The following is a 72,089-nucleotide window of genomic DNA, read 5'->3' on the forward strand; positions in this document are numbered from 1 at the left end:
AGATCCTGCTGTATCCTCCCCGCAGGGCACAGCACCACAAGAGGGTGTCAGGTGAGGGGTTTGGGACCCAGAGAATTGACTCCCGAAAGTGTTTCTGTTTTCCAAGATAAATGACAATACAGTTTGGATTCTAAAAATCATCCAAATAAGTGAAAAAAAAATGCTAGACCAACAATGAATCACAGCGTTTTTCATAAGATAAATGAATGTTATATAATGAAAGAGTAAATAGAGCCCAGAGGCTTTAATATGTAAAATTAAAATGGAGTTCAGTAGTGTTTAAAACACATCCAAAGGTCATATTTATGAGCTGCAAGTCCAGCTGTATTCCACAAGAATTCAGGCAAATGCATGAAAGATGAGTTATGAGTAAAGCACTATCCCCAAACTGTGGGTGTGGGGAAACTCATCCTAGCACTTTGTGCAGAACTAATACATTGCAACCATATCTGGTTTCAAAACTGATATTTTCTGCAACTAAAAAGGCAGAAATAAGCTAAATAAGCTACCTATCCCCCCTTTGTCCTTCAGTTATTAATTAAGACTCCTATTTCTTCCTCTCTTATCTATTTTTTAAATTCCAATTTCAAATGCCAAAATATTCAGCTATTATATATGTTTTTGTTCTCTTTTTTTTTTTTTTTTTTTTTTTGCTGTACGCGGGCCTCTCACCGTTGTGGCCTCTCCCGTTGTGGAGCACAGGCTCCGATGCGCAGGCTCAGCAGCCATGGCTCACGGGCCCAGCCGCTCCGCAGCATGTGGGATCTTCCCAGACCGGGGCACGAACCTGTGTCCCCTGCATCGGCAGGCGGACTCTCAACCACTGCGCCACCAGGGAAGCCCTGTTCTCTTAATTTAGTCTCTACACAGCCTGAAATTTCTTTTTAATTTCCTTATTATATAATTAGTTTTATATTCATCAATTATGTGATATTTCCAGCAGGTACTGAGCTTTTATGCTCCAAATGTATGCCCTTCCATACTTTAATGCACATAAATATACTTTATACTTTTACATCAATTTAAAAAGTAATCTATTGAGTGCAAATTCTGTCTTCAGCATTTTGTTGGGGTCAGCAGTGGGGAGAGAAAATGTAGAAGAAGGAAAAGACATGGCTTATTGTTCTCAAAAGAAGTTACAGAGAAACCTCTGACTTCCTTATCCAAAGGAGGCCCATTTCTTTTTCAATGTCTTTTTTTTTTTTTAATTTATTATTTATTTATTTATTTATTTATGGCTGCATTGGGTTTTCGTTGCTGCGCGTGGGCTTTCTCTAGTTGCGGCAAGCGGGGGATTCTCTTCGTTGCGGTGTGAGGGCTTCTCATTGTGGTGGCTCCTCTTGTTGCGCAGCACGGGCTCTAGGCTCATGGGCTTCAGTAGTTGCAACATGTGGGCTCAGTAGTTGTGGCTCGCGGGCTTAGTTGCTCCACGACATGTGGGATCTGAGATAGATGGGCCCCAGGGTAAGCAGCAGGAGTTCATTCCCTCTGGACAGAAACTCCAAAATATCAATAACAGGGCAATCGAGAAAGGAGGCTGTGCCCTGCCCAGATAAGAGATAAAAGACTAGATGTTCCTCATTCTCATAGTCAAGGAGACCTTCCCAGCTACACATGTGCAGAAGGGTTCCTTGGAGGTCAAAAAGGGAGAGGGCACCACCCCATAGTAAGTGATGTCAACTACCCATAGGCCTCTTCGTTAGAATCCATCTTGGTTAAGAGATGCACATGAACACGGGAGGACCCTGAGGTATACCAAATATGGACTCAGAACCAGGCAAAGCAAGATGATTGGTCAAAGGAAACCTGGAAGAAATTCCCCATAAAAGTGATTCAAACTACCATGCGAGCGCAACTCTCTCTCTGAGCCCGCCCATGTGTCTATCCACATGTATTCTTTGTCCTCCTAATAAACACTTCACTTGTTTCACTACTTTCCATCTCTGTGGAAATTCACTTCTACACAGCAGACAGGCCAGGACCTTGTCACTGGCCACTAGTCCCTGGTGGTCTAGTGGCTAGGATTTAGTGCTTTCACTGCCCCGGCCTGACTTCAATCTCTGGCCAGGAACCAAAATCCTGCTTCAAGCAGCTGCAGGCTGAGGCCACCTGAGATGAAAACAGGGGCAATGTTTATCTTGTTTAAGATCATGTCTTGTTAAAAAACAAAATTCAACTGAGTAAATTTGAAAATCTGATTGGCCTTATTTGATGCTTTATGAATTGGGCAGCATCTCATCTAGTAAATAGAAGGGCACTTTGAGAAGTTATACAGAGTGGAAGGTTTTTATAGAAAGGAGGGTGGGCAAGACAGTCATTAGCAAAAGAAAAAAAGGTTATTTGGGAGCAGTACTATCTTCTCTTTGTAGGGAAGGGAAGCCTTGAGTTTATCATGCAGATTGCCTCTTCTTCTTGGGTTGGGGGAGATGGAGAGGGCCCCTGTGATAGATTACCACATTGGTGCGGACCAGAAAATTCCAGATTTCAGAATTAAGATAACATTTCTGGTGAAGGTCGAAATTGCAAGTAGGTTAGGTATTAAATATATGCGTGGTATCGTGGGCTTTAGCACAAATGAAACCATTTTGTGTCAGTGGTTTTCCTCCTTAATAGTCCCTAATGCAGAACTAGCAGAAACACAACAAAGATTTGTGAAAAAGTAAATGAGTGCCTAACTCAATTGGTCAACTGGTGTAAAGAATGTGGCATAAGAATAAAAAGATCTAGAGAGCAGATGAAAGAAGCTTTTGTTTATATTTTTAAAAGGAATGTCTTCTGTGTTTTCAAATCACTGCAAATCTAATCAGCAATGTTGATGTGACTATTAAAAATGATGCTTTTTGAAAGGTTAGAGAAAGGAAAAACAAGAAAAAAATAAGGATGTTTGGCATTCTGGATGTTGGCTAAATGGCAATTTAATCACTAAGAACATATTTTATTCTATTATCCTGATATATATGTAATATATGTAAACATATATTTATATGTCATACATAATATATATTTCCTTTTAATCACCCCTATTAGGGTACAATTTACATACAACTAATAGCACTCATGTTAAGTGTATAGCACGGTTAGATAAATTTTGACAAATATGTACAGTTGTGTAATCACTACCACAATCATGTTACAGAAAATTTCCATTACCCAGAAAGTTTCCTTAAGCTCCTTTGTGGTCAATCCTCACCTTCCTACAAAAGTGATATGATGATTTGCTTTCAGTGACTATAGTTTTCCCATTCTCAAATTTACATAAATAGAATCTAACAGTGTGTATTTGGTTCCTGTTTTCTTTCACTCAGCATGTTTTGAGATTCATCCATGTTATGTATATTAATATTTCATTCCCCTTTATTGCTGATGTGAATTACTCATTCACTTGATGATGAACATTTGAGCTGTTTACAGTTTGCAGCCTTAACCTTTATGAAACCATCAGGATTTCCATTAGAATTCTTTAATTTCTTACCCAATTCAATGGTATGATTTGAAAGTTATCAGAAACCTGCACTTGTCAGAAAGTCTTTAGTATGAATCTTCCTGAAGATGAAGCATTTTTGCAAAAGCATCTATGAATGATAAAAAGACTTAAAAAGACACAGTTAAAGAGCTGGTTAAAATGCAATCGACAAAAAAAAATTTGTTTACTTCTGTAACATACAAATTTGACATATTCAAATTTTAGAAATTTTATTTAATTTCATATAACATAAGAATATCTATATTAATGATATTTAGTATAATCTAAATGTATAACCTAAGAAGGTTGGAGATACATTTATCTCTAATCAATTGACAGTGCCTCCCATAACATACCAAATAATCCTAATTAGTTTAATATCTCTCTTTGAGATGACTTAGGGGTCCTCTGAAACATCCCAAAGCTATCTAGAGGTCAAAATATCTTTAATTAGGATTCTATCCTTGAGAAGTTTATCCAAAATGTTAAAAAGTTTCAAGACACTTGGTCAAATAGGATTACAGATCACTGTGAAACAATGCGTATCCATTTAACCAAAGTGACAATGAAAGATTTTAAAAGCAAATACAGAACGTTATAACAGATTATTTAAAAGGTAAAGAAAATTTACAATCTGTAATCAAAAGCAAATCAATATTCCAAGAAAACTTTTTTCTCTTAACAGAGAGAGAAAAAAATTTTAAGATTTTGTACCACTTTACTTTTTTTTTTTTTTTTTTTTTGCGGTACGCGGGCCTCTCACTGTTGTGGCCTCTCCAGTTGCGAAGCACAGGCTGCGGACGCGCAGGCTCAGCAGCCATGGCTCACGGGGCCAGCTGCTCCGCGGCATGCGGGATCTTCCCAGACCGGAGCACGAACCCGTGTCCCCTGCATCGGCAGGCGGACTCTCAACCACTGTGCCACCAGGGAAGCCCATGTACCACTTTACTTTTAATCTTAAAATTCATTTACTCAATTAAATTCATTCTAATCTTAGTGAGTCCTGACAACACATAGAATTTCTTTCTAAAGATTACTTTTTCCCCAGAAATCTACAACTTTCTATATTCATATTAACTTGCCCTTTATTTTATTTCCTATTTAGAAATAACCAGCTTTAAGACAAAATTACTTCCTTTTTCTTTAACAAAATAAATTCCTATTCTTCATACCTTCTTTTAATGAAAACACACATCCTATTACCCTGTATACTAAAATGTTCTCATTATTTCTAGTGGCTTTAATTACATATTTAATTAGAATTCTCAAGTCTTAAAAACCTAAATTCCTAGTGAAAATTAAGAAGTAAGCAATTATGAGCTGTTCTTTACATTAGCATTCTGTAGATTGGCAAATTTATAAATAAATGCTATTTATAATTTCTAAAAATATGTGCTTTCTTATGGAAAATGTCTCAGTGTGACACCAAACTTATTTATTAATAGTCTTAAATATCTTTACTTTCTCTGTAAAAGGAAGCCAATGTTTAGTAATTAATATTTCAGTATATTATTTTATTTGGAAAAGACCTCGATATTCAATGAATTCTCATCATTTAGCTTAATTTAGTTAAACTCTAAAATTTCAAGTTACTAAAACTTCCAGAAAACCTATTTTTAAGTAGACATTCCTAAAACATAATTATTCCCAGAGTTCACCTAAAAACTCTTGTCTCATTTACCTCTATTTTATTCACTTGTTCTCAAAAATTATGTTTAGATTACCCAAGAAAACTTTATGAGACATTAGACCAAGTCAGCCATTATCCCAAATTTAATATTGAATATTTTTCAGATCACATGGATCTGAAATTCATTCAAGTTAGTTTCTTTTATATTCCTGAGAATTTCTGTAAGTGCTTAATTTCCTTTAAGTCAATTAAATAGAGCTCATTTACAAACTAACTTTGATAATACCATCCAAAGGAAAAGAGATATATTTATAATGTACGCATGGACATACATACATTCCAGACAAACAGAGATCTCACAGTTTTCCTGCCTGAGTTTAAAAAGGACTCTTCTCCCTTTTTTTCCCCTCAGTCTCAGGAATTGGCGATGGTATAGACAAGAGTGAGTGAGAGTACATTAGAGCCCAGGGTAGAACATTTACATTTCAAAGGCACAGGGAGAAAAATGTAAGTTCCTCCTGGTAAGATTTGTTTCCTTCTGGTCAGAATAGTGAAGAGATACTTTTAACAAGCCAGCTTTTTCATATGCAAAAACAAGTTTTAGAATGTCAAAAAGTGCCCCATCTGGGTCATTATTCTCCAGAGCCTAAAGAATACTGTGACCACATGATTTTAGAAAAATATCACCTTCTCCTTTTCATGGGTATGAGCCCATGAAACTAAGAGCTAAGAATTTCCCAATTCTGCAAAATACACCATAGGGAATATAAGATGAAACAGAGCTCTGATTACCCATTCTCAGTTGTTTATGGCTGGTAATCTTAAAATCTCAAACAAACAAATGTAGTCTCTCAGGGTTTCAAACTCCTCAGCCCCAAAGGGAAAATCCCAACAAATGTTTAGTCACTGACAGACCCAAACGGCTAAGAGAATGAATACCCTGGTATTATCACACACAAGTTCCACTACTTACTAGAGAAATCTCAACCAGCAAAGCATGTGTCTTTTTCCCTTTACCACAGAAATCAAAAGTGCCATGGGCCAATGATGTCTGGTCAGTGGCAAGTGTTCAGGGCCATCTCTGAGACAAAGGTGCTCAAGCAGCTGCTGAGTAGTATCCATGAGCTGCCACTGGTCAGGGGCCAGTGTGCTATGGTTGAGATGCCCACTAGGGATGGTGGCCCCTTCATGGTTGCCAAAATTATTGCCAAACCAAACACAGATTCACTAACCCAATGCAGAGCAAAGCCAATCTACTGATACCAGTTGTGGTGAAGGAAAGTACAGTGTTTATTTGCAGGATGCGAAGCAAGGATAACAAGCAGCTAATGCTCAAAAGACCCAAACTCCCTGAAGACTTTTGGGCAAGTGTTTCTAAAGACAACATTAGGAGTGAGGGTCTCAGGGTCAATTATCAGTTCATGGACATTCTTTTGATTAGTTGGTGGAGAGGTGACAGGGTGATGTTTTGAGAACCTTAATCATCAGCCTTCTTGTTCCAACCAGTCTGGGACCTACATGCTTGTGATCAGCATGTAGTCAAATCCTCCATCAGGTGGAGAGCCTTAGTGTCTACAAAAAACGCTCAAGTGTCGTGGTCCATACGTGGTTTGGAAAAGAATTTCCAGACATAAGGCAGAATGTAAAGAAGATAGAATTTATTAGAGGAAAGTGTCTCTGCCAGAACAGCAGGCTGACTTCCTAGTAGTCTGGGGGAGTCGACCCCAAACATGTGCTATTGATCAGTTTTTATAGCCAGAAAACAAAGGAATGCTCCAAGGTGAAAATTTCGTTTACTAATTGGTCAGGCACATATACTTTCCTTCTACAGGGTGGCAGTGGGACAGGGAAGATGCCTTTTCTTATTTGGGACAGGTCTCATCGCCCAGCTGGGCTCAGGAATTTCATAACCATCACAACATGGTGGGGAGGGCAATTAAGGGTCTGATAAGGGGTGTAACGCTGACACTTTTTCAGAGAGGGTTGCCCTTTGTCCTTGAAGCACCATTGTCCTTGGAGCACCACATCAAGGATATGTGTCAGACTGTTATCTATATCCCTTGAGGAGAAAGGGATATAGATAACACTGTTTTTCAATCTATTGTTACTTTTCTTGCTTGACTGCTTTTCCTTTGTTTCTGAATTTTGTCAGTTCTATAATCATTAACTGCTCTTTGGAAATCAAGGGAGGCCTAGGAGACCAAAGCTTTTTTCTACAAACAAGAAGCAGGGAACACTGGGAGTCTGTCACTGGGAAGGCCCCACAGGATTCTACTCAGTTTCACAATCATGAATAAAGTTGTTTCTATGAACGTTCACGTACAAATTTTGTGTGGACATATTTTTCTCATTTAAATTCCTAGGGGGTGAAATTAGGGGGTTGTATTAATGCCGAACTGTTTTCCAAAGTAGTACATCATTTCACATTTTCTTCAGGAATGTATAAGACTTCTGGTTGTTCTCCATCCTTACTAACATTTGATGCTATCAATCTTTTTAATTTTAGTCATTCTAGTAGATGTGAAGTTACTTGCATTGTGGTTTTAATTTTTGTTTGATGACTAATAATGGTGAACATTTTTAAATGTTGCTTATTTACCATTCATGTATCTTCTTTGGTTAAGTGTCTTATTAAATTTTTTGCCCAATTTAAATTAAATTGTTTGTCTACTAAGTAGTGTTTTAGTAAAAGCTGGAGAAGAAGCAAGTTTGGCTGGATTACAGAAAACAAGGGGGAGAGTGGTAGGAATGAGGCCAAGAGAGACATGGGAGAAGGGGAGAACAGATCAAAAAGGACTTTGAGGCCTTGGTGAGAACTTTGGATTTATTGTAATTAAATTGAATTCACTGGATGATTTTGAGTATAGAGTGGCACAATCAGGCTTAAATTTTAAGGGACCACTTTGGCAACTCTGTGAACAGGCCAGAGGAATGGGAGTAAACACAGGATAGACTAGGAGGTTATTGCAGTAGTCAGAAAGAGAGAAACTGGTTAGTTGCAGTTCTGAATGACCTTTCCCCTCACTCTTGTTCCTGACATTCCAAACTGCATAATTTCAGATGTGGAAGACTGAGAAATTTCCTGGATTTTCTCAACAGAATATTGACTTACTCAAGGCCTTTAAGTGGAACACACTCTACTGAGGGTTGAGAGAAAGCTGACAATAGTGGCTTGCTTAGCTTAACTCAGTGGTTATGGTTGTTAGTTGTGGTTGCAATATTATGGTTGTGTGACTCTTTGGTTAGTATTCACTTTCTCCATCTTGGAATATAAGTTTGATGAGGATGGAAAAATGATCTCTGTTTTTAACTCACCACTGTAGCCTCAGTTTGAGCACAGTGCCTGCCAATTAGCATTTAGTCAATGGGTTTTTTTGTAGGGGAGTGAATGTGTGTATGTGTGAGGGAGAGAGAGAAGAGGGGCAGAAACAGAGAGGGGAAGAGACAGACATAGGGACAGGGGAACAAGTCCATATTGCAAAAGAACAGGACAATATTTTCTGTGAGTAGAATGCTCAGAGCCTGTGTACTGTGTTCTTTTTTACTTTCTCAGGTTAAATTTATCACTTCATAAATTTTCTTTATCTTATCCAAAATGAATCTACATTTTTTTTTCTTATAAGTATAAAGAAAAAGATTTTTTTTGGGGGGGGGAATGTTTAATGTCTCACTACAATTCAAGTACCATACATGTCTCTTTCTATTATTTGTATATCTTGAAAATATACCAGCATTATTGTCTAACACAAAGGAGGCACTAAATAAAATTTTTTCTTTGAAACATTGGTACTATAAATTATAAGAGACAGGAGCCATGTTTTCACAGCTCTGTTTCTTGAGCACCCCGCCCAATGGTATTGTGGAGATGGAATAACAATCACCATGAGCACAGGTCACTGCTGACAAAGGGACTTGCTTTCTCTCTAAACCATTTGACTTTGTTGGTGCCCAGGGCAGGATGCTCCAAAATATGCCTCAGTGGAATATTACTTTGAATTAAAGTTACTGAGGAAATGACTGATGCAAGAGAGACACACTGACCTTCCTATCTGTCTCCATGAAAGCAGGAAATTAATATCTCATGTGAATGGTGCCCTCCCTGTACCAGGAGGTAGAAAGACATCATTAACACCAGAGATAGGGAATGCAGGGTCAAGAAGACTGTATGAACCTTGTTACTTCTTTAACTCAAGAAGGTTGGCAGGGACATTTCTTCCTCCTCAACAGCTGACAAGACAACCAGGAGGCTGGCTAAACCCTGCTTCCCACCACAAGACTGCTGCAGCTGAGAGATCCTAGGACACATGACAAAGGCCAGCAGAAGGTAAAATTTCTTATCTCCTCGACTTCCCAGGCCTGTAAGGTCTGGTGGGAGGGAAAGTGCTTAAGAGTCTCCTTTTCTCTATCTCTAAATTTAGATTAGCAGAAGAAAATACTTATGGAGCAAGATCCTTGTGACATAGAAAATCTGGTTTTTGGAAATGAGTAATCTTGTCTCAGTTTTTCTTAATCCTTTCCTCCCAGAGATAGTCACTGTTTTTCTTTGTCTCTGTCTCCTGAGTCATGTTTCATAAGAAGAAAGAACCATAGGGCAGAATACAGGCATAGGCCCTATAAGCCTGCTGTTTGAGACAGCCTCACAGACTGGTGAGTCAACAGTTCTCTCCAGTCCAGTGCCTATTAAGACAAACTTTGCTGTCAGTCCTCTATATAAAAACTGGATGAGATTTTTCCTTCTGTATTTTTCTATGTCCTGAGATTTTGGCTTTTTGTCCAGTGAGAATATTCTCTCTGGTCTCCACCATCTGGATGGTGTATTTACTGGGGTGCATCTGGTAACCAGTTGAATTGACTGGGGTTCTGAGACACAAAGTCATAAACAGCACACTCTAGTCTTGTTGTGCCAGCTGTCAGAGGAGTTTGTCCTAAGGGGACCCAGTCCATAAGGGGCCTTTGTTGTTTCAACCTTCATTGCCTTGTTAGTGTTGGAAAAGTCCCATTCCAGCAGCATATGCCTGATGTCACAGATTAGTAGGTTTGGGATCAGAGGTGCCTCAAATTCCCAGGAGAGACCAGGGACACAGTTTGCATTATACCACCCTTACTGCCTGTGCAATGAAGGCCTTTGCTTTCTTAGATTATCCTTGGAAATGAATTTTCACATTATAGGGGCTATATCATCTGTGCCCTCTCCATCTGAAAGTATGCTTATTTCATCCATGGTAAGGATTTATTCTAAGCCTGAAAAGTTACCTCTGGGTCGTTCCATAAAAAGGCTTACTGATTTGAGTCACTATTTGAAATTAATGAAAGGTCTTACTCCTCAATGGCCAGATGATGGATCCTTTAAATTTGCCGTATTTAAAAGATTACCTTTTTGAGAGCTCTCATCATAAACAGCTGTCATATTGGTATTTATGGAAGGATCAAATTGAAAGGAAAAATAATGTATAACAGCTAGCCTTAGGGAATCGTTATTAAGATGAAATAACAGAAATTAGACTTAAAATAAAGATCCAACATGAATTCCCCTTTTTAAGAAAAATTTTAAAAATTGCCCCATCTCCTCAGCAATTCCTTAGGCCCTCCTACAAATAATTAGGAAAAGGTCAGTTGGAAGCCAATATTCAAGAGCTAATAGAAACAATTATCTTTGACTTCCAAATCTCTACAAAACCAGAAATGCAATTTAGGAACAAGTCAAGGCCCATTTATCTTCACCAACCCTGAAACCTATTCCTCTCAAATTCTTGTAGATATTATAAAAGTTGAGGATAATTGGAGCAAAATTGTCCTGTACTTAAGAAGAAAACGTTTTTAAAATAATAATTACCCTGAGACTTATGATAATAGAAAAATACACTCCAAAACTCACAGAAGAAAATTTACATTTTTTCCTCTGTCCCTTAAAATTATAAATCTTACCATGTCTTTGAAATGTAAACACAGCCACATTGCCTGAGACTGAGCCCAGATTATCTCAATTGTTAGAACCTGAAACTAAAATTTAAAGAAAAAAAAGGAAAGAGGTGTTTTTTTAAACAAAAACCACCAAAAAAACCCTCTCATGCTCAAACTCTAAATCACAGTCTCCTTAAAATTGTTTATCAAGGGCAAGTACACTTAAAGGGCAAGAAGACTTAAAAGTCTTCTCCATAAATAATAAAAGACTGTAGCTATCTGAGTAAACTTAATTTATTCCAACAAGCAATATAAAAATTCTCAAAAATATAACAAAAACGAATACAAATATTTTTCAAATTCACATGATCTAGGATAATTTTTGGTAAGTAAAATCTAGTTCAGGTTTAATGGTTTAATTAATACAGACATATCTTAAGAGTTATCAGCATTAAGTATAATAGCTTTATTCTATGTAGTTTTACTAAAAGTCAAATAAGCTCATGTTATCTCTTTTACAAAATTTCTCAGAAAAAAGTAATAATAATAATAATTTAAGATGATGGTTAACACTACTTTAACATCATATGAAATTGTCATGAGTAATCTGAGTGATTGTTAAGAACAAATTAATTAAATAGACATAAGATAAGAATTCTTTTAGGTAAACATTTTTTAGCAATAATTGTTTTTACTATGTCAACTTAAATAGTTTTCTAAATGTCTTTGATAAATTGTACCCTTAGAGTTTTGCTAAGTTAAATTAAATGAATTGAATGTCTAGATCATTTCCAACTAAGACAAAATACTGAAATATTAATTGCTGAACGAGTCTAAGTTTACCTACTTTTGACCTAACACACTAAATATGTTTGGTTCTATTAGTAAACATGTCTTGTGCTTCATTAAAAGCTTGTACTATGAAGTAGAATATGTTTCTAGAAATTATGAAATGTATTTATAAGTTTGCCAAGCCACAAAATACTTACACAGTTAATAATTTTTAACTTTATCTTTACAAAAAAATTAAAGCTTCAAAGGATTAAGAATTGTAAATAATATATGTGGTTAAAGCTACTAGGAATTATAAGGAAATTAGAATATGTTTTGGGGTAAGAAAAAGTGTAAGGTAAGGAGATGTTTTTGTTAATGTAAAAACTTTGTTAAGTGATTTTTGTCCTAAAGCTGGTAACTTCTAAATGGGAAAGAGAACAAGGGACAAATCAAAATGGACAGAGAAAGTTGTAAGAGGTTTGTTAAAAAGGAATCTTTAGAAAGGAATTTTATGTGTAGTCAGGTCTAAGATTGGAATGAATTTAATAAAGTGATTGAGTTTTAATATCCAAAGTAAGCTGGTAGAAAATTAAAATTTGTTTTTTCTCTCTTTTTGCAAAATTTTCTTAATTATTGGTCTGCTCTTAATGAGAAATTGTAAACAAAGACTTTTTTTTACATTTAATGTAATCTGTCTAGCAAAACAAATATTGTACATTTTGTCTTTATGAGTCTTTGATAATTTTGAAGAAAAACTGAGTGCTTTCAATATTAAAAGAGCTAAGTCTTTTTACACTATTTAACTATCTGTATTTACATGTGAATCTTTGTGACTTTGATTAAATTGATAACTAAATATTAATTCACAGTGACATATGATCATATTTGACAAAGTGTTTTAAAACATTTTTATTTTTGAAAAAGTAGATTTTCCCCCAAATCAAATTCTAAATGAAGTCTTATTGACCTGGAAATAACGTTCAGGTTTTCCAGAGGCCCCTTGGAACACCTTAAAAGATTTGTTTTATCTTATTAGAAAAGAGAGCTATGAAACTCATTAGGCTTATTTGCTATGTTACTTACATGGGAAGCATTGCTAAATAAATGATCATAAACTCTAGGTTATATCATAAGGGTGAATGTTATTAATATAAATGTTCTAGAAAGTATATGAAATTCCTAAAATTGGATATGTCCTAGTATAATGTTATCAGTCATAATTCTAGTTATTATCTTAAATGTTTTGTGTCACAGAGATAAATTTTCTTGTCAATTCCATTAGAATGAATCAAATTTTTAGTAATGGATATTTGTCTTTTATTACTTAGACAATGGTTTTACTCAGATGTTTTTACAAAAGCTTCCTGAAAATGTGTTTCATGTTCAGAGAAATTCATGGAAAAGGATCTAACAAGTATTCTAGAACACAGGTTTCTGATGAATTTCAAATCATTACACTGAACTGAGTAAGAATTTACAAAACCCTAATGGAGAAATTGATGGTTTCATAAAACTTCTAACAAAAGATCAAACAAAACAAGAATTAATTACATGGGACTAAGTAAACTGAAGAAGATGGTTATAATATTTTATGATTTTAAAAATAAATTTATTTATTTTATTTATTTTTGGCTGCATTGGGTCTTTGTTGCTGTGTGTGGGCTTTCTCTAGTTGCAGCGAATGGCAGCTACTCTTCGTTGTGGTGTGTGGGCTTCTCATTGCAGTGGCTTCTGTTGTTGTGGAGCATGGGCTCTAGGTGCATGGGCTTCAGTAGTTGTGGCTCGTGGGCTTTAGTAGTTGTGGCTCATGGGCTCTAGAACGCAGGCTCAGTAGTTGTGGTGCATGGGCTTAGTTGCTCTGCGGCATGTGGGATCTTCCTGGACCAGGGCTCGAACCCATGTCCCCTGCACTGGCAGGCAGATTCTTAAACACTGTACCACCAGGAAAGCCCCATTTTATGATTTTTTTTTCGTGGTACGCGGGCCTCTCACTGTTGTGGCCTCTCCTGTTACGGAGCACAGGCTCCGGACGCGCAGGCTCAGTGGCCATGGCTCACAGGCCTAGCTGCTCCACGGCATGTGGGATCCTCCCAGACCGGGGCACGAACCCGTGTCCCCTGCATCACAGGCAGACTCTCAACCACTGCACCACCAGGGAAGCCCTATGATTTTTAAATTTGAAACATTGCTGTTTTTTTTTTTTTAAGTTTTGTTTCTCCAAATATAGGAAAATTTGTTTTTCTCTCTTAAGCTAGAGCAGTTTGGTAATTTATACCCTTGTAAGCAAAATTGAATCATTTGTCTTTTTCTCCCTACCCGATTCCTCCAGAATTCAGAAGCTTTCAGTGAACATTCTTATTTTCTTGGCAATATAGTTATTTGCATAATTTCAATAAGAATCTGTTCTCCTTATAATAGCACATAATTGCAAACATTGATTATATTACTAAAGTTTTGCCTAGAATGTCATATTTGAGAGAGATATACATAAACTTAGGTTTGACCAAACAGCTTTAAGAAACTAAGGTTGACTTCATGGAGCCAATAAAGCCCCTTGGGAAAATAGTGTGGTACCTTGCTTAGAGTTCCCAGCAGCCTTACTAGCTGAGTAAGGAAGGTCACTTCCTGGCAAATGCAAGAACCTCAGAATATTTGGGGGACATTGAGGAGAAGAATTCACCCAAATCTATAGATGTCAAATGATTGGCTTGGCTTCTTAGCCTCAAGGGACTATTAAAAGTTTAATCTGGAGATTCCTTATAAAAAGTTCCAGCAAAGCAGATTTAAAAGAGCCTATATGGGAGATTTCCCTCTAACCCTGGAGATATTCGGCAGAGATAGTGGTTGACCAGAGGTAAAGCCTGAAGTCCTTCATGAATTTCAATCAAAATTGAACTTTAAGAAGCCAGAACTCCTCACAGTGACATTCAGGAGAGAGGGTAGAGACAAAGATGGCAGAGTAGAAGGACGTGAGCTCACCTCCTCTCATGAAACCATCCAAATCACAACTAACTGCTGAACAACCATCAACAAAAAAGACTTGAACATACAAAAAAGACATTCTACATCCAAAGACAAAGAAGAAGCTACAACTAGATGGTAGGAGGGGTGCTTTCGTGATATAATCAAATCTCATACCTGCTGGGTGGGTGACCCAGAAAGTGGAAAATAATCATCATATCACAGAGGTTCTCCCACAGGAGTGAGAGTTCTGAGACCCACGTGAGACTCCTCAGCCTGGGGACATGGCAATGAGAGGAGGAGATCCCAGAGCATTTGATATTGAAGGCCAGTGGGACATGAGGGCAGGAGCTCCACAGGATTGGGGGAAAGAGACTCCACTTTTGGAGGGTGCACACAAGGTTTCATGTGTACTGGGACCCAGGGCAAAGCAGTAACTCCATAAAAGCCTGGGCCAGACCTACCTGAGGGTCTTGGAGGGTCTCCTGGGGAGGAAGAAGTTGGCTGTGGCTCACTGTGGGGGCAAGGACACTGGTGGCAGAGAACCCAGGGAATATTTTTTGGTGTGAGCTCTCCTGGAGGTCATCATTTGGGCACTGAGACCTGGCCCCACCCAATAGCCTGCAGTCTCCATTCTGGGATGCCTCAGGGCAAACAACCAACAGGGTGGGAACACAGACCCTCCCATGAGCAGACAGGCTGCCTAAAGTTATTCTGATCCCACAGCCGCCTCTAAACACCACTTGACACAGCCCTGCCCACCAGAGGGAAAAGACCCAGCTCCACCCACCAGTGGGCATGCACCAGTCCCTACCACCAGGAAGACTTCACAAGCTCCTGGACCAACCTCACCCATCAGGGGGCGGGCACCAGAAGTGAGAGGAGCCATGATCCTGCAGCCTGAGGAAAGGAGGCTACAAACACGGAAGGCAGAGAAATGTGTTCCAGATGAAGGAACATCATCAAACTCCAGAAGAACAACTAAGTGAAGTGGAGATAGGCAATCTTCCTGAAAAAGAATTCAGAGTAATGATAGTAAAGATGATACAAGTAACTGGAAAAAGAATGGAGGCACAGACCAAGAACATAGATGAAATTTTTAGCAAAGAGCTAGAAGTTTTAAAAAACAAAGAGAGATAAAAAATAACTGAAATGAAAAATACTCTACAAGTAATCAATAGCAGAATAAATGAGGCAGAAGAATAAATAAGTGAGCTGGTAGACAGATTGGTGAAAATCACTGCTTTGGAACCGAATAAAGAAAAAAAATGAAAACAAATGAGGACAGTCTAAGAGACCTCTGGGACAACATTAAATGTGCCAACATTCACATTTTAGGGGTCCCAGAAGGAGAAGAGAGAGACAGAGGGGCTGAAAAAATATTTGAAGAAATAATAGCCAAAAACTTCCCTAACATGGAAAAGGAACAGTCACTCAAGTCCAGGAAGCACAGAGAGTCAAATACAGGACAAACCCACAGAAGAACATGCCAACACACATGAATCAAATTGATAAAAATTAAAGACAAAGAAAACATTAAAAGCAACAAGAGAAAAACAACAAATAACATACAAGGAAACCCCAGTAAGGTTATCAGCTGATTTTTTTCAGCAGAAACTCTGCAGGCCAGAAGGGAGTGGCCCAATATATTTACAGTGATGAAAGGCAAAAACCTATGACCAAAAATACTCTACCCAGCAAGGTTCTTATTCAGACCTGACAGAGAAATCAAAAGCTTTATAGACAAACAAAAGCTAAGAGAATTCAGCACCATCAAACCAGCTTTACAACAAATGCTAAAGGAACTTCTCTAGATGAAAAAGAAAATGCCACAACTAGAAAAAAGAAAATTATGAATGGGAAGGCTCACCATTAAAGGCAAACATACAGTAAAGGTAGGAAGTCATCCACTCACAAATATGATATCAAAACAAACAATCATGAGAAGAGGAGAGTACAAATGCAGGATATTGGAAATGCATTTGAAATTAAGAGACCAGCAACTTAACACAACTTTTTGTATATATATATATATATATATATATATATATATATATATATATATATATATATATATATATATATATATATATGTATACACTCTGCTATATCAAAACCTTATGGGAAATGCAAACCAGAAATCTACAACAGATACACAAAGAAAAAGCAACCCAACTGCAACACTAAAGATGGTCATCAAACCACAAGGGAAGAGAACAAAAGAGGAAGGGAAGAAGAAAGAGCTACAAAAACAAACCCAAAACAATTTAACAAAATGACAATAAGAACATACATATTGATAATTACATTAAAAGTAAATAGACTAAATGCTCCAACCAAAAGACATAGACTGGCTGAATAGATACAAAAGCAAGAACCATATATATGTTGCCTACTAGAAACTCACTTTAGATCTAGACATCCACACAGACTGAAAGTGAGAGGGTAAAAGAAAGGTATTCCATACAAATGGAAATCAAAGGAAAGCCAGAGTAGCAATAGTCATATCAGACAAAATAGACTCTAAAATAAAGACTGTAACAAGGACCAAGAAGGACACTGAATAATGATCAAGGAATCAATCCAAGAAGAAGATACAACAATTGTAAATAAATATTCACCCAACATAGGAACACCTCAATATATAAGGCAAATGCTAATAGCCATAAAAGGAGAAATTGACAGTAACACAATAGTATTGGGGGATGTTAACACCCCACTTTCATCAATGGACAGATCATCCAGACAGAAAATCAATATGAAAACACAGGCCTTGAATGACACATTAGACCAGAAGGACTTAATTGATATTTATAGAGCATTCCATCTGAAAGCAGCAGAATACACATTCTCCTCAAGTGCACACGAAACATTCTCCAGGATAGATCACACGCTGGGCCACAAAGTGAGCCTTGGTAAATTTAAGAAAATTGAAATCATATGAAGCACCTATTCCAAACACAATGCTATGAGATTAGAAATCAACTACAAGAAAAAAACTGTAAGAAACACAAATACATGGAGGCTAAACAATATGCTATAAGCATCCAATGTATCACTGAAGAAATCAAAGCAAAAATTAAAAAATACCTACAAATGAAAACAAAAACATGAAGATCCAAAACCTATGGGATGCAGCAGAAGCATTTCTAAGAGGGAAGATTATAGTGATAAAATCTTACCTCAGGAAACAAGAAAAATCTCAAATAAACAACCTAACCTTATATGTAAAGCAACTAGAGAAAGGAGAACAAACAAAACCCAAATTTAGTAGAAGGAAAGAAATCATATAGATCAGAGCAGAAATAAATGAGAGACAAAGAAAACAGTAGGAAAGATCAATGAAACTAGAAGCTGGTTCTTTGAAAAGATAAACAAAATTGATAAACCATTAGCCAGCATCATCAAGAAAAAAATGGGGAGAGCTCAAAGCAATAAAATTAGAAATACAAAAGAAGTTACAATGGACACCACAGAAATACAAAAGCTCATAAGAGACTACTGCAAGAAACTATATGCCTGTAAAATGCACAACCTAGAAGAAATGGACAAATTCTTAGAAAGGTACAACCTTCGAAGACTGAACCAGGAAGAAATAGAAAATATGAACAGACAAATCACAAGTCCTGAAATTGAAACTGTGATTAAGAAACTCCAACAGGGCATCCCTGGTGGCGCAGTTGTTAAGAAACCACCTGCCAAGGCAGGGGACACGGGTTCGAACCCTGGTCCAGGAAGATCCCACATGTCACAGAGCAACTAAGCCCGTGGGTCACAACTACTAAGCCTGATCTCTAGAGCCCACGAACCACAGCTGCTGAGCCTGCATGCCACAACTACTGAAGCTCACGTGCCTAGATCCCATGCTCTGCAACAAGAGAAGCCACCACAATGAGTAGCCCATGCACCACAATGAAGAGTAGCCCCCGCTTGCCACAACTAAAAAAAGAAAGCCTACATACAGCAACAAACACCCAATGCAGCCAAAAATAAAATAAATAAATAAATTTATTTTTAAAAATTTATTAAAATTTATTTTTAAAAAAAGAAACTCCGGACAAACAAAAGTCCAAGATCAGATGGCTTCACAGGTGAATTCTATCAAGCATTTAGAGAACAATAAACACCTGTTCTTCTGAAACTATTCCATAAAATTTCAGAGGAAGAAACATTCCCAAACTCATCCTATGAGGCCATAATCACCCTGATACCAAAACCAAACAAAGGTACTACAAAAAAAGAAAAAATAAGTCAATATCACTGATGAACATAGACTCAAAAATCATTTACAAAATACTAGCAAAGTGAATCCAACAACACATTAAAAGGATCAGACACCATGATCAAGTGGGATTTATCCCAAGGATGCAAGGATTTTTCAATATCCACATATCAATCAGTGTGATACACCACATCAATGAATTCAGTAAAGTCACAGAGTACAAAATTAATACACAGAAATCTCTTTCATTCCTATACACTAAAAACAAAAGATCAGAAAGAGAAATTATGGAAGGAATCCCATTTACCATCACATCAAAAAGAAAAAATACCTATGAATAAATCTACCTAAGGAGACAAAAGACCTGTACTCTGAAAACTCCAAGATGCTGATGAAAGAAATCGAAAGTGACACAAACAGATGGGGAGATATACCATGTGCTTGGATTGGAAGAATCAATACTGTCAAAATGACTATACTACTTAAGGCAATCTACAGATTCAATGCAATCCTTATTAAATTACCAGTGGAATTTTTTTTTTAGATCTTTTTCATGTGGACCGTTTTTAAAGTCTTTATTGAATTTGTTACAATATTGCTTCTGTTTTATGTTTTTGTTTTTGTTTTTTTGTGTGTTTTTTTGGTTGCATGGCATGTGGGATCCCAACTCCCTGACCAGGGATCGAACCTGCATCCTCCTCATTGGAAGGTGAAGTCCCAACCACCGGACCTCCAGGGAAGCCCCCACCAATGGCATTTTTCACAGAACTAGAACAGAAAATTTTAAAATTTGTATAGAAACACAAACCCCCAAATAGCCAAAGCATACTATGAAAGAAAAATGGAGCTGGAGGAATCAGGCTCACTGTCTTCAGACTATATTACAAAGCTACAGTAATCAATATGGTACTTGCACAAAAACAGAAATATAGATCAATGGAACAGAATAGAAAGCCCAGAAATAAACCCACACAACTCTGGTCAATTAATCTATGACAAAGGAGGCAGGAATATACAATGGAGAAAAGACAGTCTCTTCAATAAGTGGTGCTGGGAAAACTGGACAGCTACATGTAAAAAAATGAAATTAGAACAATTTTCTAACATTACAGACAAAAATAAACTCAAAATGCATTAAAGACCTAAATGTAAGACTGGATATTATAAAACTCTTAGAGGAAAATCCAAGCAGAACACTCTTTCACAGCAGCAATATCTTTTTGGATCCACTTCCTAGAGGAAAGAAAACAAAAACTAAAATAAACAAATGGGACCTAATAAAACTTAAAAGCTTTTTCACAGCAAAGGAAACCATAAACAAAACAAAAAGACAACCTACAGAATGGGAGAAAATATTTGCAAATGATGAGACTGACAATGGAATAATCTCCAAAGTATACAAATAGCTCATGCAGCTCAATATCAAAAAAGCAAACAACCCAATCAAAAAATGGACAGAAGATCTAAATAGACATTTCTCCAAAGAAGACATACTGATGGGCAAAAAGCACATGAAAATCTGCTCAACATCGCTAATTATTAGAGAAATGCAAATCAAAACTACAATGAGGTATCACCTCACACCAGTCAGAGTAACCATCATCAAAAAGTCTACAAACTGTAGACTACAAAAATGTTGGAGTGAGTGTGGAGAAAAGGAGTCCTCCTACACTGTTGGTGGGAATGTAAATTGGTTCAACCACTATGGAGAATATTATGGGATTCCTTAAAAAACTAAAAATAGAACTACCATATGATCCAGCAATCCTACTCTTAGGCATGTATCTGGAGAAAATTATACTTCCAAAGGATACATGCACCCCAGTGTTCAGTGCAGCACTATTCACAATAACCAGGATATGAAAGCAATTTAAATGTCCATTGACAGATGAATGGATAAAGAAGATGTGGTACATATATACAATGGAATATTACTCAGCCATAAAAATGAATGAAATAATGCCATTTGCAGTAACATGAATTGACGTAGAGATTATCATACTAAGTGAAGTAATTCAGAGAAAGACAAATATCATATGATATCACTTATCTGTGGAATCTAAAAAAATGATACAAATGAACTTAATTACAAAAGAGAAACAGACTCACAGACTTAAAAAACAAACTTATGGTTACTAAAGGGAAAAGGTACGGGGAGGGATAAATTAGGAGTTTGGATTCACATATACACACTACTATATATAAAATAGATAATCAACGAGACCCTACTGTATAGCAAAGGGAACTCTACTCAATATTCTGTAATAACCTATATGGCAAAAGAATCTGAAAAAGAATGGATATATGTATATGTATAACTGAATCATTTTGCTGTACACCTGAAACTAATTCAACATTGTAAATCAACTATACTTCAATATAAAATAAAAATTAAATTAAAAAAAGAGATTAAAAAAAGAAGTGTCTTCCAATGCAAGGATCAGATCAAAGAACATGAATGGAATATTCCTACTGGGATGATTAGGAGGATAACACATCCTTGGTAGGTGCAGAGCCTGTTCACTTATCCTCTGACTTTCCTTGTTCCCTTTCTCCACTACATCCAATTAAGCAGATAAAAACTTTGAGAAAGCTGCCTCTTCCTTCACCAATGCCAAGAAGGACAAACTCAAAGAGCCATTTTCTGTCTGTCTTCCTCTGATGTTGCTTCTTCATGTTTGAGCTATTGGGAGGAGAGAGAGGCAATAAATTCTCTTAATAAAAGCAAAAAATAAAAATAAAAAACAAGCCTATATGGTCAGTCACGATCCTTGCTATACTTATATAAATAAGACCAAGTTTATTGAATCTAGACTTATTTTGCAAACAAATTTGTGTTAATTTGGCTATCTTTGATAGAAATGAGGGTGATTTTAGAGAGAAAAATTATCTTTCAATAGAAACCAAAATACGTATTGTGGATATTAGATTCTAGTGCTATTAATTTTCCTTGAAGTTTTGTTAATTACCTGAAAACTGGACTGTATCCTGAATTTTTCTAGTTTCCTCCACTACCTGACTGCAACTCTCCAAACTAGTGTTTCCAAATTTTCTCCCACCCTTTTAACTTGGAATCATTGAAACTAAAACTGCCTTTTCTTCTGAAGTCCTGCATACTGAAGGTAGATATCTTAATATAAACTTCAGAGAAATCTCCACAGCAGCTCATGTTTAGACAATCTTTTTCGTTCCTGTTGCTATACGGACCACTCAGAAAGTTTACCTGAACATCTGATGGACATTCAAACTACAAAAGATGCTTTAACCCTGACATTTAGAGATCTTCTCAACTGTCTACCCTCAGAATTCAAAAACTGATATGAAATTTGCCTCAATTATTAACCATTGTTTTTTTGTCTCCATAGCAATGCCTCTTATTAAATACCTGATTGCTTGTACAGTAAGCTTAACTTCTACTTGGAAATACTGCTTTGGAAGAGAAAATTAAGGTAAAATGATCATATGGATGGACTCTAATCCAATATGACTTGTATCTTTATAAGGGGGGAATATTAGAACACAGACATGCACAGACTGAGGGGCAACCATGTGAGGACACAGCGAGAAGGTAGCCATCAAAGGAGAGAGACCTCAAAGAAACTAAACTTGATACTTTGATCTTGGACTTCTAGCCTCTAGAACTATGAGAAAATATATTTTTGTTGTTTAAGCCACCTAGTAGCCAGTGTGGTATTTTGTTATGGCAGCCCTAGCAAACAAATACAATCACTATTAGGGAAAAAAAAATCATTTGCTTTGTTATTCCAGTAGAATGATTTTAACACTGATTACTTCTTACCTTGAGATTATAAAAGACAGTGATAAACATTACTGTAGAGTATATATGAGTTGTGTCCTATGAAACAAAGCTAGTTAACAAACACCTCTCAGCTGTAGATGATGCCATGTGTTCATCTGATCAGCAAGAGGACATGAGTGGAAGGGAGAACCTTTTCTGCTTCAGACAAGCAACTTCCTGGGTTACCCTGAGTATGACAAAGAGGGCCATTGCTTGGGGACCAGGTCTCCAAGCAGTCACAACAGGCCTCAGGAACCCACAAGAAAATTGTGAAGGAAGAATATTACTAGCCAGGCCCATATGAATCTTTTCTTCCCATCACTGCTCTTTTGTGAAAAATTCTTCCAAATACATATTTTTGTCCCAAAATATCATGTTGGACGCTCGCTACTAGGAGCAAATTTTTCTAGCATCTCTGTTGGATGAATTTTCACACTTGCAAAATCACTCAGAAAAGAGTTCATCCTCCCAACACCTCTCCTGCACCAGTGTCCCCCTAAACAGCATCTGACCACAATATGAAGGAACTTACCTCCCAGGTAAGCAGGTGCTTGAATGTGATTTAATTATCTCTGCATCCTCTCCCTGGTCTCCCTGTGAAACCTAGTCACCTCTTTGCATTAAAGCATTTCTGTGAGAAGCCCTGTAAGGTGCTGGCTATTCTCAATTCTGTCCTGCTGGTTTCTCTGAAGTGCCTAGAAGCTGTCCTCTCCACACACAAACTGTTCTGACAAACTTCATTTGAATGATTTGGATTTTAATTCTCAATTTGCTTCTGTTCCTAAGCTCTTAAGGCTTTTTTTTTTCTTTTTAACCAATTCAGAAAAAACATCATTAAAAAAAAGACAAGGTTGGGCTTCCCTGGTGGTGCAGTGGTTGAGAGTCCGCCTGCCGATGCAGGGGACACAGGTTCGTGCCCCAGTCCAGGAAGATCCCACATGCCGCGGAGCGGCTGGGCCCATGAGCCATGGCCGCTGAGCCTGCGCGTCCGGAGCCTGTGCTCTGCAACGGGAGAGGCCACAGCAGTGAGAGGCCCGCGTACCGAAAAAAACAAAACAAAACAAAAAAAAACAAGGGTACTCGCAGATCTAACATGCTAAGCTTTAACTTAGTACGTTCTTAAGACTGATGTTTTCCAAGGAACTTTCTTGTTTCCTGTGCAATAATAAAGGTTTGTTATAAAAGTTAAGTACAAAAAGTGAAAAAAAATAAAAATAGTGGTATCTTCACAGTTGAGTTCTTAACATATTTTCTGATATATGTAAAAAGAGAAAAATTGGCAAAATGAGTACCAACATTTTTAAAAATAATAATTAAGCCGAAATCCCTAGATTTACCAATTTTATAAAATAAGAAAATAACATTTTATAAAATACAATTTTATGAAATATGATTTTATAAAATTTGTTTAGCTAAGTAACAAATGATTTGCCCAAAAAACAGATTTAGCAGGTGGAGTCCAGGGGGCACATCCTACAAAATAAATTTATTGACACTGTAAAGGGTTACTAGCATAAAATTGTGGTGGGAATAAAAAGGGCAGTGACCTTCTTCCTGAAGTTTAGGAGTGATCCCTGAATTGAGAGATATCTGAGTTGAAGTGGTCATTGGAAACAAATGGTAGAGACAAATCACAGAGAGCAGACTGTATCAATTCCAGCTTCTGGACTCAGAGAAGGAAGGAAGAGCTTCGTATTTCATTGCAGAGAATGAGGCTGAGAAAGTTTAAAATCAGATGCTTTTTCCCAGATCCAGGGGACCAGCTAATGCACAAAAATGCTTAAAGCCACATAGGTATGTCACCTTTATTTCCTAGAGAAGATGTTAGCATTTTCTAAATCCTCATCTACCGTGCCTGGCATGCATTATTTTATAGCTTTCTGGAAGTTTCATCAGCACCACTTGTATATTTGTAGTACGATGTGTCTGTGGAGAGTACAGAATGCAGGTCCGGGGTGGGGGCAATGGACTCTTCTAGCTACCACAGTGAGTGGTGCCCCTGCAAACCTGAGTAAGGAAGACAACTTGCCTTTGGGTGGGTAGTGTTACAATCTGCATGTCTAGGGGCACAAATGTAAAGACCGCCCCTGTTCTGGGACTGATTATGATTCTGACTGACCTCAAAGGGGTAATTATGAAACCCCTGGATCATCAGGATCTGGATGTTCCCCACTTTTTCCATGGTGTGATCATGACAGAAAATGTGGCTGTAGATATCTGGGAACATTTCCAGAAATGTCCTCCTGTAGGAGTTAATTATAAAGTAAATGTGTATAAAACAGAAAATAATATTGAAACCTATCAAGGGGAGTAGATCTTAAGGGTTAATATTGTAGATGGACTACTTTGGAAAAAATCATTTTCCCTTGGAGTATTAAGAAGTCATCGCATAATTGCCATCTCTCCACATTTTGTTCTAGAGTTCCTGGTTTATTGATATCAGTGTGAGACCTGTTTTAAATAAAAATCTATTTGTAAAAATCCAGAATCTGTAATATGTTCTAAATATCATTATAGTGTCTTTTAACTATAGATTAAAAATCACTTCATTTTCAACAAAATATTTTGATGTAAATATCAAATGTTTTGAAAACAAAGGGGATCTGTTTTTGTTGTTTTCTCTTTTATCTAATTTTTGTATCCATTTTGTCTGGGCATATTAAATGGTAAAAATATTTATAAGATTTGCACTAGGTGAATCTTCTTTTTTTTTTCATGTTTTTGAATTTTATTTTATTTATTTTTTATATAGCAGGTTCTTATTAGTTATCTCTTTTATACATATTAGTGTATACATGTCAATCCCAATCTCCCAATTCATCCCACAACCACCCCCCCCACTTTCCCCCCTGGTGTCCATACATTTGTTCTCTACATCTGTGTCTGTATTTCTGCCTTGCAAACCAATTCATCTGTACCATTTTTCTAGATTCCACATATATGCATTAATATATGATATTTGTTTTTCTCTTTCTGACTTACTTCACTCTGTATGACAGTCTCTAGGTCCATCCATGTCTCTACAAATGACCCAATTTCATTTCTTTTTATGACTGAGTAATATTCCATTGTATATATGATTAATTCATTTTTTCATGGAAGTTTAACATAAGAAAAATATGTGTGAAGGCAGCTAATTAAATTTCTGTAGTTTCAAAGTCAGGAGTAGCACCAAAGTATCCTGACCCTTCTTCTTGAATGTCTCTCCATGTTATCAAATTCTCTCTTTTAATGATATGGGTTTGTTCTTTCAAATCCAAACGGATTTGGTTTAACTTTCCACAAAGTTCTTTTATGGACTACATATTCTGGGTGTCTAAGAACTGACAAAAAATAATTAGATAATAGAATGATCTTGAAAATGTGGATAACAAGTACAGTGTTTTCTTGATTTTTGGAAGAGTGACTGAATTTTCTCTTCTTTCATTTTTGAAAAAAGTGGTCCATCAATGGTCAAAAGTGTATCTTTTTTTTTTTTTGCACTCACTTTAATTGAATTGTGGTTTCAGTCACACTGGTATTTTAGATCAAATTTTTAAAATTAAGTTTAAACAACTAATATTCAATATAGATACACTCTAAGTCCTGAAACTCTTTTACCAAAGCAAACATAGCTAGAAATGAAATTGAGACTGACTTTGCAACTAAAATACAGTAGAATACCAGAATTAGATTTTTTTTTTTGCTTTATAACAAATTTAATCAGTTATACATATACATATGTTCCCATATCCCCTCCCTTTTGCGTCTCCCTCCCACCGTCCCTATCCCACCCCTCCAGGCGGTCACAAAGCACCGAGCTGATCTCCCTGTGCTATGTGGCTGCTTCCCACTAGCTATCTACCTTACGTTTGGTAGTGTATATATGTCCATGCCGCTCTTTCACTTTGTCACAGCTTACCCTTCCCCCTCCCCATATCCTCAAGTCCATTCTCTAGTAGGTCTGTGTCTTTATTCCTGTCTTACCCCTATGTTCTTCATGACATTCTTTTTTTCTTAAATTCCATATATATGTGTCAGCATACAGTATTTGTCTTTCTCTTTCTGACTTACTTCACTCTGTATGACAGACTCTAGGTCCATCCACCTCATTACAAATAGCTCTATTTCGTTTCTTTTTATGGCTGAGTAATATTCCATTGTATATATGTGCCACATCTTCTTTACCCATTCATCCGATGATGGACACTTAGGTTGTTTCCATCTCCAGGCTATTGTAAATAGGGCTGCTATGAACATTTTGGTACATGTCTCTTTTTGAATTAAGGTTTTCTCAGGGTATATGCCCAGTAGTGGGATTGCTGGGTCATATGGTAGTTCTATTTTTAGTTTTTTAAGGAACCTCCATACCGTTCTCCATAGTGGCTGTACCAATTCACATTCCCACCAGCAGTGCAAGAGTGATCCCTTTTTTCCACACCCTCTCCAGCATTTATTGTTTCTAGATTTTTTGATGATGGCCATTGTGACTGGTGTGAGATGATATCTCATTGTAGTTTTGATTTGCATTTCTCTAATGAGTAAAGATGTTGAGCATCCTTTCATGTGTTTGTTGGCAGTCTGTATATCTTCTGTGGAGAAATGTCTATTTAGGTCTTCTGCCCATTTTTCAATTGGGTTGTTTGTTTTTTTGTTATTGAGCTGCATGAGCTGCTTATAAATTTTGGAGATTAATCCTTTGTCAGTTGCTTCATTTGCAAATATTTTCTCCCATTCTGAGGGTTGTCTTTTGGTCTTGTTTATGGTTTCCTTTGCTGTGCAAAAGCTTTGAAGTTTCATTAGGTCTCATGTGTTTATTTTTGTCTTTATTTCCATTTCTCTAGGAGGTGGGTCCAAAAGGATCTTGCTGTGATTTATGTCATAGAGTGTTCTGCCTATGTTTTCCTCTAAGAGCTCGATAGTGTCTGGCCTTACATTTAGGTCTTTAATCCATTTTGAGCTTATTTTTGTGTATGGTGTTAGGGAGTGATCTAATCTCATACTTTTACATGTCCCTATCCAGTTTTCCCAGCACCACTTATTGAAGAGACTGTCCTTTCTCCACTGTACATTCCTGCCTCCTTTATCAAAGATAAGGTGACCATATGTGCGTGGGTTTATCTCTGGGCTTTCTATCCTGTTCCATTGATCTATCTTTCTGTTTTTGTGCCAGTACCATACTGTCTTGATTACTGTAGCTTTGTAGTATAGTCTGAAGTCAGGGAGCCTGATTCCTCCAGCTCCAGTTTTCGTTCTCAAGATTGCTTTGGCTATTCAGGGTCTTTTGTGTTTCCATACAAATTGTGAAATTTTTTGTTCTAGTTCTGTGAAAAATGCCAGTGGTAGTTTGATAGGGATTGCATTGAATCTGTAGATTGCTTTGGGTAGTAGAGTCATTTTCACAATGTTGATTCTTCCAATCCAAGAACATGGTACATCTCTCCATCTATTTGTATCATCTTTAATTTCTTTCATCAGTGTCTTATAATTTTCTGCATACAGGTCTTTTGTCTCCTTAGGTAGGTTTATTCCTAGATATTTTATTCTTTTTGTTGCAATGGTAAATGGGAGTGTTTCCTTGATTTCACTTTCAGATTTTTCATCATTAGTATATAGGAATGCCAGAGATTTCTGTGCATTAATTTTGTATCCTGCTACTTTACCAAATTCATTGATTAGCTCTAGTAGTTTTCTGGTAGCATCTTTAGGATTCTCTATGTATAGTATCATGTCATCTGCAAACAGTGACAGCTTTACTTCTTCTTTTCTGATTTGGATTCCTTTTATTTCCTTTTCTTCTCTGATTGCTGTGGCTAAAACTTCCAAAACTATGTTGAATAAGAGTGGTGAGAGTGGGCAACCTTGTCTTGTTCCTGATCTCAGTGGAAATGGTTTCAGTTTTTCACCATTGAGGACGATGCTGGCTGTGGGTTTGTCATATATGGCCTTTATTATGTTGAGGAAAGTTCCCTCTATGCCTACTTTCTGCAGGGTTTTTATCATAAATGGGTGTTGAATTTTGTCGAAAGCTTTCTCTGCATCTATTGAGATGATCATATGGTTTTTCTCCTTCAATTTGTTAATATGGTGTATCACGTTGATTGATTTGCATATATTGAAGAATCCTTGCATTCCTGGAATGAACCCCACTTGATCATGGTGTATGATCCTTTTAATGTACTGTTGGATTCTGTTTGCTAGTATTTTGTTGAGGATTTTTGCATCTATGTTCATCAGTGATATTGGCCTGTAGTTTTCTTTCTTTGTGACATCCTTGCCTGGTTTTGGTATCAAGGTGATGGTGACCTCGTAGAATGAGTTTGGGAGTGTTCCTCCCTCTGCTCTATTTTGGAAGAGTTTGAGAAGGATAGGTGTTAGCTCTTCTCTAAATGCTTGATAGAATTCTCCTGTGAAGCCATCTGGTCCTGAGCTTTTGTTTGTTGGAGGATTTTAAATCACAGTTTCAATTTCAGTGATTGTGATTGGTCTATTCATATTTTCTATTTCTTCCTGACTCAGTCTTGGCAGGTTGTGCATTTCTAAGAAGTTGTCCATTTCTTCCAGGTTGTCCATTTTATTGGCATAGAGTTTCTTGTAGTAATCTCTCATGATCTTTTGTATATCTGCAGTGTCAGTTTTTACTTCTCCTTTTTCATTTCTAATTCTATTGATTTGAGTCTTCTCCCTTTTTTTCTTGATGAGTCTGGCTAATGGTTTGTCAATTTTGTTTATCTTATCACAGAAACAGCTTTTAGTTTTATTGATCTTTGCTATTGTTTCCTTCATTTCTTTTTCATTTATTTCTGATCTGATCTTTATGATTTCTTTCCTTCTGTTAATTTTTGGGGTTTTTTGTTCTTCTTTCTCTAATTGCTTTAGTTGCAGGGTGAGGTTGTTTACTCGAGATGTTTCCTGTTTCTTAAGGTGAGATTGTATTGCTATAAACTTCCCTCTTAGAACTGCTTTTGCTGCATCCCATAGGTGTTGGGTCGTCGTGTCTCCATTGTCATTTCTTTCTATGTATTTTTTGATTTCCTCTTTGATTTCTTCAGTGATCACTTCGTTATTAAGTAGTGTATTGTTTAGCCTCCATGTGTTTGTATTTTTTACAGATCTTTTCCTGTAATTGACGTCTAGTCTCATAGCATTGTGGTCGGAAAAGATACTTGATACAATTTCAATTTTCTTAAATTTACCAAGGCTTGATTTGTGACCCAAGATATGATCTATCCTGGAGAATGTTCCATGAGCACTTGAGAAAAATGTGTATCCTGTTGTTTTTGGATGGAATGTCCTATAAATATCAATTAAGTCCATCTTGTTTAATGTATCATTTAAAGCTTGTGTTTCCTTATTTATTTTCATTTTGGATGATCTGTCCATTGGTGAAAGTGGGGTGTTAAAGTCCCCTACTATGATTGTGTTACTGTCGATTTCCCCTTTTATGGCTGTTAGTATTTGCCTTATGTATTGAGGTGCTCCTATGTTGGGTGCATAAATATTTACAATTGTTATATCTTCTTCTTGGATCGATCCCTTTATCATTATGTAGTGTCCTTCTTTGTCTCTTCTAATAGTCTTTATTTTAAAGTCTATTTTGTCTGATATGAGAATTGCTACTCCAGCTTTCTTTTGGTTTCCATTTGCATGGAATATCTTTTTCCATCCCCTTACTTTCAATCTGTATGTAAAACACACATTAAATTAAAGGTTTCTCTTTGGATTAGAAGGCTTTTCTACCGGACTTCTGTAGCTCGTCTCCTTCAGAGTGCTCCGAGGGTGAAGACTAGTGAAAGCCACCATGGTCCCCGGCTCTTGAACGGCTCTTTTCCGAGTTGGTTTCATCCGTGGTAGCGCCAAGAGGGCTGATCTCATCCAATCGGGCTGCACACAGTGAATCTTTGGGGTAGGGCAATCCTGAGCCGGTGTGCCACCTAAGGAATGAAAGCAAAGTTTCCTTCCCACAAGAAAACACACCGAAGCCTGGTGTTTTCTCTGGGAAATTTACGTGGGCTTCAAGGGTGTTGCCTATAATACCTTGTGGAAAAGGCCGGGGTTATGGCTGTCTTTCTCCCTCTCTTGGTCCCATACCCTGGGCTCAGCTGTGTGGGACTGTTGAGTGGGAGAGACTGCCTCTGTGCTGGACTCAGAAGCCTTCTTCCCTTTATGGCAATTCTGTTTGCCTCTTATGTCGAGGAGGAATGAGGGTGCCCACAGCTATTCTGAAATGGAATAACTAATGACAGAGGATCCGGGGGAGCTGGCTTCTCGGTGGAAGGACACAAAAAGCCTGCCTTCTTGTGGTCTCCTTTAGTGCTGCCAGACACGCTGCCATCAGAAGTGTAAGAAGTGGGCATGGTGGAGGCACGGAAACACTTGGAATCCTAAGACACAGTGGAAGTGCGACTCACAAGCTGGGTGGAAGGAACCTTCAAAGCACAGTGTTGTTTCATGTACAAAAGAGAACCCAAGTGTCTGAGGCTGGTAGCCTTTTGCTTGAGAGACTTGCTATCCTTGTAGGCATGTGGGCTACTTCCCTGTTTGCGACACTCTCAGGATACTCTTCAGAAGGACCTTCGGAACCCGCTTAGAGAGACCAGCTGCGAGGTGGATGCACAGAACATTAACCTAGATACCAGCCCTGTTTCCCAAGCAACGATGCTTCCCTGGAGGTTACTTAACCCACCCAGGGATTCAAGCAGGGAGTTTGTCTTGTACAACTTACACAGGAAGCTGGGATGAGATGTAGAGCTAATTTACTTGTGCTCACACTACGTGACCCGGAGAAGTTCTAATGGACAAGAATTCAACCCCCTTCCTCCACCACGTGTGTACACCAGAGGAGCGCAGGGCAGTGGGTGCTCTCAGGCCAATAGAGAAGTCCCTGTTCAGTGCTGCACCTGCTCAGAGCTTCAAAGGTTCTCTGACTCTCCTCCTTTGGAAGCTTTTCAGAGCTGAGGCTAGCCCTGGGCTGCGAAAGCAAAGAGGCATACAGGTTTTTCACACCAAAGGCATGGGCTTCTTTCCCATGGAAAAAGTGTACATTCACCTGCCAGCTGGAAGCTTGCCACTTGACACCATTTGTTCTGCCCGTGGAACATACAAAGAGGCATACTCTATTTGGGCTGCCTGGTGAAATAAGTTTGTATCAGCAGCACCATGAGGACCTTTCCTGAAGTTTGCTTCCTAGCTGGATAAACTCAGGGCAGGAGCTCCATGAGAACAAATTTGCTCAGCGTGAGGGGAAGAGCCTTGCTGCCCTGCCCTCAGTGTTTGTGCTTCTGGCGAGCGTCATGCAAGTGCTTTGATACATACGGTTCTTATCTTTACTGTGAGCTGTCCCTGTTAGCTGAGACAGTCGGCCTGTCTGTTTTGCTGCCAGGGGGACCCGGCTATAGGGGAGTCTGCCAAGTGACTGGCCTCCATTATAGCTAACTGAGAAACTGCGTCAAGGCTTTCAGAACACACTTCCAGGGAAAGGATCCAATTCGGAAGAGGGGAATTTGCTACCAAACATCAGCAGCTCCTCTCCCTCAGAGTGCTCTCGGTGGGTCGACTACTAACAGGCACCACGGTCTGCAGCTTGTGAAGAGTTCCATGGCGAGCCGGTTACCTCTGTGAAAGGTCCACATGGGGCTGTGCTCCAGCAATTGGGTTCCACACCTTGAGCATTTGGAGCAGGGCAGTCCTGAGCCGATGTGCCCGCCGAGGGATGCAACCAAATTTTCTAACCCCAGGAAAGTGTGTCAAGGCCTCGTGTTCTCTCCATGAAATGAACGTGAGCTTGAAGCGTGATGTGTAATAGTACATTTTGGAACAGCTCGGTGGTACACCTGTCTTTCTGCCTCTCCAGGTCTCATGCAACCGGGCTCAGTTTTGTGCAGAAACCCTGAGTGGGAACGACAGCCTCCCTTCTGGACTCTGAAGCCTTTCTCCCCTAATGGCAAGTCTCTGAGTCTCTTACGTCGGGGAGGAATGAGGTTTCCCACAGAGGTTCTGAAATGAAAGAACTAATGACACATGGCGGTGAGGAGCTGGTGCCTCATGGAGGGAGCCAAAATGCCAGAATGCTGAAGGCCTCTTTGTAAGCTGCCACACGCTGTGCCGTCTTAGGCCTGAGATATGGACCTTGGGGTGACATGGAAACCCTGCGAGATTTAGGAGACATTGCAAGTGCAACTGGCATGCTGGAAGGAAGAACCTTCAAAGCGGAGTGTGCTTTCCCGTACAAAACTGAGCACAAGTGGCTGAGGCCAGTAGCATCTTACTTCACAGAAGTGGTATCCTCGTATATCTTTCTGTTACTCTAAAGAGATGACAGTGTCAGCTACTTTTTCCAGAAAGCCTTCGGAAACGGCTTCGAGAGAAGAGCAGTGCAGTGGAGGCACAGACCATTATCCTAGATACCAGCACAGAATCTCTAGCAGTGATTGCTCCCTGGAGGATACTTATGACACACTGAGATGGCAGCAGCAAGTTTTTCCTTGTAGTAGTACAACTTACTCAAGAAACAGGGATGAGGTGGAGGGCTAATCTACGTGCGCTCACTCTACCTTCTCCGGAAAATGTTTCATGGGGAAGAATTCAGCACCAACCTCTACCATGTGTGTGCACCGAAGAAGCGCTGGGCGGTGGGTGTTGTCAGGCCGACAGAGAAGACCCAGTTGTGTGCTGCGCCTCCTTGGTGCTCCACACGTTCTGTGACACTGTGCCTTTGGAAGATTTTCAAAGCTGGTGGCACCTCTGTTCTGCGAGCGCCAAGAGGCCTCGAGTCCTTTCACACTGAAGGAAGGGCTTGTATCTCATGGAGAGAATGTGTACTTCGCCCACCAGATGGAGGCACATGGTTGACACCCTTTCTTCTGCGCGTTTAAAATACAAGTAGGTGGGGGAGCTGGGGGAAGATGTCGGAAGACTGAGATGCAGAGGTCACCTTCCTCCCCAGAGATACATCAGAAATTATCTACACATGGAAAAATTCCTATAGATCACCTACTGAATGCTGACAGAAGACCTCAGACCCCCAAAAAGCAAGAAACTCCCCACGTGCCTGGGTAGGGCAAAAGAAAAAAGAATAAACAGAGACAAAAGGACAGGGATGGCACCTGCACCAGTGGGAGGGAGCCGTGAAGGAGGAAATGTTCCCACACACTAGGAAGCCCCTTCACAGGCAGAGGCTCAGTTTGGCGGGGGGGAAATCTTCGGAGTCACGGAGGAGAGCGCAGCAACAGGGGTGCGGAGGGCAAAGCGGAGAGATTCCCGCACAGAGGATTGGTGCCGAAGGGCACTCAGCAGCCCGAGAGGCTTGTCTGCTCTGCCGCCGGGGCAGCCGGGGCTGGGAGCTGAGGCTCGGGCTTCGGTTGGAGTGCAGGGAGAGGACTGGGGCTGGCGGCGGGAAGAGAGCCTGAAGGGGTTAGTGCACCATGGTTAGCCAGGAGGGAGTCCGGTTAAAAGTCTGGAGTTGCCAAAGAGGCAAGAGACTTTTTCTTCCCTCTTTGTTTCCTGGTGTGCGAGGAGAGGGGATTAAGAGTGCTGGTTAAAGGAGGTCCAGAGACGGGCACGAGCCGCGGCTAAAAGTGCAGTCCCCAGAGACGGGCGTGGGACGCTGGGGTTGCTGCTGCCGCTGCTTAGAGGCATGTGTGCGAGTGCAGGTCACTGTCCACGCCCCCTTTCCAGGGAGCCAGTGCAGCCCGCTACTGCCTGGGTCCCGGGATCCAGGGACGGCTTCCGCGGGAGAGCGCACGGCACGCCTCAGGCTGGTGCAATGTCACACCGGCCTCTGCCACCGCAGGCTCACCCCGCACACTGTAACCCTCCCTCCCCCCAGTCTGATTGAGCCAGATCCCCCGACACAGCTGCTCCTTTATCCCTGTCCTGTCTGAGTGAAGAACAGACGCCCTCCAGCGACCTACACGCAGAGGCGGGGCCAAATCCACAGCTGACACTCGGGAGCTGTGGGAATAAAGAAGAGAAAGGGAAATCTCTCCCAGCAGCCTCAGAAGCAGTGGATTAAAGCTCCACAATGAACCTGATGTACCCTGCATCTGTGGAATACATGAATAGACAACGAATCATCCCAAATTGAGGAGGTGGACTTTGAGAGCAAGATTTACAAATTTTTTCCCCTTGTTCTCTTTTTGTGAATGTGCATGTGTATGCTTCTGTGTGAGATTTTCTCTGTATAGCTTTGCTTCCACCATTTGTCCCAGGGTTCTATCTGCCCATTAAATTTTTTTTTAATAATTACTTTTTTATTTTAATAATGCTATTATATTTTTTCATACTTTATTCTATTTTACTTTATCTTTTCTCTTTTTAATACCTTCCCTCCTTCCTCCCTCCCTCCTGCCCCTCCCTCTTTTCTTTCTTTCTTTCTTTCATTCTTTCTTTCTTTCCTTCCTTCCTCCCTCCCTCCCTCCCTCCCTCCCTTCTTTCTTTCTTTCTTTCTTTCTTTCTTTCTTTCTTTCTTTCTTTCTCTGTTTCTTTCTTCTACTAATTCTTTCTTTCTTCCTTTTCGCCCTTTTATTCAGAGCCGGGTGGATGAAAGGATATTGGTGCTGCAGCCAGGAGTCGGTGCTGGTCCACAAGAGACTTCCCAGCTGCACATAATATCAAATGGCGAAAATCTCTCAGAGATCTCCATCTCAACACCAGCACCCAGCTTCACTCAACGACCAGCAAGCTGCAGTGCTGGTCACTGTATGACAAGCAAGACAGGAACACAAGCCCACCCATTAGCAGAGAGGCTGCCTAAAAACATAATAAGGCCACAGGCACCCCAAAACACACCATCAGACGTGGACCTGTTCACCAGAAAGACAAGACATGGCCTCATCCACCAGAACACAGGCACTAGTCCCCTCCACCAGGAAGCCTACACAACCCACTGAAGCAACCTTAGCCACTGGGGACAGACACCAAAAACAACGGGAATTACGAACCTGCAGCCTGCAAAAAGGAAACCAGAAACACAGTAAGATCAGCAAAATGAGAAGACAGAAAAACACACAGCAGGTGAAGGAGCAAGATAAAAACCCACCAGACCTAACAAATGAAGAGGAAATATGCAGTCTACCTGAAAAAAAATTCAGAATAATGATAGTAACGATGATCCAAAATCTTGGAAATAGAATAGACAAAATGCAAGAAAGAGTTAACAAGGACCTAGAAGAATTAAGATGAATCAAGCAATGATTAACAACACAATAAATGAAATGAAAAATACTCTAGATGGGATCAATAGCAGAATAACTGAGGCACAAGAACGGATAAGTGACGTGGAAGATAAAATAGTGGAAATAACTGCTGCAGAGCAGAATAAAGAAAAAAGAATGAAAAGAACTGAGGACAGTCACAGAGACCTCTGGGACAACATTAAATGCACCAACATTCGAATTATTGGGGTTCCAGAAGAAGAAGAGAAAAAGAAAGGGACTGAGAAAATATTTGAAGAGATTATAGTTGAAAACTTCCCTAATATGGGAAAGGAAATAGTTAATCAAGTTCAGCAGGCACAGAGAGTCCCATACAGAATAAATCCAAGGAGAAATATGCCAAGACACATATTACTCAAACTGTCAAAAATTAAACATAAAGAATACATATTAAAAGTAACAAGGGAAAAACAACAAATAACACATAAGGGAATCCCCATCAGGTTAACAGCTGATCTCTCAGCAGAAACTCTACAAGCCAGAAGAGAGTGGCAGGACATATTTAAAGTAATGAAGGAGAAAAACCTGCAACCAAGATTACTCTACCCAGCAAGGATCTCATTCAGATTGGATGGAGAAATTAAAACGTTTACAGACAAGCAAAAGCTGAGAGAGTTCAGCATCACCAAACCAGCTTTACAACAAATGCTAAAGGAACTACTCTAGGCAAGAAACAAAACAGAAGGAAAATACCTAAAATAACGAACCCAAAACAATTAAGAAAATGGGAATAGGAACATACATATCGATAATTACCTTAAATGTAAATGGACTAAATGCTCCCACCAAAAGACACAGATTGGCTGAATGGATACAAAAACAAGACCCATATATATGCTGTCTACAAGAGACCCACTTCAGACCTAGAGACACATACAGGCTGAAAGTAAGGATAGGGAAAAAGATATTGCATGCAAATGGAAATCAAAAGAAAGCTGGAGTAGCAATTCTTATATCAGACAAAATAGACTTTAAAATAAAGACTACTAGAAGAGACAAAGACGGACACTACATAATGATCAAGGGATAGATCCAATAAGAAGATATAACAATTGTAAATATTTATGAAGCCAACATAGGAGCACCTCAATACATAAGGCATTTACTAACAGCCATAAAAGGGGAAATCGACAGTAACACACTGATAGTAGGGGACTTCAACACCCCACTTTCACCAATAGACAGATCATCCAAAATGAAAAGAAATAAGGAAACACAAACTTTAAATGATATATTAAACAAGATGGACTTAATTGATATTTATAGGACACTCTATCCAAAAACAACAGAATACACATTTTTCTCAAGTGCTCATGGAATATTCTCCAGGATAGATCATATCTTGGGTCACAAATCAAGCCTTGGTAAATTTAAGAAAATTGAAATTGTATCAAGTATCTTTTCCGAGCACAATGCTATAAGACTAGACAACAATTACAGGAAAAGATCTGTACAAAATACAAACACATGGAGGCTAAACAATACACTACTTAATAATGAAGTGATCATTGAAGAAATCTAAGAGGAAATAAAAGAATACATAGAAACAAATGAAAATGGAGACATGATGACCCAAAACATCTGGAACACAGCAAAAGCAGTTCTAAGGGGGAAGTTTATAGCAATACAATCCCACCTTAAGAAACAGGAAACATCTCAAGTAAACAACCTGACCCTGTACCTAAAGTAATTAGAGAAAGAACAACAAAAAACCCCCAAAGTTAGCAGAAGGAAAGAAATAATAAACATCAGATCAGAAATAAATGAAAAAGAAATGAAGGAAACGATAGCAAAGATCAATAAAACTAAAAGCTGGTTCTTTGAGAAGATAAACAAAATTGACAAACCATTAGCCAGACTCATCAAGAAAAAAGGGAGAAGACTCAAATCAATAGAATTAGAAATGAAAAAGGAGAAGTAACAACTGACGCTGCAGAAATACAAAAATCATGAGAGATTACTACAAGCAACTCTATGCCAATAAAATGGACAACCTGGAAGAAATGGACAAATACTTAGAAATGCACAACTTGCCAAGACTGAATCAGGAAGAAATAGAAAATATGAATAGACCAATCACAATCACTGAAATTGAAACTGTCATTAAATTTTCCAACAAACAAAAGCCCAGGACCAGATGGCTTCACAGGCAAATTCTATGAAACATTCAGAGAAGAGCTAACACCTATCCTTCTCAAACTCTTCCAAAATATAGGAGAGGGAAGAACACTCCCAAACTCATTCTACAAGGCCACCATCACATTGATACCAAAACCAGGCAAGGATGTCACAAAGAAAGAAAACTACAGGCCAATATCACTGATGAACATAGATGCAAAAATCCTCAACAAAATACTAGCAAACAGAATCCAACAGTACATTAAAAGGATCATACACCATGATCAAGTGGGGTTTATTCCAGAATGCAAGGATTCTTCATATATGCATATGAATCAATGTGATACACCATATTAACAAATTGAAGGAGAAACACCATACGGTCATCTCAATAGATGCAGAGAAAGCTTTCGACAAAATTCAACACCCATTTATGATAAAAACCCTGCAGAAAGTAGGCATGGAGGGAACTTTCCTCAACACAATAAAGCCCATATATGACAAGTCCACAGCCAACATCATCCTCAATGGTGAAAAAACTGAAAGTATTTCCAATAAGATCAGGAACAAGACAAGGTTACCCACTCTCACCACTCTTATTCAACATAATTTTGGAAGTTTTAGCCACAGCAATCAGAGAAGAAAAGGAAATAAAAGGAATCCAAATTGGAAAAGAAGTAAAGCTGTCACTGTTTGCAGATGACATGATACTATACACAGAGAATCCTAAAGATGCTACCAGAAAACTACTAGAGCTAATCAATGAATTTGGTTAATTAGCATGATATAAAATTAATGCACAGAAATCTCTGGCATTTCTGTACACTAATGATGAAAAATCTGAAAGTGAAATCAAGGAAACACTCCCATTTACCATTGCAACAAAAAGAATAAAATATCTAGGAATAAACCTACCTAAGGAGACAAAAGACCTGTATGCAGAAAATTATAAGACACTGATGAAAGAAATTAAAGATGATACAAATAGATGGAGAGATATACCATGCTCCTGGATTGGAAGAATCAATATTGTGAAAATGACTCTACTACCCAAAGCAATCTACAGATTCAATGCAATCCCTATCAAACTACCACTGGCATTTTTCACAGAAGTAGAACAAAAAATTTCAAAATTTGTTTGGAAAAACAAAAGACCCCGAATAGCCAAAGCAATCTTGAGAACGAAAAATGGAGCTGGAGGAATCAGGCTCCCTGACTTCAGACTATACTACAAAGCTACAGTAATCAAGACAGTGTGGTACTGGCACAAAAACAGAAAGATAGATCAATGGAATAGAATAGAAAGCCCAGAGATAAACCCACGCATATATCATCAAGTTATCTTTGATAAAGGAGGCAGGAATGTACAGTAGAGAAAGGACAGACTCTTCAATATGTTGTGCTGTGAAAACTGGACAGGGACATGTAAAAGTATGAGATTAGATCATTCCCTAACACCATACACAAAAATAAGCACAAAGTGGATTAAAGACCTAAATGTAAGGCCAGAAACTATCAAACTCTTAGAGGAAAACATAGGCAGAACACTCTATGACATAAATCACAGCAAGATCCTTTTGGACCCACCTCCTAGAGAAATGGAAATAAAAACAAAGATAAACAAATGGGACCTAATGAAACTTCAAAGCTTTTGCACAGCAAAGGAAACCATAAACAAGACCAAAAGACAACCCTCAGAATGGGAGAAAATATTTACAAATGAAGCAACTGACAAAGGATTAATCTCCAAAATTTATAAGCAGCTCATGCAGCTCAATAGCGAAAAAAGAAACAAGCCAATCCAAAAATGGGTAGAAGACTTAAATAGACATTTCTCCAAAGAAGATATACAGACTGCCAACAAACAGATTAAGGAATGCACAACATCATTAATCATTAGAGAAATGCAAATCAAAACTACAATGAGATATCACCTCACACCTGTCAGAATGGTCATCATAAAAAATCTAGAGACAATAAATGCTGGAGAGGTTGTGGAGAAATGGGAACACTCTTGCACTGCTGGTGGGAATGTGAATTGGTACAGCCACTATGGAGAACAGTATGGAGGTTCCTTAAAAAACTAAAAATAGAACTACCATATGACCCAGCAATCCCACTACTGTGCATATACCCTGAGAAAACCATAATTCAAAAAGAGACATGTACCAAAATGTTCATTGCAGCTCTATTCACAATAGCCCAGAGATGGAAACAACCTAAGTGTCCATCATCAGATGAATGGATAAAGAAGATGTGGCACATATATACAATGGAATATTACTCAGCCATAAAAGAAACGAAATTGAGCTATTTGTAATGAGGTGGATAGACCTAGAGTCTGCCATACAGAGTGAAGTAAGTGAGAAAGAGAAAGACAAATACCGTATGCTAACACATATATATGGAATTTAAGGGAAAAGAATGTCATGAAAAACCTAGGGGTAAAACAGGAATGAAGACACAGACCTACTTGAGAATGGTTTGAGGATATGGGGAGGGGGACGGGTAAGCTGTGACAAAGCGAGAGAGCGGCATGGACATATATACACTACCAAACCTAAGGTAGATAGCTAGTGGGAAGCAGCCGCATAGCACAGGGAGATCAGCTCTGTGCTTTGTGACCGCCTGGAGGGGTGGGATAGGGACGGTGGGGGGGGGAGGGAGACGCAAGAGGGAAGAGATATGGGAACAGATGTATATGTATAACTGATTCACTTTGTTATAAAGCAGAAACTAATAAAAAAATAAAAAAAATATATAATACAAGTAGGTGCACCCGATTTGTGCTCCCTGGTGAATTAATTTGCAGTCTGCATCACCCTGAGTACCTTTCCTGAAGCTTGACTCGTAGCTGGGTAAACTCGGTCTTCAGAGGCTAGATGAGACCAAATGTGTTAAGCTTGTGGAGAAAGTCTTTGACCAAAGTCCAATACACTTGGGCTGGTTGTGGCGAGGTTTAGGCAAGAACTTTTACACACTAGGTTTTTACTTTATGGGAAGGTGTCACCAGTGGCTGAAGCATGTGGAGATTCCATACCACAGCCTGGGAAGCAGGCCATTTGGGCAGTTTACCAAGCAACAGCTCTCAACTGCCGCTACCTGGGACAATGCGTCAATGCAGTCGAAACGTACCTACAATGAAAGATTTCCTTTTGGAACAGGAGATTTTGCCACCAAAACACCGAAACTCCTCTCACTTAGAGTGTTCTTGCCGTGTACACTAATATAGAGGAGGAGCACTGTCCTTAGCTTGTGAACCGTTCATTTCCGAGTGGGTTATCAGGGAAAGATCCACGGGAGGCTGATCTAAGCAAAGCGGGCTCCACACCGTTAGCTTATTTGGCAGCACAGGCCTGAGCAGTTGTGCCCGCTAGTGGATGGACCAAAAGTATTCTTACCACAGGAAATCATACCGAGTTCTTGTGCTCTCTTCATGAACTGAACGAGGGTGTTAAGGGTGATGCCTATAGTATGTTGCTGGAAAGCATGGTGATATGGCTGTTTCTCTAGATTTCTCAGTCCCATGAATGTGGGCTCATCTCCATGGAGGAACACTGAGTTGGATCGACTGACTATCTTCTGGATTCAGAAGGCTTCTTGCCCTAATGGCAATCTATATATCCCTTATTTGGGGAAGTGTGTGGGAGCCCACAGACGTTCTGAGCTGAAATATCTCATGACACAGGGTGCAGTGGATCTGGTGCCTCAGTGGAGGGGGCCAGAAAGCCAACATTCGTAGGGTCCCTTTGAAAGCAACCTGACACTCTGCACTCATAAGCCTAAGAAGTGGACCTTGTGACGGCATGGAAACTCTTGGATCCCTAGGACGCACTGCAGGTGCGACTCGCAAGATGAATTGAAGCACCTAAAATGCAGAGTGATCCTTCGAATATGAAACTGGACCCCAGGGACTGAGGCAGGTGGCGTTTTACTTCACAGGATTGCTCTCCTCGTATGCTGTCGGCTGCTTTCTTGAAACTGACACCATCAGGAAAGTCTTCACAAAGGTCATAAGAATGCGCTCAGAGAGAAATGCTGCACAGTGATGCACAGAACCTGTAATTTAGACAACAGAACAATGTCTCAAGGAGCGTTCTTTCTGTGGAGGGTCCGTAGCTGCCCACCATTATTCAAGCAGTGAAATTTGCCTTGTACTTGTACAACTTACATGGGAAAATTGGATGACATATAGGGTTAATCGATGTGCGCTCATTCAAAGTTACCCCAAAAATGCTTCATAGAGTAGAATTCATCTCCGTTCCTCTACTACACATGTACACCAATGAAACGTTGTGCAGTGGTTGCTCTCAGCTCACCAAAATAGTCCATGTTGTGTGCTGCACCTGCGGTGTGGTTCAAATGTTCTGTGACACTGCTCATCTGGAAACTTTTCAGAGCTGATGCCGCCTCTGGGCTGTGAGCACAAAGAGGTGTAGATGACTTTCACACTGAACTAAGTGGTTTGTTTCCAAAGGAAAAATTGTTTACATCGCCCAGCAGGTTGAGGCATGCCAGATGACACCATTTCTTCTGTCCATGAAAAATACAATTAGGCATACTCGATTGGGGCTGCCTGGTGAAATAATTTGGAGTTGGCAACACTGTGAGTACATTTTCTGAAGTTTGTTTCCTAGCTGTATAAAATCGGGGTTCAGAGGTTAGATGAGAATAATCCTGCTCTGCTTGTGGGAAAGAGCCTTCGTCCCATGCCCAAAAGCCTCGTGCTTCTGGCATTTGAAATGGAAGAACTTTTACACGTATGGTTCTTCCTTTATGGGGAACTGTCCCTGAAGGCTGAAACAGGCGGCGTCTCCGAATTGCAGCATGGGAAGCAGGGTGAATGCCCTCAAGTGTAGCTAACTGAGATAACGTGTCAAGTTATTCTGAAACCACCGAATATTAAAGCTTACCTTGCAGGTTAGGAGAGTTTGCTACAAAGCATTAGCAGCTCCGCTCCTTGATAGTGCTCATGCTGTGCAGAATGGTAATAGGCACGACGTGGCCAGCTTGTGAACGTTTCATTTCCCAGTCGAATTTTTCACTTAAAAGTACCCGTGAAGCTGATCTCAAGCAAGTGGGTCCACACCGGTAGCATTTGGGGCAAAGCAGGCCTGACTAGTTGTGCCACCTAAGGAATGGAACCAAAATGTTTTTACCATAAGAAAGTACACCAAGGTATTGTGTTCTCTCCATGAAAAGAACGTGGGCCTTAAGTGTGATGCCTATAGTATGTTGTGGGAAAGCTTGGTTGTATGGCAGTCTTTCTCCCTCTCTCAGTCTCATGTCCCTGGGTTCAGCTCCGTGGAGGAGACTGCCTCTCATCTGGACTCAGAAGACTTCTTCCCCTAATGGCAAGTGTATACATCTGTTACCTGGCGGAGGATGTGGGTGTCCACAGATATTTAGAAATGAGATAAGTAAGGACAGAGGGTGCAGTGGAGCTGGTCCCTCAGTGGAGGGAGAAAAAAATCCCGCATTGGTAAGGACCTTTTGAAAGCAGCTGGACGCTCTATACTCACAGGTGTAAGAAACGAACTTTGTGACAGCATGGAAACACTTGGATGCCTAGGGTGCAGTGCAAATGCGACTCGCAAGTGGATGGAAGGACCTACAATGCAGAGTGTCCTTACAAGTATGAAACTGAACTCAAGTGGCTGAGACAGGTAGTGATTTACTTCACAGAATTGCACAGAACCGTTAATCTAGACAGAAGACCAGTGTATCAAGAAGCGTTCTTTCCCAGGATTGTCCTCAGCCTGCAAATCGGGATTCAAGCAGGGAGTTTTGCCTCGTACTAGAACAGCTTACTCAAGAACCTGGGATGAGATGTGTGGCTAATCAATATGCGCTCATTACAAGTGTCCAGGAGAAGTTTTCATGGAGCAGAATTCCTCACCATTAATCTGCTACACGTGTACACCAAACAACCGCTGTGCAGTGGGTGTTATAATGCTGACAAAAAAGTCCATGCTATGTGTAGTACCTGATTTGTGATACAAACATTCTGGGGCAGTGCTCCTTTGGAAATTTTTCAGAGCTAATGCCACCTCTGTGTTTCGAACACAAAGAGGCATAGAGGCCTTGCACCCTGGAGGACAGGGCTTACTTCCCGGGAACAGAATGTGTACCTGATGAAACATCTGGAGGTGTGCAATTTTACACCATTTCTCCTCAACATGGAAGTTACATATAGGCATAATCGATTTGGGCTGCCTGGTGAAATAATTGGGAGTTTGCAACACCATGTTTACCTTTCCTGAATTTAGCTTCCTAGCTGTGTAAGCAGAGGTGTCATAGATTGGTTTAGAATAAACTTGCTCAACTAGTGAGGAAGAGCCTTTGTCACATGCCTAACTTACTTGTGCATCTTCTGTGCTTCATGCAAGATCTTTTACACATAGCGTTCTTCCTTCACGGTAAGCTGTTCCGAGTGGATGAAGCAGGTGGATATTCCGTATAACAGCCTGGAAAGCTGGGCGTTTCTGGAGTCTACCAAGTGATTGCGCTCAATTTTACCTATCAAAGAAAATGCGTCAGTGACTTCAGAACCTACCTACAATGATAGATTTCGTTTTGGAACAGGGTATTTTGCCAAAAAAACCCCGAAGTTCCTCTCACTTAAAGTGCTCTCGCCACGTACACTAATACAGAGCAGGAGCACGGTCCGCAGCTTGTAAATGGTTCATTTCTGAGTGGGTTTCATATGGGACAGATCCACAGGAGGCTGATCTCAGCAAAGCGAAATCCACACCGTTATCCTTTGGGGCAGAGCAGGGCTGAGCAGCTGTGCCACCTAATGAAAGGACCTCAAGTTTTCTTACCACAGGAAAGCACACCGAGTTCTTGGGCTCTCTCCATTAAGTGAACGTGAGTGTTAAGGGTGGTGTGTATACTATGCTGTGGGAAAGCACTGTGGTATGGTTGTTTCTCTAGGTCCTTCGTCCCATGCACGTAGGCGCAGCTCCATAGAGGAACGCTGAGTGGTATCGACTGACTATTTTCTGGATTCAGAAGGCTTCTTCCCCTAATGGCAATTCTATATATCCCTTATTTGGAGGAGGATGTGCGTGCCCACAGATGTTCTGAAATGAAAAATCTAACAACACAAGGTGCACTGGAGCTGGTCCCTCAGTGTAGGGGACCATAAGGCCCACATTTGTATGGTCCCTTTGAAAGCTACCTGTCACTCTGCGCTCATAAGCCTAAGAAGTGGACCTTGTGACAGTATGGAAACCCTTGGATCCAAGGACGCAGTGCGAATGCGACTCAGTGTCTCAAGCAGCATTCTTTCCCAGGATTGTACACATCTGCTCACCGGGATTCAAGCAGGGAGATTTGTCTCATACTACTACAGCTTACAAAGGATCCTGGGATGAGATGTGTGGCTAATCGACGTGCGCTCATTCCAAGTGGCCCAGATAAGTTTTTATGGAACAGAATTAAACACCGTTCCTCTACTACACGTGTACACCAAAGAAGCGCTTTGCAGTGGGTGTTCACAGGCTGAACAAATAGTCCATGCTGTGTGCTGTGCCTGCTCTGTGGTTCAAGCGTTCTGGGACACTGCTCCTTTGGAATATTTACGGAGTTAATGCCAGCTCTGGGCTCTGAGCACGAAGAGGAGTAAGTGCCTTTTACACTGAACCAAGGGGCCTGCTTGATGGAGAAAATGTTTACATCACCCACCGGGTGGAGGCATGCAAGTTTACACCATTTCTTCTGTCCATGAACAATACAATTAGGAATCCTCGATTTGGGCTCCCTGGTGAAATAATATGGAATTGTCAGTCCCTGAGCACCTTTCCTGAAGTTTGCTTCCTAGCTGTGTAAAATCGGGGTTCAATGGGTAGATGAGAACAACCTTGCTCTGCTTGCGGGGAAGAGCCTTTATCCCATGCCCCAAATCCTTGTGCTTCTTGTTTTTGAAATGCAAGAACGTTTACACATATGGTTCTTCCTTTATCATGAACTGTCCCTGGAGGCTGAAGCAGGCGGCGTTTCCCTATCGCAGCCTCGGAAGCAGGGCGACTGCCCTCAATTGTAGCTAACTGAGAAAACACGTCAAGGCCTTCGGAAACCACCAAATATGAAAGGTTTCCTTTCAGGCTAGGAGAGTTTGCTAGCAAACATCAGCAGCTCCACTCCTTCATAGTGCTCTTGCTGTGTAGACTAGTAATAGGTACTATGGTGCCCAACTTGTGAACGGTTCGTCTCTGAGTCGAATTTTTCGGTGAAATATTACCAAGAGACTGATGTCACGCAAGTAGGCACCCCACCAGTAGCATTTGGGGCATTCTAGGCCTGAGCAGTTGTGCCCCTTAATGAATGGAACCAAAGTTTTTTTACCACAAGAAAGCGCACCGAGTTCTTGTGTTCTCTCCATGATCTGAACATGGGCCTTAAGGGTGATGCCTATAGTGTATTGGGGGAAACCTCGGTGGTATGGCGGTCTTTCTCCATCTTTCGGTCCCATGCACCTTGGCTTAACTCTGTGGAGGAATGCTGAGTAGGCTATACTGACTCTCCTCTGCACTCAGAAGGATTCTTTTCCTAATGACAAGTCTATATATGACTTACATGGTGGTAGACGTGGGTGTCCACAGATATACTGAAATGAAATATGTAACTACACAGGCTGCAGTGGAGCTGGTCTCTCTCAGTGGATTGTGCTGGAAATCCCACATTGTTAAGGACCCTTTGAGAGCTGCCGGAAGCTGTATGCTTACAGGCTAAATGAACCTTGTGACGGCATGGAAAGGCTTGGATCCCTGGGATGCAGTTCAAATGCGACTGGCAACCTGGATATAAGAACCTAATGCTGAGTGTTCTTGTGAGTATGATACTGAACCCAAGTGGCTGAGACAGGTATTGTTTTATTTCACAGAATTGCTATCCTCATATGCCTGTAGGCTGCTTTCCTGAATCTGACACCGCCTGGAAACTCTTTGCAAAGGCTATAAGAATGCGGTCAGTGAGAAGGGCTTTGAAGTGATGCACAGAACTGTTAATCTAACCAACAGACCAGTGTCTCAAGAAGCGTTCTTTCCCAGGATTGCCCTTAGCTGCCCACTGGGATTCAAGCAGAAAACTTTGCCTCGAAGTAGTACAACTTACGCAGGAATCTGGGATGAGATGTGTGGCTAATCAATGTGCGCTCATTCCTAGTCACCCGGAAAAGTTTTCATGGAGCAGTATTCAACACCTTTCCTCTTCTACGTGTGTACACCAAAGCACTGCTATGCAGTGGGTGTTTTCAGGCCGACAAAAATCCATGTTGTGTGCTGCACATGGTCTGTGGTTCAAAAGTCTGGTACACTGCTCCTTTGGAAGCTTTTCAGAGCTTATGCCTCCTCTGGGTTTCGAAAGTGAAAGGGTGTGGAAGCCTTGCACACTCAAGGAGTAGTCTTGCTTCCCAGGGAGAAAATGTGTTCCTCGCCAACAAGCTGGAGGAGTGCAACTTGACACCATTTCTTCTCTCAATGGAAATTACAATCAGGCATAATCGTTTTGGGTTGTCTAGTGAAATATTTGGGAGTCGGCAACACCCTGAGTACCTTTCCTGAAGTGAGCTTCCTAGATGTGTAAATAGATGTTTCAGAGATTAGATGAGAACAAACTTCAAAGCTTTCAGGGGAGAGCCTTTTTCACATGCCTAAAATGGTGACCGTCAGGCAAGGTCTTTTACAAATAGGGCTCTTCGTTTACGGTAAGCTGTCCCGAGTGGCTGAAGCTGGCGGAGATTCCGTATCACAGCCTAGGAAGGAGGGCGTTTGGGGAGTTTACCAAGTGACAGCTCTCAATTGTTGCTAACTGGGACAATGTGTCAATGCTTTTGGAACGTACCTACAATGAAAGATTTCCTTTTGGAACAGGAGATTTTGCCACCAAAACACCGAAGCTCCTCTCACTTTGAGTGCTCTTGCCGTGTACATTAATACAGAGCAGGAGCACAGTCCCCAGCTTGTGAACCGTTCATTTCCGAGTGGGTTACATCAGGGAAAGATCCACGGGAGGCTGATCTAAACAAAGCGGTCTCCACACCGTTAGCCTTTGTGGCAGAGCAGGCCTGAACAGTTGTGCCACGTAATGAATGGACCAAAAGTATTCTTACCACAGGAAAGCACATCGAGTTCTTGTGCTCTCTTCTTGAACTGAATGAACCAGCTTTTACTTTTATTGATCTTTGCTCTTCTTTCCTTCATTTACTTTTCATTTATTTCTGATCTGATCTTTATGATTTCTTTCGTCTGCTGACTTCGGTTTTCTTTTTCTTTTTTTCTTCCTGTGCTACCTTCTTTAATTGCTTTAGGTGTAATATTACGTTGTATATTTGAGGTGTTTCTTGTTTCTTGAGGTAGGATTGTATTGCTATATACTTCCCTCTTAGAACTGCTTTTGCTGCATCCCATAGATTTTGGATCGTAATATTTTCATTGTCCTTTGTTCCCAGGTATTTGTTGATTTCCTCTTGATTTCTTCAGTGATCTCCTGGTTATTAAGTAGTGTATTGTTTAGCTTCCATGTGTTTGTATTTTTTACAGATTTTTTCCTGTAGTTGATATATAGTCTCAGAGCATTGTAGTTGGACAAGATTCTTGATATGAATTCAATATTCTTAAATTTACCAAAGGTTGATTTGTGACTCAAGATATGATCTATCCTGGAGAATGTTCCATTAGCACTTGATAAGAAAGTGTATACTGTGGTTTTGGAATGGAATGTCCTATAAATATCAATTAAGTCCATCTTGTTTAATGTATTATTTAAAGCTCGTGTTTCCATATTTATTTTCATTTCGGATTATCTGTTCATTGGTGAAAGTGGGATGCTAAATCCCCTACTATGATTGTGCTACTATTGATTTCCCCTTTTATGGATGTTAATATTTGCCTTATGTATTGAGGTTCTCATATATTGGGTGCATAAATATTTACAATTGTTATATCTTCTTCCTGGATTGATCCCTTGATCATTATGTAGTGTTGTTCTTTGTCTCTTATAATAGTCTTTATTTTAAAGTCTATTTTGTCTGATATGAGAATTGTTATGCCAGCTTACTTTTGTTTTCCATTTGCAAGGAATATCTTTTTCCATCCCCTCACTTTCAGTCTCTATGTGTCCCTTGGTCTGATGTGGGTCTCTTGTAGACAGCATATATACACTTTTTTTTTTTTAATCCTTTCAGCCAGTGTATGTGTTTTGGTTGGAGCATTTAAACCATTTACATTTAAGATAGTTATCAATATGTATGTTCCTATTACCATTTTCTTAATTGTTTGGGATTTGTTATTGTAAGTCTTTTCCTTGTCTTGTGTCTCCTGCCTAGAGAATTTCCTTTAGCATTTGTTGTAAAGCTGGTTTGGTGGTGCGGAATTCTCTTAGCTTTTGCTTGTCTGTAAAGGTTTGAATTTCTTCATTGAATCTGAATTAGATCCTTGCTGGGTAGAGTAATCTTGGTTGTATGTTTTTCCCTTTCATCACTTTAAATATGTACTGCCACTCCCTTCTGGCTTGCAGAGTTTCTGCAGAGGATCAGCTCTTAACCATATGGGGATTCCCTTGTATATTATTTGTTGCTTTTCCCTTCATGCTTTTAATATTTTTTCTTTGTATTTATTATTTTTTTAGTTTGATTAATATGTGTCTTGGCATGTTTCTCCTTGCAGTTATCCTGTATGGGACTCATTGTTCTTCATGAACTTGATTGACTCTTTCCTTCACATATTGGGGAAGTTTTGAACTATAATCTGTTCAAATATTTTCTCAGTCCCTTTCTTTTTCTCCTCTTCTGGGACTGCTATAATTCGAATGTTGGTGCATTTAATGTTGTCCCAGTGGTTTCTGTGATGGTTCTCAATTCTTTTCATTCTTTTTTCTTTATACTGCTCTGTGGTAATGATTTCCAATATTTTATCTTCTAGGTCACTTATCCCTTCTTCTGCCTCAGTTATTCTGCTATTGATACCTTCTAGAGAATTCTTAATTTCATTTATTGTGTTGTCCATCATTGTTGTTTGCTCTTTAGTTCTTCTAGGTCCTTGTTAAATGTTTCTTGTTGTTTGTCCATTCTATTTCCAAGATTTGAGATCATCTTTACTACCATTACTCTGATAGTAATGACCTGCAATGTGGGTCATTGCAGGTTAGATTTTGCCACACAATAAGTAAAGGGGAAAACAAAGGGATGGTTTTTAGAGGTTTTTGGAGGTTGGAATTGCAGATATGGGGTTGTAGATTGAGATGATCTGGGACATGGTGGGATGTCTGTGGCGTTTCATTGAGATAAGGTACCGCCTGGCACTTAATAAGCCCATTGTAAGTTCTGGCTGCTATTATTATCACTGAACAGCCTTTAGTCTGTACCTACTAAGTCTGTGCAGACAGATTGGGCTGTGTTGCAGATCAACAGTTTCTCAAACTTGAACGTGCACACGAATCCCTTAGGGAGCCTGTTCAAATGCGGAGTCTGATTCAGTGGGTCTGTGGCAGGTCTGAGACTCTGCATTTCTAGCAGGCTCCCAGGGGACGCTGAGGCTGCTCCTTTGAGTAGCAAGGGGTAGAGTGGTTTCCGGACGATTTCCGAGTTGCTTCAAGGGCCCTGCACTGGATGCCTAGGCTAAGATCAGATTCCTTAACTCTTTGGGGTTTGCCAATTTGAGGGCAGATCTGTATGAATTAATTAGACACAGAAAAAAGTCATATATAACACTATGAAAGTCTTTTCACTGTCCCCTTGTCCTGCCCTCTCCAGAGGAGCCCTATGTGAGGAGTTTGGGTGCATTCTTTCTACCCCTCTAATCTGTGCATACATTTTTTCCTCTTGCTCACACGTACCATATGAATTATTCTACACCTTGCATTTTAACTTGAACAAATGTCTTAGAATTATTTCCATGGCAGCAATCTAGAGCTCCACTCATTTATTTTTAATTGAAGTATAGTTGATTTACAATGTTGTGTTTATTTTTACTGTACAGCAAAGTGATTCAGTTGTACATATATATTTACATTCTTTTTCATAGTCTTTTCCATTGTGGTTTATTACAGAATATTGAATACAGTTCCCTGTGTTATACAGTAGGACCTTGTTTTTTTTAAAATGCTTATTTAATTAATTAATTAATTTATTTTTGGCTTTGTCGGGTCTTAGTTGTGGCACATGAGATTTTCACTGTGGTGCATGGGCTTCTCTCTCCAGTTGTGGCACGTGGGCTCCAGAGCACGTGGGCTCAGTAGTTGCGGTGCACGCGGGCTTAGGTATGCTGTGCGGGCTTAGTTGCCCCAAGGCATGTGGGATCCTAGCTCCCTGACCAGGGATCGAACCCACGTCCTCTGCACTGGACAGCAGATTCTTAACCACTGGACCACTAGGGAAGTCCCCAAGACCTTCTGGGTTTTTTTTGTTGTTGTTTTTGTTTGTTTGTTCATTTGTTTTTTAAGTTTTTTTTGTGTGTGTGGCTGCACTGTGCCACATGTGGGATCTTAGTTCCCCAACCCGGGATCGAACCCACATCCCCTGCATTGGAAGCACAGAGTCTTAACCACTGGACCACTGGGGAAGTCCCAGGACCTTGTTGTTTACCCATTCTGTATATAATAATTTGCATCTGCGAATCCCAAACTCCCAATTCGTCCGTCCCCCACCCCTCCCCCCAGAACCCGTTCTTTTAGCAAACTAAAGGAGGAGTAGTATTCCATAATTTATTTAACCTCTACTCTATGGATTTTTTTTTTTTGCTTCCAATTTTTACTGTGAGCCTATATATGTCTTTATATTTAAAGTGTGCTTACATTTAAAGTGTGTCTCTTGCAGACAGCAAATAGTCTATATCCTTTTGATGATTGGAATGTCGAGACCAGTGCTGTCCAGTAAGAAAATCCTAGCCACTTATACGTTACTTAAAATTTTCTAGTAGCCACAGGAGAAAGAAATAGGGAAAATTAATGTGAATATATTTTATGCAACCTGTTATATACAGAATACTATTATTTCAACACGTAATCAGTCTAGAAGTCACTAATGAGATATTTTACAGTCTTTTTTATTGTGGTAAAATGCACGTGACCTAAAATTTCCCATTTTCACCATTCTTAAGTGCACAATTCAGTGGCATTATGTATATTTGCATTGTTGTGTAACCGTCACCGCTCTCCGTTTCCAGAACTTGTTCATCCTTCCAGACAGGAACTCTGGGCCCCGTAAACAATCATCCCCATCCCCTCTCCCACCACCTACTGGTAACCTCTGTTCTACTTTCTTTCTCTATGAGTTTGACCACTTCTTCCTCATATAAGTGGAATCATACAGTATTTATCCTTCTGTGTCTGGCTTATTTCACTTACCATAATGTCTTCAAGGAGAGTCATCACATTCGTAGCATCTATCAGAATTTCCTTCCTTTTTAAGGCCGAATACTATTCCATTGTCTGAATAGACCACACTGTGTTTATCCATCCAATAATAGACAGACACTTGGGTTATTTCCACCTTTTGGATATTGTGAATAGCGCTGCTATAAACATGGGCATACAAGAATCTGAGTCTGCCTTCAGTGCTTTTGGATATACACCTAGGAATGGAGTCGCTTGGTCATCTGGTAATTCTCTTTTTAACTTTTTGAGGAATCACTGTTGTCCACGGTGGCTGCACCATTTCACATTGCCACGAGTAATGCACAAGGGTTCCGATTTCTCCACATCGTCGCCAGCACGTGTTGTACAGTGTGTTCCGCCTTCCACCCCGCACTGAGTTTTTGAAATCCAGTGTGTATTTTCCACTCAGAACATCTTATTGGACTAGCTCCGTTCCCAGGGCTGGGCAGTCACATGAGGCCTCTCTGAGTGGACGGTGCAGGGTTAGACCGTTCGTATTTGCCCTCATTACTGATGTGGCTGCATTGAAATCTTCTATCTTACTGTTCATTTTTGGTTTATCTCTGGTGTTCTTTGTTCCTTATTCTCTCGTTTCCTGCCTCCTTTAGATTAATTGAGTAATTTGGCCTTCCATCTTATCTCCATTAGGAGCTGATTCATGCTACGTCTTTATTACTCTAGAGTTTCCATTCTGCGTCTTTGACCAGGACCTGGGCTCTGCTCCTGAGTGAGATGGGAGCCATGGCAGGCTTTTGAGCAGGGGAGTGGCCCGACCTGGCATTTTTGTATCCACATCTGCAGTTGCTTGTGCAGGAGCGTTTCTACTGGCTAGATTCCTGGAAGAGGACTTGCTAAGGCAAAGGGAAGCGTGTGCTGAGGTTTGAAGAGGCCCTGGCAAATGGCATTCCAGAAAGGCCTCACTGTTCTCATCCCTTGCAAAGCGCAGCCAGAATTTACCGAGTGACTGCTTGGTGCCAGGCCCTAGAGATGCTGGCGAGAATCAGCCCAAGTCCTGCTACTTAAATAACTCTTGGTCCTGGAAACACAGGGCTGTCTCTGGAGTGGCCTCTGAGCTGAAAGGAAGGTGAAGCTTTCGGAGGAACCAAAAAAGGAGAGGCCAGAGGCTATTCTAGGTAGCAGAAGGAGGCCTGGCACAGCCCTGGTGTGAGCTCTGGCTGGACCAAGAAGTGGAGTGTATTGGCCTGGAGACTGCGTGTGTGGGCCCCCCATCCATGTGGGACATATTGAGGTACAGCTAAGGAGTAAAATAATAACACCTCCCCCTTGGGGCTTGTCTGGGAGGGTTCAGCAGGAAGCAGACAGCACACGGTTGTTGTTTGGCTAACTTATCCCCCCTGGGAGGGGATCAGTATCAGGGACGGGGCGGCCAGACCTAGGGACAGGCATGATCCATGCTTTGGACATGTTTAGGCCCTGTGGCAGATAGACTTGGACTTGGAGCCCCAGCTGTCTCCTTCTTCAGGCCAGCTGCGCCAGGCCTCTGTTAAAAGAGGATACATAACAGTAGAAGCTGCTTCTCAGGAGAGTGATGAGGGTCAGGCAATGAGACGGTCACCACGTGGAGCGCAGGGGCCTCCTGGACCAGAGTAGGGTTCCATGAAGGTTAGCCACTATTATTATTATTGCTGCTGCTGCTATTGTCATTGTTGTTGATTTAAGGCTTATAGGCAACAGCCAGATCCTTCCAGACCCGCCCCTCCAGGACTGAGACCCCTGGAGAAATGAGGTCAGTTGCTCAGGGTAAGGAAATCGCAGAGCAGGGATTTGAAGCCAGGTGTGTCTGACCTGAGCTCAGGGGCTCCCTGCTTCCAGGCCTTGGGGGAGGCTTGGGCTTAGCACAAAGACTCTTCCCTTCTTAGATCAACCAGGGAGCAAGGCGTGCAATCACAGTGACACCACCTCCATCAGTGATGATAAGGGCAGCTCGCCCGCTGTGACTCAACAGGCAGCAGGACCTGACCCGAAGCCAAGCTATTCGTAGTCTGTCTTTGCTCTCCATGTGAATATTCATACATTTGGCTGCAGAAATATTAGTGTTTGATTACTGGGTGGCGTCTCAGAGCTGGTTGTGGGTGTTCCGCCATAGACAGGTGCGCATCCCAGCACCTGGCAGAGTCTGGAAAAGAATCTGCTTTTCCGAAAGCATCTCCCCTCAAAGGTTTTGAATAAAGGCTCTTGGACCCCTTAGAATATATATTCTGTCTCGCGCTTGCCCACCCCCCAGGGTGCGTGTTGCCTGTACTGTTTGGTGACGTTGGATGGTGTTTACTATTCAGATTCCATGCTCCTTGCTAGACGATGTGGAACGAGCAGCCGCATCGGGCCTTCATGGGCTCCAAAGGCGCGGAAGCCGGATGGGTGGTAGGAGTGGGCAGGGAGGCTTCTGGAAGCCTGTTCCCTGAAAGCTGGGAGCCTGGAGGCTGTGTTGCGCTGTGACTGGTGATGAGGGAGGAAGGGGGAACGTGATGATGGGCCAGACTGGGGCCTGCCCTGTGACAGGATGCTCCTGCGCAGCTGGACACTGTGTCAAGGGAACCAAGAGAGAAGCCAGGCCCTGGAAATGGGCAGGAGAGGAATTCAGGGCAGATTTTATTCACTTTTGTCTCCAGCCCGTCCCGCTCTGCCGAGCCCTCCACTGGGTTGTCTCAGAGGCACCTCAAACTTAACACATCGGACCCCTCACCCCCACCCCCCAAGCAAACAAACAAAAGTAAAGCCTGCCCCCTCCAGTTTGTCACCATCTCGGTTCATCGTCCCAGTGGCCTGGGTCAGGTACTTTGGCATCATCCTTGACTCTTTTTTTTCTCTCTCTTTTTAAATTTTATTTATTTATTTATTTATTTATGGCTGCTGCTCAGCTTGCGGGATCTTAGTTCCCCAACCTGGGATCAGACCCAGGCTGCAGCAGTGAAAACGCCGAGTCCTAACCACTGGACCACCAGGGAACTCCCGATTTTAATTTTTCTTATTGTGATAAACAACGCATGACATAAAACTTACCATCTTAAGCCCTTTTTAGTCACATTGCTGTGTGGATGCCCCTTATCCTTCTGTCTTCTGCACCCCGTCAGTCCAGCAGTATAGCCTGTGAGCTCTGCTTGTGGAAGATCTCCACCGTCTGGCCTGTCTCCCCACCCCCGCTGCGCCCACCCCGGTCCAGCCACCATCACCTCCCGCCTGGACCATCTCAGTCTCCTCCTCCTGGGGCTCCCTCCATCCCCTGCCCCCCGCCGGCTATTTCCCTCACTCAGCCAACCAGACCCTGTTGTAACCTGAGTCAGCTCACGGCCCTTCTCTGCTCAGAGCCCTCCCGTGCTCGCCCAAGAACTCCGTTCACCAATGCACTAACCACTGGGTGAGTGTAAGTGTTAAAAACAAAAACAAAAAAAACACTGGATTTCAAAGACTTCGAAGGAAGGGGGAAAAAGTCAGTTCCCCATTAATACTATTTTTATGTTGATGACACGTTGAAATGATCGTGTTTGTATATATCATATTACATAAAATGTATTCTTGAAATTAACATACGTTAAATTCACCTCTTCTTTCCACTAGAAAATTTAGAATGACATATGTGGCTTGCATTGCCTTTCTGGGGGGCAGCACTGGTTTAGAAGGCACCTCCCCTATTGGGTTGTCGGAGGGGTGAATGAATGAACATACGTAAAGCTTTGAGGACAGTGCCTGATACGTCTAATGCAACATGTTAGCTGTTGCTTTTTTTTTTTAATAGATATTTAAATGCTAGGATATTTTTTTATTTTTTTTTATTTTATTCATTTATTTTTGGCTGTGTTGGGTCTTTGTTGCTGCGTGTGGGCTTTCTCTAGTTGCAGCGAGCGGGGGCCACTCTTTGTTGCGGTGCACAGGCTTCTCATTGCGGTGGCTTCTGTTGTGGAGCACGGGCTCTAGGCGCACGGGCTCAGTAGTTGTGGCTTACGGGCTCTAGAGCACAGGCTCAGTAGTTGTGGCACACGGGCTTAGTTGCTCCGCGGCATGTGGGATCTTGCTGGACCAGGGCTCAAACCCGTGTCCCCTGCATTGGCAGGCGGATTCTTAACCACTGCGCCACTAGGGAAGTCCTGTTATTGCTTTTTAATTGTGGGAAAATGTGCATACCATAACATTTACCATTTTCACCATTTTTAAGTGTCCAGTTCAGTGGCACTAAGTACGTTTATGGTGTTGTGCAGCCATCATCTGTATCCATTTCCAGAACTTTTTCGTCATTCCAAACAGAAACTCAGTACCCATGAAATAATAACTCCCTGTTCTCCCCTCCCACCAGCCCCTCGTAACCTCTCATCTACTTTCTGTTTCCATGAATTTGCCTATTTTATGCACCTCATTTAAAAATTTTTTAAATTTTTTTAATCTTTTGGCTGCACCCTGCGGCATGTGGGATCTTAGCTCCCCGGCCAGGGATGGGACCCGTGCCCCCTGCAGTGGAAGCACAGAGTCTTATCCACTGGACCTCCAGGGAGGTCCCGTATGGTCTCATTTAAATGGAATCATACCATATTTGTCCTTTTGAGTCTGAGTTATTTCACTTAGCATAATGTTGCCAAGGTTCATTGCTAATGTAGCATGTATCAGAATTTCATTCCTTTCCAAGACTGAATAATACATCCAGTGTGTGGCTGTACCACATTTTGTTTCTACACCCCTCAGGTGATGGGCACGTGGGTCGTTTCTGCCTTTTAACTGATACTATTTTTAGCTCATGATCTGACCCCTGGCTTTCTATCTATCTATCTAACCTCATCTCCCACTAACTACTCTCCCCCTTACTCACTCCGCTTCAGCCTCACTGGCCTCCTTCCTTGACTCAGACACGTATCCACCTCAGGGCCTTTGCACTTGCTATTCCTCTGCTCCATGATTCCCTCCCTCCCCTCCTCAATCAAGCCTGCCTTTATTACTCTAGTTAAAATTACAAATACCTTGTCCTTCTTTTTCATTGCTTTTCCTCCACAGCACTTAGCAACTTCTGACATAATATTTATTTTACATTTATATTGATTTTACATGTCCTAATCTTTTATAACATTTGTATTTTAAATATGATAAATAATTCTATACATGACATATATTCTAATATCTATTAAATATTTATTCAATAAAAAAAAGCTAAATACATGTAAATTAAATATTTGTAAATACTTAGTATAATCTGTTATATTGTTCTTTCTTTGTTTCCCTCCGTACTCTCCTCAAAAATGTAAGCTCGGGCTTCCCTGGTGGCGCAGTGGTTGAGAGTCCGCCTGCCGATGCAGGGGACACGGGTTCGTGCCCCGGTCCGGGAGGATCCCACGTGCCGCGGAGCGGCTGGGCCCGTGAGCCATGGCCGCTGGGCCTGCGCGTCCGGAGCCTGTGCTCTGCAGCGGGAGAGGCCACAACAGTGAGAGGCCCGTTTATCGCAAAAAAAAAAAAAAATGTAAGCTCCACGTGAACAGGGATCTTTGTTTTGTCCACAGCCATCCCTCCAGCTTCTAGAACAGAGCCTGGCACGTAGCACATATCCCAAGCCTTAATTGCTGAATGACTGGATATTTCGTGAATGAGGAACCCGGGAGGATGTGAAGGAGCCAAAAGAAAGTGTGTTAATCGGGGAGAGGAGAGGAAGCTGGGAAGCGCAGAAAAAGGGCCCCGAGGCTTAAAAGCTGGTGTGATCAGGCCCTGGGTGAGTGTGAGGGACACTAGGGAACAGGCTGGCAGAAGAGACACAGTGCGTGCTTTGGGGGTGGTGGAGGTCAGAGTTTTGCCTGAAATGTGGTTCCCTCATTTGCTGGGTAACCTTGAGTCAGTGACTTGTCCTCTCTGGGCCTCATTGCCTCATCTGTAAAAAGGGAGAAGAGCAGCTGTTCGTTCATGAATGCAACATGAACATACATATTTCCTGCATTCCTGCCATGTTCCGGGCACTGTGGTAGATGAGGCAGGCAGCGTCCTCACCCTCATTGATCTATTCCAGGCCCCCACCTCCAGGGTCATGTAGAAATAAGCACTGTGGTGTCCTGTGGTGAACCGCAGTTCCTGTCGTCAGGTTAGCTGTAGGCTTCAGCTTTCCTCATCGGTAAGGTAGGGATAGAGGTACCCACCGTGCGTGGTTGTCATGGAAGCCTGGTACCCCGTGTATGGTAATGGTGATTTCTAAATGAGGGCTTTGTTATTGGTGTGGTCTTGGGCTCGAGATGCAACTTGGACCCTTCATCACTGAGCTTATGTTTCTTTTCTTTTCTTTTTTTTTCTTGACCACGCCACGCAGCTTGCGGGATTTTAGTTCCCCGACCAGGGATTGAACCTGGGCCCCCCCAGGCAATGAAAGCACTGAGTCCTAACCACTGGACCGCCAGGGAATTCCCATGGAGCTTATGTTTCTTTTCAAAATACGAACTTGGCGTGGCTTAGAACGCATTTTGTGGATGCTAAATCTCTGGCCTTGGACGTGACCCTGATGCTTCACTAGGCTTTTCTGAGTTGGGCACACCTGTTGTACCGTGAGGTGTCCAGAGACTCAGTTTCCTCTCCTCTCCTCTCTGGAACTTCAGCAAAAGATTCTTCGTTCAGCAGGCTGCTGAGTTAACCAACCTTCGTTTGGGGGGTGTGTAAGTTAGCACATGCTAGCTGTTGTAACAAATAAGGCCTTTATTCTGAGTGGCTTCAGTGTACTAAATGGCTTCAAAGCATTTTTCTCACACATGTTATAGACCAGTGAGGGTGTTTCTGGTGGGGCAGCCTCATGTGAACTCATTGAGAGAACCAGACTCCTTCCCTAGAGTGTCTTTGCCCTCCCTAAGTCTGTGGAGTCCACTTTAGATGAAGAAGTGTGGAGGGATGTCTTTTGTGCCAGGCCTGGAAAGTAGGAATGTGAATGTCACTTCCAAGTACATTCTGTTGGCCAGAATTCAGTCATGTGACCACACCCAGCTACAAGGGATGCTGGGAAATGTAGTCCAGGGAAAGAAAATGGTTGGGAGAAACATACAGCAGTCTTCACCATAGTGGGTGTGTATTTGTAGATGCCCGGGTGGCCAGTGGAATGAGTGGGAAGGTCTCAGATCTATGGGAGGAGGCATGTGGATTAGCTGTTTTCCTGACCTTTGGACCTGCAGTCTCTGATAAGACATATATATTTGACACCATGATCCAGGAGGGATACACGCACACACACACCTGAAACAAAGCTTTGTGGAATACTTAGCTAAACCACCTTTGAGTCATTCAATATGTTTTTTCAATTGTACTCTGTTCTTTTTCCTTCATTTGTTTCAGTGATGGTTGAGACTCACTATACTGATTTCATCACTGCTCAAATTTTCCAACTCACAATTTGAAAAGCGCTGAAAATGAAAGTAGAAATGTGAGGAACCCTATGGGCAACTTCTACACTCCTGAGAGAGTACCACCTCAGTTCCCCATGCGTCCCAAGCCCAGTTCCAGAAGCGCGTTGGAGGCATTGGGGCAACTCTGGAAGGTTAGAACACTTAGGACAAAATCTACTGGCTTCCCGTGCTTACTGCCCGCCCCCCCCCAGCTACTTCTCTGATGTCCTTCCCAGCGCTCTCCCCCCACCTCACAGTGATCTAGTTGTTCTTCGTGCCTGTCAGGCAGATTCCTGCCTTAGGGCCTTTGCACTCACTGTTCCCTCAGCCTGGGATGCTTTTCCGCCACCTATTTGCAGGGCTCCCTTCATTTCAGTCTCTGCTTCAGTGTCACATGTATTGACCACCCTGTTTTAAAACTAAAGCCTCCCCTTCCCCATCATTCCCTTATCCTGCTTTTTGAGCTCCTCCTGGCCACTTGCCACTAGCCAATATCACATCGTAGATGACTTTGTTTACCAATTTATGGTTTGCTTCTTCCAGGAGAATTTAGCTCTATGAGGGGTCTCCCAGGGCCTGGGGCATAGTGGGTGTTCACTGAATATTTGTTGAGTGAATGAATGCAAATGTTTTGGTTTTGTGGTTTTTTCTCCCTGCCCAGTGGGAAAGCAGCTTCCGCTCATCAGCATTTTGGGAAGGTGAATTGTCCACCGGGTGTTGTAAGAGAGGGTCTGGGTGGGGGTCGGGTGGGAGGGAGAGAACCGAGCTGGGAAAGCTGTTCCCAGGAATTCTGTGGAATCAATAGCTTGGTTGCTTGATGTGAGAACATATGTCTATAGATTATTATTTCATAAAAGAATCGCTTAGGAACTGTGTGGGTTTTTCTGTCCCCCCTGCTGAAATAACAGTGCTAAATCTCACCTCCTAACCAACTTAATCTCCCAAGGCACCGCAGTGCGTGGCAGGGCAGGGGGGGGTTCCCTCAGGTCCCTCTGGCCTGATTTGCTATGTGTGTGTGTGTTTTCACTTTTTGTTGAAGTCTAAAGGTTTCTATGTTTGCTTGGTTTTGTGTTTTGAAGTATAAAGGTATTTCTGCCTCCGAAGGCAGCACTTGACACACTTAGAAAATTCTACAAACCCAGCACATTTCACATGCCTCTGTGGTTTCTGTGTTTTCTTGCCCATTTTTGGCTTTGGTGGGGTTGGGGGGCGGGGTGTGGTGGATGGAATGAGAGGCTGAAGCTTCATACTCACCTCTCACACGTGGCGCCCCCATCCCAGGGCCAGTAGTGGGTACAGAGGGAGGTGACCCAGGGACGTGCTGGGGGTGTCCCACCTGGGTCATGGAGGGCACCCGGGAAATTCAGCCAGGGCTGGAGGCGGGTGTCCCGGCGCTGTCCCATGTGTTTGAGGGGCGGGGGCTGTGCTGAGGGAACATGTTCTGGGAGGATGTGCAGCCTGGTAAGTGCAGGTTGGGAGTCATGGTCCAGGTGGGGGTGGGGGTGGGGGTGGGGATGGGCCATGTGACCAGTTCCTTCCTCCCTCCCTCCCTCCCTCCCTTCCTCCCTTCCTTCCGTTTTTGCTTGCTTAAAATTTTGAGCAGCTTTATTGAGATATAATTCACATACCATAAAATTCCCCCATTTAAAGCATACAGTTCAGTGGTTTTCTGGTACATTTGCAGAGTTGTGCAGCCATCCCCACAATCTAGTTCCAGAACATTTTCATCCCCCCAAATGGAAACCCCGTCTTCTTAACAGTTGCTCCCCATTCCCCCTTCCATCCAGCCCCTGGCAACCCCTAACCTGCTTTCTGTCTCATGAATTGGCCTGTTGTGGACATTTTCTATAAATAGAACCCTACACTATGCGGCCTTTTGGGTCCGGCTTTCATGCAATGTGTTTTCAAGGTTCATCCATGTTGTAGCATGTGTCAGAGCTTCATTCCTTTTTTTTTTTTCTTTTTAAACATTGAGATATTTGCATACCATTAATTTCTCCCCTTTAAGCGTACAATTCAGTGGGTTTTAGTACATTTACAGAGTTGTGCAACCATCCTCACAATCTAGTTCTAGAACAATTTCACTCAAAAGGAAACCCTGTATATTTTCCCCTAATCCCTGGCAACCATTAATTTACTTTGTCTTTGGGGATTTGCCTTTTCTGAACATTCGTACAAATGGAATCGTGCAAGATGTGGTCTTTTGCGTCTGGCTGCTTTCATTTCATGTATTGTTTCCAAGGTTCATCCATGTTGTAGCATGGATCAGTGCTTCATTCCTTTTTATGGCTGAATAATATTCTGTTGTACAAATGTACCGCGTCTGGTTTATCCGCTTGTCAATTGGTGGACATTTGGGTTGTTTCCACTTTTTGTCAACTATGAATAAAGCTACTTGGTGGCTGTTTCTTCAGTTGAGGTGGAAGATGGCATTTCCAGCCACCCCCTGCCCAGGCCTGTTCTTCCTTTGTGTGCTTACAGGTACACAGGCTTCCCTTTCCCTCTCTCCCTCCCCGCCTCCCCTTCCTCTTTTCCTTTCTCTTCCTAGTCTTCCTGTTCTTGTGTTGTATCTCCTCCTCCCTCAGCCTCAGCCCAGGGCTTAGGAGTCTGGAAATCTTTTCCAGGGAGCCCTGGGCAGTCCCACAGGGCGGTTCTGCTCTCCCAGCAGGAACGCCTCAGCCCTGCCTGGCCTCCCACCCCTGGGAGGGAACAGAGGGGACAACCTGATCCTTCTAATCCAGCCCCAGGGGAGATGTGTGGGGACAGGGCCACATGTAGGAAACAGCTTTTCTTTGGGGCTTAAAAAAATTTTTTTTCTTTTTTTTAAATAGGAACAACGCACCCAAGTAGAAAACTCGAATAATATCAGAGATTTCTAGTCAAAACTCTCCCTCCCTCTCCCACCTCCCAGCTATCTGTACCCACATCCTCTTCCCAGAGGTAAATGGTTATTGTTTGGGGGCCTCTTTTCAAACAGACATTCTGTGCATGTGTAAGCATCTCTCCCTCTCTCTCTCTCTCTCTCTCCTTCCCCCTCCTTCCCTCCCTCCGTCTCTCTTCATGCCCCACCTCCCCCCATTTTTTAAGGCACTAATGACAAGTTATTCTAACACTGTTCTGCCCTTTGCCTTTAGCTTTTAATGATATATCCTGGAGGTTCTAACTTGTCAAGTTCTGTGTCTTTCTCAGCTGCATGGTATTTATTCCATTGGAGGGCCCTAGCTTGCTGAAGCAGTCCCCATCTGCTGGACACTTAGGTTAGTTCTAGGCTATCACAAACAAGACTACAGTGAGGTACCGTGTGGACCACTGTTGATTTGCATGAATGCGAGTAATGTGAGTACCGTGTAAGTTAAAAGCCCAGAGGTGGAATTGCTGGGGCAAAGGGTGTACAGAAGAAATCAAATTTATTAATGAAAAATTCCAACTGTATACAAAATTAGAGAGAACTGCATAATGAACCCTCCTTACTTCTCCCCAGGTTCCATAGATCGAGATCTGGCCACACTTGCTTGTATCGATATCTTTTTTGTTGCTGTTGAAGTATCAATATTTTAAAGCAAATCCCAGATCTCCTGTCATTTTAATTCTACAAACTCAAGTGTGTATTTAAAAAGCGAAACTAAGCATTTTCTTACATAGCCACAATGACATTGTCAAACCTAGTAAAAATTACGGTCATTTGGTATCATCAAGGGATGTGCTTTTTTAATTACTTTTTTTTATGGAGATGTAATTCACATACCATAAAATTCACTGTTTGAAAGTATACAGTTCAGTGGTTTTTAGTATATTTACAAGGTTGTACAACCGTCACCGTTATCTGATTCTAGAATATTTTCATCACCCTCAAAAGAAATCCCATTTCCATGAGAAATCTCCTCATTTCCCCCAGCCCTCCTTCCCCACTACAAGCCCGTGATCACCATTAATCTACTTTCTGTTTCCATAGACTTGCCTGTCTGGACATTTCACATGAATGGAATCCTCCAGTATGTGTGTGGCCTTTTGTACTTGGCATCTTTCACTGAGTATAATGTTTTCAAGGTTCGTCCATGTCGTAGCATGGATCGGTGCTTCATTCTTTTTTCTGGCTGATTAATGTTCTATTATATGAATATACCAGGTTTTATTTATCCATTGATAGACATTTGGGTTGTTGCCACTTTTTTGTCTCTTGTGAATATGCTGGTATGGGCATTTGTGCACAAGTCTTTGTGTGGATGTATGTTAATTCTCTTGGGTCTATACCTAGGAGTGGAATTCCTGGGTTAAATGATAATTCTGTGTTCAGGTATTGAGGTACTGCCAGACTTTTTCCCCCAGCGGCTGCACCAGTTTACTTTCCCACCAGTAATGCATGAGGATTCCAATTTCTCTTTTCTAACGTAACCATCCTACTGGGTGTGAGGTGGTATCCCATTATGTTTTGTTTTTAAAATTTTTAAAATTTATTTTTGGCTGCATTGGGTCTTTGTCGCTGCGCATGGGCTTTCTCTAGTTGCGGTGAGCGGGGGCTACTCTTCGTCGCGGCGCGCAGTCTTCTCATTGCGGTGGCTCCTCTTATTGCGGAGCACGGGCTCTAGGTACGTGGGCTTCAGTAGTTGTGGCACGTGGGCTCTAGAGCGCAAACTCAGTAGTTGTGGCACACGGGCTCAGTAGCTCCGCGGTATGTGGGATCTTCCTGGACCAGGGCTCGAACCCGTGTCCCCTGCATTGGCAGGTGGATTCTTAACCAGTGCGCCACCAGGGAAACCCCCCATTATGGTTTTGACTTGCATTTCTCTAATGGCTAATGATGTTGAACATCTTTAAATGGGGTGGGGGTGTGCATCTAAATTCTCATCTCTGTTTCCACTTGGCGGATGGGACCACTGGTTTTCACTGGCTTGTCTTTAATTTTCCCCGAAACACTCTCCTTCCCTCTTCCCTGCCTGTTTTCTCTGCCCCTGCTTTCTCTGTCTTGACTGAGTAGTCTTTGTGTACAGAGACCGCCAATCCTTCTTGCTGCCTGTCATTCAGGGGAGGAAATCTGGGCTTCATGGTGGTCTGGGCTCATGCCCTTCTCTGGGGCAGCGTGCAGTGTGCAATGTAGGTAGTTGGTGGTGTCAACCTGCCCAGTGGGGACCCAAGCTCCACCCCTTACTTGCTGTGTGACTTGGGGCCAGTGCCTTCGCCTCTCTGAGCTTCAGATCCTTGAGGTTAGTGGTGAAGCCCATTTCTTTCCATCTTCCCTTGTGCTTTCTCCTTCTTTCCTTGACTAGATCCTTATTGAGCATTTTGCAATTCACATCCCCAAATGGGAGCAGCATGTATCCCTTAGCTCACTTATTCAGCAGTTATTTACTAAGTGCCTATTGTGTGCCAGGCACTATTCTAGGAGGGGGGATATAGCATGAACAAGACAAAAATCCCCACTGTCTGGGGACTGGCTGGCTGGTGGGGGAGACCCATGATAGGACTCATCAGAAGGTACTGAATGCAGTGGAGCAAAAGGGAAAGTGGGTGGAGAGGGCTGGTGGTGCGAGTGGTCATTTTAACCTGCCCTCGCTGAAAATGTGACATTTGAGCAAAGACCTGAAGAAGGTGAGCTGGAAGCCCCGTAGCTATCTGCAGGAAGGGTGTTCCTGACAGAGAACAGCAAGTGCAAAGGTCCTGAGGCAGGGAAGTGAAGATACTTGCCCCAATTCACAGCTGATAACTTGTGGAGCCACAGTTTGAACCAGGCAGTCTGGAGCTGGAGTCTGTTTTTGTTTTGTAATGAACTTCATTAAGATATAATTTATATTTAATGTGATACATCCATTTAAAAATGTTTTTAATTTAATTTTTCAAATTGAAGTGTAGTTGATTTACCATGTTTCAGGTGTACAGCAAAGTGATTCAGTTATACATATGTATATTCTTTTATTTATTTATTCATTCATTCATTCATTTATTTATTTATTTTTGGCCGCATTGGGTCTTCGTTGCTGCGCGCGGGCTTCTCATTGTGGTGACTTCTCTTGTTGCGGAGCACAGGCTCTAGGCGCGCGGACTTCAGTAGTTGTGGCTCACTGGCTTCAGTAGTTGTGCCTCGTGGGCTCTAGACCACAGGTTCAGAAGTTGTGCCACACAGGCTTAGTTGCTTCGTGGCATGTGGGATCTTCCCAGACCAGGGCTCGACCTGTATCCCCTGCATTGGCAGGCGGATTCTTAACCACTGCGCCACCAGGGAAGCCCCATATATATATATTCTTTTTCAGATTCTTTTCCATTATAGATTCTTACAAGATATTGAGTGTAGTTCCCTGTGCTATACGGTAGGTCCTTCTTGTGTATCTATTTTATATAGAGTAGTGTGTATCTGTTAATCCCAAATTCCTAATTTATCCCTCCCCCCAAGTGATGCATCCATTTTAAGGGTACTTATTGGATGCATTTTGACAAATCAGTACTATTGTGTAACCGCCTTCCCAGTCAAGGCACAGAACATTTTCTAGCGTTTGATGTAAGTAGAATCACACAGCCTGTATTCTTTGGTGTCTGGCTCCTGCCACCCAGCACAGTGATTTTGAGGTTCATGTATGTTGCACATCTTAGTGGTTCGTTCCTTTTTGTTGCTGTGCAGTAATTCCATTGTGCAGATATAATACATTGCGATGTGTTTATCCTTTCGGCTGTGGGTGCACCTCTGGGCTGTTGCCAGTGTTTGGCCATCACACATGAAGCTGCTGTGAACATTCGGGTACTAATCATTGTGTGACATATGCCATCCTTTCTCTTGGGTAAATACCTAGGCGTGGAATGGCTGGGTTGGATGAGGATATGTTTAACTTTATTAGAAACTGTCAAGCCATTTTCCAAAGTGCCCGGAACATTTAACATCACCCCCAGCCGTGCATAAGAGTTCCAGTTGCTCCACATCCTCACCACCACTTGCTGTTATCAGTCTTATAAATTTTCAAATGGGTATGTAGTGGTGTCATTATGGTCTTAATTGAAATTTCCCTCATGACTAAGGATGTCGAATATCTCATTGGCTTATGCGCCATTTGTAGGTCTCCTTTCGCTCATTTTTAAATTGGGTTGTTGGTCTTCTTATTGTGTTGTAGTATTTCTGAATATATGTCCTGGTCTGATATATGTGTTGTGAACATTTTCTCACAACATGTGAGTCCATTCTTGTTATTTGCAGTAGGTGTGTTCTGTAAAGTTGACAAAGTCACCACATTGGGGTCTTTTCAGAGATCCTGCTGGCTTTCCAAGTGGCGGGCAGCTAACTGAGGCCCCCCAGCTGATGTGCCGCTGTGGTGACTCCCCCCACCAGCCTACATCCCAATTCAGATACCTCTCAAGACCACCCTGTCTCTTCTGCAAGCACCCAGGCATCCCTGTTCCCACCTTATGCCTCCTCTGGTGCTTCTCTTTAAATGGCTTTATGGGATGAAATTCGTATACCCTCCATTTCACCAGTGGCTCTTTGTATATTCACAGAGTTGTACGACCATCACCACAATCAATTTTTGAACATTTTCATTCCCCCCCAAAAGAAACTGGGAACAGTCCCCTGCCAGGTGGCCCTGGACAGACAGGCAAGGGAGAAGAAAGTTGAGGAGGCCCATGTCGCTGGAGCTGAGTGGAAGAAGGAGGGAGGGCAGGGAATGGGGGCAGTGGGAGCAGGGCCAGTTCCTATGTGGCCTGGTGGGCCTCAGTGAGGACTTTGCTTTGACTCCGAGTGAAACAAGAACTCTGCTCGGATTCAGGGCAGAGGAGGGACAGGAGGTGACTCAGGATCAAACCAGATCCCTAGACTGGGAGTGGGGGTGGGGAGACTGTTGAGGAGGCCGCTGAAGAAATTCAGGCATAATGTGGGTTCGGGCAATATTTATTGATTTTTGAGTTGAAGGAAGGAATGATTTCAGCAAAGCAGTAGGAGGCATTTGCTGAAGCAAATGTGCAGGGGAGAGGGCTGGAAGGTCTGTCCCAGCCACACCCCAAAAGCAGTCTCTCATGCTTCTGCCCCCTAGAACCAGCAGGGTATCGGGAGGACCCGGCCACTTAACAACCAAAAGCCCGGCTTCCAGGCAGACCTACTCTGTGACCGGGGGCATGCTCAGGGGGGTGTTGCCTCAATTTTCATTCTGTAAAATGGGACTAATCAAGTGCCTGGGTGTGGTCAGTACATGTTTGCTAGTTTTCTTTTTTTTTTAATTTTGAAATAGAGGGTTCATACAGAAGAGTAGAAAACGTGTCTTCCGCCTAGCAATGATCAACTAACACTCTCACAGTTACTTTGTTTTTAAACAGCTTTATTGAGCTTCAGTTCACGTATCATACAATTCACCCATTTAAAATGTACGACTCTGGTTTATGGTACATTCGCAGAGATGTGTAACCATCACCATTTCAATTTAAAACATTTTCATCACCCCCAAAATAAACACTGTGCCCCTGAGCCATCACCCTCCCCCGCCACTCCCATCCATCCCAGGCCTGGCAACCACTGATGTACTTTCTGTCTCTATGGATTTGTCTATTCTGGACATTTCATATAAACAGAATTCATATAATATGTGGTCTTTTGTGCCTGGCTTCTTTCACTTGGCATGATGGTTTCTCTGTTCATCCATGCTGTAGCATGTGTCAGTGCTTCATTCCTTTTCGTGGCTGAGTAATATTCCATTGTGTGGATGGACCACATTTTGTTTCTCCATCCATCAGTTAATGGGCATTTGGATTGCTTTTACCTTTTGGCCATTATGAATAATGCTGCTGTGAACATTTGTGTACATGTTTTTCAGTGCATACATATTTTCATGTTTCCTGGGTAATGTACCCAGGAGTGGAATTGCTGGGTCATAGGGTAACTCTGTTTAACCCTTCGAGGAGCTGCCAGACTGTTTCCCACGCGATCACGCCATGTTACATTCTACCAGTAGTAGATGAGGAAGACAGTTATTCTTTTGTATTCTTCTGTCTTCTCCCCCTTTGGGGGAACTTGTTGTTGAATTACAACATGGAGAAAAGAGCACACATCATAAATGTCCAGTTGGATGAATTTTTTGCACATTGGACACACCCATGTAACTGGCTCCCAGATTTAAAAACAAAACACACAAAAAACCCCCAGCACATGACCTCCTCCCAAAAGATGCCCCAACCCTTTCTGGCCCCTCCGTCTGCCCCCCACCCCTCCGACCCCCAGGGAACCACCATCCTGATTCTAACTCCATAGTTAAAAGTGGGTGTGTACTTTACACATGAAACCGTACAGTGGTGTTTTCTTTCACTCAACACGATGTTGGTGTGATGATTCCATGTTGTACATACCAGTAGTTTGTTCCTTTTTCGTTGCTGTGTAGTATTCCATTATGTGATGGACCGCAGCGTATTCATGCATTCTTCCGTTGATGGACATCTGGGTTGTTTCCAGCTCAAGGGTGCTGTGAACATTCTAGAATGTTCTACATCTGCCCCATCATTCATAAGGGTGGACGTGGAGTAGCCGCAGGCTCTGTGTGATGCCAGGTGGAAATCGTCTGTAGACTCCCCTCCCTTCCTGACGGAGGTGTGGCCCCATCGCACGTTCTAGAACCCTCCTTTCTGAGTGAGGGTGGAAAGCCATCATGGCAGTCCCTGCTGCTGTTGTTGGTTCTTTAACTCTTGCTCTGTGGACTTGAGAGATGTTCTCTTCCACAGCACCTGTGAACGAGCCGTCCACGATGTCGGTGGGGATGCGGGTGTTGTCTGGGCGTCCTGTCCCTGTGGAGGGTTCCTAACCAGCTTGACAGGGTTCATCCGGGTGGTGTCTGTACACATTCTGCACACTTGCCTGGAGTTTTTATTGTCTTCCATATTGGGGTGGCTCCTGGCATTTGGGGCAGGAGCCACTGGTGTAGACTGATTGGCTTAATTTGCCTCCTGGGTTGGTGTGCAGGATGGGGCGGGTGGGTAAGTCCTGTGGAGCATCCCCCCACTGTCCTGGGAAGATGCGCCCACCTCCTCTCTCTCTCCGTGTCTGTCTCTGAGACGTTCTCTATGGCATCGGCCCCATCAGCACCTCTGCTCAGTTCTCCCTTCTCTGAGCAGCTTTCTGTGGTGGGGCCCAATTTCACCCCTCCCCCACCTGTGACCTTTCACCTCCTCTCCCATCTGCCCCTGACAGGTTCCCTCTGGGCCCCTGGGCCTTGCTGTCATCCCAGTGGCCGGTCCCCATTGTGAGCCCTGCCCGATGGTTCCCTGGTCAGCCTGTGATGTGCCCCCCTGCCCACCACGCCCACCCCCAAACCTGGTCACACACCTACTCTGTTCAGAATCAGCTGTGACCACGGAGAACGGTCCCCCTCTGTCATTCAGTCCATGTTGACACAGAGGGAACAAAACAGACCGAAACCTGGGCTCACCCACTCCTCCTTGCAGAGCCAGGCAATAGATAAGACAAATCAGAGTCACACGTGAGCTAGTAATGGGAGCTTTGAAGTAAAGCAAAGCAGGAGAGGGAGGTGGAAGCGCTGGGTGAGGGGGTGGGGATCACGACTGCCAACAGAGTCAGGTTGAGCCTCACCGATCTGGTGCCAAGGTCCTGAGGCAGGTGTGTGCCTGGTGCATTGGAGGAATGTGGAGCAGGCTGGTGTGGGTGGAGGGGAGTGAAGGAGGGAGAGAGGGTGAGAGGTGAGGGCAGAGGTGGGATGGGGGCGGATGGTCACAGTAAGAACTTGGACTTTGATTCAGAGTGAGGCAGGAGCCATGGGAGAGCTCCGAGCAGAGGAGGGCCGTGTGAGCGGACTTGCATTCTAACATGATCCCTTTGGTCACCATGTGGGGATGAGATTGTAGGAGAACCAGGGCAGAATCCAGGGGACAGAGTGGACAGAACCTGGTTGATGTTTGTCACAGCGAAAAACCAACATCACTATGAACCCAACTCCAGAATTGATTCAGATTTCCTTAGTTTCCCCCTAATGTCCTTTTTCTTTTCCAGGACTCCACCCAGCACACCACATTACATTGCGTCGTCATGTCTCCTTAGACCTCTCTTGGCTGTGACAGTTTCTCAGACTTTCCTTACTGCTGATGACCTCGACATTTTGGGGCACAACTGGCCAGGGATTTTGGAGAATGTGCCTCTCTCGGGATTAGTCTGATGTCTTTCTCGTGATTAGATAAGGGATTAGGGGGTTTGGGAGGAAGACCACAGAGATAAAGTGCCCTTCCCATCTTATCACATCAAAGGTACATACTATGCACTTGACTTATCATGGCTGATGTTGACCTTGATCGCCTGGCGGAGGCCACAATACTTGTGATTCTGCACTCATGGCAGGAAAAATGGTAAGCGTGTGCCTAATGCATATCTATTTACATGCATCCATTCGTTTTAATCCTCACAACCCTCTGAGGTGGGCACTACTTTTAATCCCATTTTATAGAGAAAGAAACTATAGGGAAAGGGAGACTGAAGTGACTCGCCTGAGGTCACACATCAATTAAGTGGCATTTGAACCCAGAAGGTCTGGCTCCAAAGTCCAGGCCTTAACGGTCACCTGTTTTTTATAAACTATATGTACATGACTCCACTTTGGTACATTATAAAAAAATACATAAAAAGTAGATTAAAAACAGGTGAGGAAGATTTTAAAAAATCAAACATTTTACATAGCATTATATTTATCAATAGTCATTACTAATGATAAAACCTAAAGGCTCTATTTTGAATGATGTTCTTGATAATTAAAGTTTCAGTCAGCTTTTTGCCAGTTCTGCTGAAAACATCACTGATTTTACTTTTTTTTTTTTCTTTTTTCCATATTTTTGGCTGTGTTGGGTCTTCGTTGCTGCGAGGCTTTCTCGAGTTGCGGCGAGCGGGGGCTACTCTTCCTTGCAGTGCGCGGGCTTCTCATTGCAGTGGCTTCTCTTGCTGCGGAGCACGGGCTCTAGGCACACGGGCTTCAGTGGTTGTGGCACGTGGGCTCAGTAGTTGCGGCTCGCAGGCTCTAGAGCGCAGGCTCAGTAGTTGTGGCACACAGGCTTAGTTGCTCCGTGGCATGTGGGATCTTCCCAGACCAGGGCTCAAACCCGAGTCCCCTGCATTGGCAGGCGGATTCTTAACCACTGCGCCACCAGGGAAGTCCCTGACTTTACTTTTTAATGTGGCTTAAAAAGAGCTTACAATAGGAACAGCTTACAATAGGAATGGGACCATCGTCTTTATTTTCTGCTTACATTAACTGTGTTTTCTTTTTTTGAGATAACATTCACATAGCATAAAAATTAACCATTTTGAGGGGGAAGGGATAAATTAGGAGTTTGGGATTAACAGATACA

This window comes from Hyperoodon ampullatus (assembly GCF_949752795.1).
Source record: "Hyperoodon ampullatus genome assembly, chromosome: 18".
NCBI classification, from domain to species: Eukaryota; Metazoa; Chordata; class Mammalia; order Artiodactyla; family Ziphiidae; genus Hyperoodon; species Hyperoodon ampullatus.